The sequence below is a fragment of the Callospermophilus lateralis genome, chromosome 18, assembly GCF_048772815.1.
Source record: "Callospermophilus lateralis isolate mCalLat2 chromosome 18, mCalLat2.hap1, whole genome shotgun sequence".
Lineage (NCBI taxonomy): Eukaryota > Metazoa > Chordata > Mammalia > Rodentia > Sciuridae > Callospermophilus > Callospermophilus lateralis.
In genome coordinates this window covers 17,897,595-17,967,753 of record NC_135322.1, presented here as the reverse complement: position 1 = coordinate 17,967,753, position 70,159 = coordinate 17,897,595, and the positions used below count along the sequence as shown (strand labels likewise).

Here is a 70,159-nt window from a genome sequence, read left to right as displayed (position 1 = left end):
CCTTTATATAATTCTGCCATCTCTCTCCTCATGCCTTGGCAAGCAAAGAATGTGACATCCATGGAGAACAGGATCCTTTCTCTTAGTAGAAAGGCCAGCAATGGCCTTGGGATGCATTGTGCATAGAGCCCAGAGTATGTTTAGATTATTTGCTCTCAAAGCAAACATTTGTAGGACAGACATGGTAAGATTCTGAGAATTTCAGCAAACCCTGAATTCTGCCCAGCCACATTCAAAGGAAGCTTGCGGATGCACTTTTAGTGTAGACCCATTCCTGCTGGTTTGTGATAATCTCACCTATGTCCTATAATCATGCTCCATGTTTCTGTACAAATTATGGGTCCACATCTTGGTAAAAAGAGACATCTGTTAGCAGACGCTGAACCTCAGGTATCAGTTAAATAGCAACTGCTTAATACTGCTAGGGGAAAAGGGATACATTAGCTCCTGAAAGCTTCCACCTTATCTAGCATCCATAGGAAATCTCCCCTGTGCAGATTATGAGTGAACAAGGTTCAACATCTGTCTGACAGCTCCTCATAGAGCCTACTCTCAGAGCTTCTCTCTGGTGTGGTGTTGTGTTGAACAAAGAGGGACACATCCTCTAAGTATGAACTGCTCCTAGATGACTTAGAGGTTGTCACAACTGCCCCCTCCTTAGGATAACATGGTCATATTATGAAAATTCATAGCATTCAGACTGCAAAAATGGGCTCACCAAGCCACATGATCTTTCCTTAAGACCCCTGGGGGGCAATGCACAAGGCCAGATCTGGGCTGAGTTGTTCTTTACCATCAAACTGTCCCTTCTAAGGCAATAAATTTGGAGGCACACACAACACTTCTTTAACTTAGTAGACATTTGCTCTGTTCTCATCCCACTCCTAACAGTGATCAGAACACAGAGATTAAAGGTGGCTTTATCAATAAAGCCCTTGTTATCACACAAAACAGCAATGTGCAGTAGGTATTTGGGCCAGGTAACACAGAGGCTGAATAAGTCCATCACAAGAATCACATTAGACCAATGTCCCTGAAAGAGGGAAACCTTTTCTGCAAGCTGCCAGTAGAACCCCACTCAGGTCTTCATGGCTAAAAATGGATCATGTCCACAGATAAATCTGCCACAGGGGAAGGGAAGGACATCTTCCAATGGCCCCAGGCTACTGATCATTCTCTCCAGGGAGCAGAAAGAGATCTGCCTTCCCTGAGTGCTGTGGAGAGGCTGACATACACTCTGGAGGTCTGTCAGTGGGAGAGCTTCTGTTATAAATCCTCACAGTGACAGAACTCTGATAACATTCACCGTTGGAAAATGCAACTCAGCTCCTGGAAGCTTCCACCATATCGAGCATACATAGGAAATCTCCCCAGTGCAGACTATTGGGTGACCAAGGTTCAACATCTGTCTGAGAGCTCCTCATAAAACCTACTCTCAGAGCTTCTCTCCAGTGTGTGGTGTTGTGTTGAACAAGGAGGGAGTACATTCTCTATATTCCTTTTTCTGGCGTGAATTTTCTGATGCTGAATGAGGGTGGGCCTTCGGCTGAAGGCTTTCCCACATTCATTACACTCATAAGGCCTGTCTGGTTTGTGAACTTCCTGGTGCTGATTCAGATTTGACCTTTGCCTGAAGGTTTTCCCACATTCACTGCACTCAAAAGGTCGTTCACCAGTGTGAAGCCTCTGGTGGTTATTGAGGCTGGAGCTTTTGTTAAAGAATTTCCCACACTCACTACACTGATATGGTCGTTCACCAGTGTGAAGTCTCTGATGGCTATTAAGACTGGAGCTTTGGCTAAACAATTTCCCACATTTGTTGCACTCATAAGGCCGTTCACCAGTGTGAACTCTCTGATGTTTCATGAGGTCAGAGCTTCGGCTGAAGGCTTTCCCACATTCATTACACTCATAAGGCCTGTCTGGTTTGTGAACTTCCTGGTGCTGACTCAGATTTGACCTTTGTCTGAAGGTTTTCCCACATTCACTGCACTCAAAAGGCCGTTCACCAGTGTGAAGCCTCCAGTGGTTATTGAGGCTGAAGCTTTTGTTAAAGAATTTCCCACATTCACTACACTGATATGGTCGTTCACCAGTGTGAAGTCTCCGATGGCTATTAAGACTGGAGCTTTGGCTAAACAATTTCCCACATTCATTGCACTCATAAGGTCGTTCACCAGTATGAACTCTCTGATGTTTCATGAGGTAAGAGCTTCGGCTGAAGGCTTTCCCACATTCACTGCACCTAAAAGGTCGTTCACCAGTGTGAACGGTCTGGTGTTGAATGAGACTAGCAATGTGGCTAAAGAATTTTCCACATTCATTGCACTTAAAAGATCTTTCTCCAGTGTGAACTCTCCAATGTTTAATTAGGCTGGAGTTGCAACGGAAGGATTTTCCACATTCCCTGCATTCATGAGCACGTCTACCAGTGTGAATCCTCTTATGATGAATGAGGTTGGAGCGATGGCTAAAGAATTTCCCACATTCACTGCATTCATATGGCTTTTCTCCAGCATGAACCCTCTTATGTTGAATAAAGTTGGAACTTCGGCTAAAAAATTTCCCACAGTCGCTGCACACATGAGGGCTTTCACCAGTGTGAACTCTCTGATGCTTTATGAGACTGGAGTTTTGGCTAAAGAATTTGCCACATTCGCAGCACTCATAAGATTTTCCTCTGCTGTGAACCCTCTGGTGTTGAATGAGACTGGTAACATGGCTAAAGAATATTCCACATTTGCTGTACTCATAAGGCCTTTCTCCAGCATGGATTCTCTGGTGTTGAACAAGTGTGGATTTGTCACTCAAAAATTCACCGTCCCTGAATTCACAGCTCTTGTTATGTCTTCGCATAGTTTGAGAATCCACTGCACCTTCACTGCTCCTGTGTGACTCCTCCACACTTGGAGTGACATGATGCTGCAGAGAGCCTGATGTGGTTGCAAAGTCCTTCCTGCTATCCCTGCACATGAAAGTCTTCTCTGATGTGTGGTCTCTGAAGGTCTTCGTAGGAGAGGCCCTGCCTTCCTCCCTTCTGACAGACCTGTCTGCATTCTGCTGTGCCTGTTGCTGGAGAGGACTTGCAGCAACCTTGAACCCTCTCCCATTCACCTCACACATGGATGGCTTCTGCCTGGGATATGTTGCCTGGTAGTCTTTCAACTGTAGGCTATACGTGTCACAAGGGTAGGTCTTCTGGGTAGACAGAGCTGCCTTGGAATTCCTGTCCTGTGAAACTCCTTCTACAGAGACACTTTGTTCAGAAGGCAGCTTCTCACCCTCTCTTCCACGGCAAAAATCTGCAAACAGAGCAATGCTAGTGAAGTTCATATAAACTTTGATGAAAACACCCCAGTACATACCCTGGAATGAGTCCATAGAGTTGTTGGTAAGGTGTGAGGCCTCAGGACAAAGTAAAAAATGCTATGCTCTGCTGTCTTATGCTTGACCAAGTCACGAGAGAAGAGAGGACTTATTAGAACCAAGAACAAAAGAATGGGGTACAGTACAGGGTGGAGAGGCCGTATCTCTAACTCACTTCTCTCCAAAGCCTTTCAGCTGAGTCTTCACTGCAGTAAACCTTTGAGGGCTATGCATCAGGCCAGGCCTGGGAAAATCTTATTCCAACTGAGTTTTCAAGCACTTAAAGGAAATATGCATATCTCAGGATTTACAAAATGGAATCCAACACTGGAGAGTGCTACTGAGGAAGCTGTAGCAAGAAGGAGATGTGGAGGCCAGAAAGGTGGGGCCCAGTCAGGGACCCAAAGTCAGAGCAGAGATGCCAAGTGGGCAATAGGGAAGGAAAGGCAGAGATGAGTGCGGCCACTGGCTTTGGTGCTAATGATGAATATAAGAAAAATGGTGGACTATTTTGAACACACTATTGACACCCCATCATCCCCAGCTCCCACTTACCAGAACCAGGCCTGCCATAAGCCCCTCTTGCCATGGCCGTTGTCATATCCACTCTGTCAGGCACCCAGGGCTCTTTCCCCATATTCAGTTGGGCAACTATGTGGGACCTGAAAGATGTAAGTCCTGAGGGAAAGACAAGGAAGGTCAGTGGCCAGCACCTACCTGGGGGAACTAATCCACATCAGATCACAGAAAACTCAATATTACAAAAAGAACACACAGAGGAAGTCTGGCAGGAATATCCAGGGAGCAAGTAGCCACCACACGAGCACTTGGAATTTCTGGCACTCAAGCACAGGAAATGTCAGCAAGGGACAGCAGAACCCAAACCACTGTCAGGGATCTAGACGACCATCCAGGTGAGGAGTGGCCAAATCAGATGGGCTCTACCAGGCTGACTGCTAGGCTCCTTCTGTCTGAACACTTCTCTGCAAGGCTCAGGCAGCAGGTGTGGGGCTGATCGGGGACATGAGGACACTGCACACAGCTCCGCCCTGGAACCCACAACACATGGAATGGAAAGTGGAAGCAGTTCCCATGGTCTGGCTGTGAGAAGGAAAGAGCTGTCCCTTGAGCGAAGGGGACAGGCAGAGACAAGCTCAGGACACCGAGGAGGATATGACGGCCTTACCCAGTGAGGCTGTGAGTGCAAAGTTCTCCAGCATCACATCACAGTAGAGGAGCCTCTGAGCCTCGTCCAGCAGTCCCCACTCCTCCTGAGAGAAGTAAATGGTCACGTCCTCAAAGGTCACACAGCCCTGCCACGATGAGGACATTTCATTCTGTGATCAGTCTCCCTCCTCAGCATGCCCTACCCATCCCCTACTCACCCTCCTCCCTCACCCTGCTCCCCAGCTCCAGGAAGACGCCAGGCCCAGTTCCTGCTTGCTCTTTTCTCCTGCTCCACATGACCACTCTGTCAGCCCACAGATGGCCATGGAGCAGTGGGCACAGGGACACCATCTAAGCTCTGGCCCTGACCTGGAGGGGCTAAACCCCTCTTCAACCCCCTTCCCTAGTACCATCCACATCATGCTTCTCAGGCTCAAACAAAAGGGGGCTCCGTCTTTTCCCCTAATCCCCAGTGTGGATCCCCTCGGCCAAGAGCTCACTCCTGGGTGCGCTTCACTCCTTGAACAACTCTGGACCTCACCACTCCATGCTCGCTGTCACAGCTACCCTGTCCACAGCACAGTCATCTCCATGGACTCCCACATGTCACTCTGCATATGGCACTCAGAGAGTGCTCGACAAATACAACCACGATCCCGTTCTGCCCTGGGCCTTTGGTGTCACCCACTGCCAAAGGTAACCTCACCTCTGCTTCTGAGACCCGACCTGCTCCTGGCTTCAACACGAACCACCCGGAGCACACACAGATGAGGTGTCAGGTGCACTTGGCCCCCTCTGTGTTGTAAATGCCATCCCTTCATTACTCACACTCAAAGCCAATCCCTCTGCTCTTCCTACTCCCATCCACAGTCTAGATCTTGAATGTCCCCCAAAGTCCCATATGTTGAAGACTTGGTCCCCAGCCTGTGATGCTATTGGGAGGGGGTGGAACCTTTAGGAGGTGTGGCCTACTGGAAGGAAATTAGGTCCTTGAAGGGCTCACTGGGATCCCAGCCCCTCCTCTCGCTTTGCTTCCTAGCCATCATGAGCTGAACACACCTTCTCTTCCACAAGTACTACCATGATGGACTATGCATGCACGCTCAAAGCAACAGGGTTAAGCCATGATGGGCTGAAACCTCTAAAACCATGAGATACAACAAACCTTTCTTCCTTTTAAGCTGATTACCCCAGGATTTTGTCACAGCAATGTAAAGCTAACTAATACATCCCATCATCCCACAGCAACAATTGTTGCTGGCAACAATTCCAACTAATTACTTACCCCTGAGCCCATTCCTCAGCTTGACTGAAAATCCCCGGTTCCATTAAGGGTCACTACAAAATTCTGGTAAGAACAAGGGGGTGGATAAGGACAGCCCAAACCTCACTGGAGCATTACTTCTCTGATTACCAAGTCTCAATATCCATCTCCTACCTATGCCCCGAGGAAGATCTGGCCACTTGCCAGATGCTTTTATCCCACACAGCACCCCTTGCCATGACCACCACTCTTCCTCATCCATTTTTGTGATGCCAAACAAGCCAACCCTGATGCCCAAGCAAGATGTCCTACTCTCAGTTCTCCAGCCACAACTTCCTCTTACCAGGATTGTCACCATGAACTGAAGATTCCATCCTCTTAAATCTGCCACCTATCTTCACTCTTGTCGACACATGGATGCCACAATTTGGATGTTTTGCAGAGAGAGAGAGAGAGAGAGAGAGAGAGAGAGAGAGCGCGCCCCCAAACGAGAAAAGCAAGGGCTATTTCTTCAGAGCTGGCTAAACCAAGGGAGTCAGCCTCCATTGCTGAGGGTTTGGCAGAGGCTCAATGGGAGGCAGAACTGGGGGAAAGCATTATAATGGAGAACAGGGAGAGCTGCAGGTATGCCCTGACTGGAGGCAAAGGGCGAGGCTGGCGGATGTTGTTTGTAAGTGGACTCACCAGAAGCAGGGCAGTCTGTATGATGGGGGGAACACATTTGGCTTTTTGTGTTTGGTCCTAAGTTGGACACAGAAACAACAATCACAGTTGTCAATTATTAATCAAGCCTAGACCACACAGGTGACCAACTGTCACTGAAGTTGTTATTTAATTAGCTGGACTATCACTAGAGATGGCAATCTGGCTTCCTGCAAGTCTGACTTGCAGCAGGCTGGCCTCCTGGGGTGTGTATGAACATGAGGGGGTGGTTTCCTGGGCAGGTTTCGGGACAGAGTGCCACTTTTACATATGGTCTGGCCATGGTTCAGTTTGCATATTGTTCTCATGCCCTTAATTAACACCTCCCCCACCCCAGAACATATATTATCCATCCACTCTTCAAATCCACTCAGAATCTCAGGAACATCAGAGATTCAACATGGCTAAAACCTAACCTATTTCCACCAAAAATTCCCACTAGAACCAACCTCCTCTCTCAGTTAACAGATCATCCATCCTTCCTGCAGCTAAAACCCAGAACCATGGTGTCATTTGTCCTCCTTCTCACCTGCCCATCAGAAAGTCTGCTCAGCAGATCCAGAATCCACCTGCAGTTCTTCTACTGACCTGGACTACTGCAGTGGGCTACTCCTTGGCCTGCCTGATGTCCATCCTCACCACACATTCAAGTTTCCATTCTGCATCCACAGGGAGTCTGGTTAAGATCCAAGTCCTACCACCTTCATCTGCCCCAGTCCGGCTGGGAAAAATAACGGAGAGGTGACAAGCAACTTGAAGGTTGAAACAAGAACTACTTTATTGTGAGTGAACTCATCTGGAACTGAGCGAGAACTCAAAGTAGCGGGCACCCAAGGTAGCAGGAGCCACTTCTCTGCAGGACAGCAGAGGTACATATACCCAACTAATTGCACACAGCTTAACTCAATTAACATCACCTAGATACAGCAGTCAGCCAATAAGGAACCCTGGTCATCTTAATGGCTTGCTGGCCTTGCTTCACAAACCACTCCTCCTGGCAAACTGCCAGGCGCCATCTTGACTTGATTTGCATCCCCAACATTTATCCTCTGCTCTAAATCCTCCGGGGCTCCCAGCACCTACTGGGTGGGCGGCCCGGTTCCAGCAGACACAGAAGCAGTAACCTCACATTTCCTGGCTCCCAACTCACTGCACACAAATACACACACACTGACCCTCACAAACACTTGTACATGCAGGTTCCTGTGCGCAGAAAACCTTCTCCCTCACCCTTCAGAGTGCGGAAATGGAAACTGCTCTATGTAATTCCTGGCCTGCATTCCAGGACCCTAAGCCTGGAATGATGTTCCCTGCGTCCCCAGGATTCTCTGACTCAAGCAGGGAGAGGAGCGCCAGGACCAAGAGGGTGGGGATCCCACCACAGACGGTCTGAAGACCACCTACTCACCTGCCCGGGGTCCATCAACGCCGCCACAGCCATCGAGGCCTGGGAAAGGTCAGAGGCAGGTGACAGAGGTGGCTCTCCGGGACTCATCCCCACCGCCACCTATCCTGCCAGGCCCGGGTGAGACAGGACCCCGGGCTGAGGGTGGCGCTGCCGCCCCCAGTGGCCCCTCCCTAAGCCGTGTAAAGGCGCATGCGGCCCAGGCCGCCGCTGCGGGTGCGGAGAGCGCGCGGACCTCCAGACCCCGGCGGACACCCCAGTTCCAGGGGGTCCCGGCTGGTGCAAAGGCGGGACTGAGGGTCCGAGATTCCGCGTCCTTCCTGCACGATCCGGAAAAGCCCCCCGGGCAGGGTCAGCGGCTAGGCCCCACGTTCCCACCCGAACCAGGGTCTCCGGCTGCGGGGACTCAGAGCCGCCACCGGGAAATGACTCGCCGGACTGTCGCGCAGGAAGTTCCGGCCTCCGCGGCCAGAAGTAAAGTCGCTCTCCTGCAGCCGGTGGCCGGGCGCCAGCCGCCGATGCACCAGCCGAGTCCCAGGACCCGGTCTCTGTTCAGCACGCGACCCAGCAGCGGGGGCGGGGCCTGGGCGGGGCCCGGGGCGGCTCCGCCCCCTCCGCCGGGCCGTCCTGAGTTTTCCTCTTAAAGGGACCGTTCCCAGCGCTAGGTCATGCCCGGGAAGGATCCCGCACCCGTCCTGCCGGTGTAGGTATTGGTGAGCCCTTCACCCCTCACTCAGGGATCAAGATTCACATTGAAAACTGAAGTTAATACCTGACTGGATTTAATATTAGAATTTAATATTAGAATATTAATTTAATATTAGAATATTAAATGTTCTAATTCAGTTCTTCTCAAACCAGGCATTGGCATCGCCTGGGAATTTGTTGAAATGCAAGTTGGAGACAATAACCCAAACTTAAGGACTCCGGAATTCTAGGAATGGGGTTCAACTTTCAATGCCTTAACAAGCCATCTGGGGCAATCAAGCAATCTTTGCTCCAATTTGAGAACAGGGACTCTCTAAAATCCAGTATATAAAATGGGGAAAATAACACTACTCACATCTAATGGGTAACAGGATGCATGGAAGGTACATGGTTTCTGCTTTATATAAAAGTTACTGCTATCATTATCATCATCATCATCATCATCATCATCATCATCATCCCAGGACTCACAAACAGGGCTGTGAAAGGGCAGTAAGAGACCCTTCTCAGCAAGATCATTTAGGGTATTTGTCAAAATATAAAATACAATGCTCTCTGACTCAGTAAATACATGAAGGCATAAGGTTGTATCCCTTGGGTCCTTTCATATTATTTTCTCATTCTTCTTTTATGAGATGCATTTATTTTTTTATTTTTAAATTGATTTTAAAATGGCCTGTGTTTATTATGTACAGGATGATATTTTGGAAATAAGCATTGCAGAATGGCTGAATAGAGCTAACTGGCATATGCATTACCTCTAAGAAACAGGAGCTTTTGGCTTCATACAGTCACTCTAAATGGGTGCTGAAAAGGGGCCACCCTGCCATGTTGTTGTACAAAGGACCATCTTATAGAGGTTCAGGAGAGGAACTTACATTGCCTGGGCCTTATCTAGCACCCTAACCATCCTGGTGTCCCATTAGCTTCACCTCCTAATACGTGCCAGATTGTCCCCTTCTCACCACCTCCAACACTACCACCCTGGGCCAGTTCACTGTTAATGTACTCCTGAACAGGGGAGTGGACACCTCCCTGGGACCCCACATTAATTCTTGTGTTCTTCATACAGCATCCAGAGTCAGATTGAATCAGATCATGTCACTGGTTAAATGTCGCAGTCTGGCTGGGCACAAATCACGAGCCACTCACAGCTTTGTAGATTCAAACAGCAACTCTTTATTCCCGAACTCACATCGGCCTTCTACAAACACATTCTGGGGAAATCCACGTTCTCTGCCCAAATCCACCACACCTCTGGGCTTCTGTCTCCCAAATATATTCTGAATCCCGTGAGAACTCAAGGGGAACTCAGGCAGCAGGATATGCCCTATTCTAAACGGGGAACGCCCTAAACTCAGATTATCCTAAACCGGGAACACCCTAAACACGGATCCGCCCTGGTCCTTGAGCAAGGTCACCTTACATGCAATGTCGCTGCAAAATGTCCTATTTCCACGAGTCCTTCCACTAAAGAAACATGGGGGTACGCTGGCAAGGAAATTGTCATATCTACTTGGCTGATGGCTCCCAGCAGTTAAAACCCTTCCTTGGCCTCCAAACAGAGGTAGAATAAATCCAGATTTCTCATTGTGATCCACAAAGCCCTGTGATCTGGCCCTGCTCTTTCCTCTCTCCCTTCTGGACACACTGTTGTTCACCTGAACCCTGCAATAAACTAAGTTGTCACCTGCCTCTGCATCTTGGCATGTCCTGTCCTTTGTTTTCTCTTTGAAACCATCTGTTCAGGCATCAAATCACCTCATTTCCTGTCTATTCACCTCATTACTGCTCTATATCCCCTATGGTACAATTTAATTTTTTTTATCTTTGTTCTTATCTTATTTTGTGTTGCTATAACAAAATACACTAGGCTAGGTACTTTACAAAGAAACAGATTTATTTGGCTCATAAAACAGGTGCTGGAAAATCCAAATAGCATGATATTAGCATCTGGCAAGGGACTACCTGACAGTGTCCCAAAGGGAAGCAGGCCATGTGCAGAAGGGGCCAACCACATGGGGTGGCCTTGCTTTATAACAACCTACTCTGTCTCGAGAACTAATTCACACTTGTGAGACCCAACCTACTCAAGAAGATCAACACTAATCCTTCCTAAGGTTGGTACCCACATGACTAGTCATCTTCCACTGGGCTCCACCTCTTTAAGATCTACCACCTCTCTTTACCATTACGATGAGGACCAAGCTTCCAACTCCTGAACCTTTGGGGAACCAATCATGTGCAACTGTAGCACCGCTTTTAACCTGAGGACACTGAGGCCCAGGGAGAAGTGGCATTCATGAGGCCATTCAGCTGGTAACCGTCATAATTCACTCAGCTAGAATCACAGTTTATCCCCAGAGTATAAATTCTTTCCCATTAGACCACTCTTTGCCCTCTGCACCTGCCCTTCCATACCCAAGTTCCGATTCTCCTGTCCTTTGTGTTTCTGAAGGCCACGGGATTCAGTCCTAGTGGAAGTGCTGATTCCCTGCGCCTTTATGAGTGTTGCCCACACTACACAGTGAGTTCCCGCCCTGCTCAAGGCCAGGCCCCATGCTCTGCCCCCATGTGTTCCAGCTCCCTTCAGTGTGCCCAGGACACAGCATATGCCCATGTGTGCGAACAAAGGGGTCTCCCGTGATTCTTGTCCATTGTACCAGCAAGTGCCCAGCAGATCCCTTCAACCAAAGACCGAACAACAGATGGGGAGAACTAGGTGATAAGTCTTTTGTCCTGTGGGCATCTCACTTCTGCTTTCAGGACAAGTGTGAGCCCAGTTCTCTACATGGGAAGTTTTATTTCCAGATCTGGAAGTTCCTGTTGTAAAAGGAACATCCAGATCTGGAAATAAAGACCTTAGGCTAAGAACCGTGGTGCTTCAAGAGAGGGCTTTCTTGGACTCTCTCAAACCCAGGTATCAGCAACTGGCATAGTAGTAGGTACTGGGTTGACAGTGAATGAGGACAGCGCAGGCCGCGGTTCCCAAAAGATAATTCCCTTCTCAAAAAAATAGAAAACTATACACACTTGCCGCAGTCTGGCTGGGCACAAAATCACGAGCCACTCACAGCTTTGTAGATAGATTCAAACAACAATTCTTTATTCCCGATCTCACACCAGCCTTCTACAAACACGTTCTGGGGAAATCCACGTTCTCTGCCCAAATCCACCTCCACTGGGCTTCTGTCTCCCAAAAATACTGTCTGAATCCCCTGAGAACTCAAGAGGAACTCAGGCAGCAGGATACGCCCTATTCCCAGCAGGAATAATCTTAAACCTGGAACTACCCTAAACCCGGATTGTCCTAAACCGGGAACGCCCTAAACACGGATCCGCCCTGGTCCTTGAGCAAGGTCACCTTCCAGGAGTCCTTCCACTAAGCAACATGGGGGTACGCTGGCAAGGAAATTGTCATACCTACTTGGCTAATGGCTCCCAGCACACACTGTCATTTAATATGATAACTCTTATTAACTCGTTGAAAGGAGAAAACCTGTACAGTAGCAATATATAATATAAAGTTCCTGCCCACAATGATGAGACCAAACTAGGAATGTTTTCACTAAAAACTTCTGAAGAGGGTTTACAGTAAAGAGATTATTATTTTTATGTATTTCTTTGTAATATGTTTCTACCTTGAGATAACACTGATCATATCATATATCTTGGCAAATACTTTTAAAGAACATCCCAAGGAAAGAACCCCCAAAATATTCCCTGATAGAAACCTATATGCACCTACATATTTTTGTCTGGCCAGACTGTTAAAATTCTAGTCACTTTATTTTACAGCAACATGTCACATAATCTTCTATAAGATTAAACCATGACAGTCTGGCCCCAGATAGCTGTAGTTTAACCCATAGAAAAGGAACAAAGTGAATTTGGAAAGAAGAGGTGAAGTACAGGGGGTTTTTAAGACAGTGACACTATTCTGTAGGATACTGGGATGGTGGATACATGACATTATGCATTTGTCAAATTAAAAAAAATGCATGGAACTTTATAGTATAGAGAGTGAATTTTTTTTCTAGTGCTAGATATCGAACCAAGGAGCCCTCTACCACTGAGCTACATCCCAGCCCTTTGTTTTTATTATTTTATTTTGAGATAGGGTCTTGCAAAATTACTGCAGTTGGCCTCCAACTTGTGATCCTCCTGCCTCAGTTCCCCAGTTACTAGGATTACAGATGGCACCACTGTGCCCAGCTAGAGAGTGAATCTTTTTTTCATATACCTTTATTTTATGTATTTATTTTTATGTGGTGTTGAGGATTGAACCCAGCGCCTCGCATGTGCTAAGTGAGCGCTCTACCCCTGAGCCATAACCCCAGCCAGAGAGTGAATGTTAATGTGTGCAAATTTTAAAAATCACTTAGGTGGTCATGAGATCCCAGGAAAGAATGCAGACTGTGATAAGAGAATAACTGCATTGCACATGTATGAAACAAGTTCATTGATAAGGATGAGGGAATAAGTGCTGACCTAAGTCACTTTCAAAATCAAAGAAGTCTGGCTAAACACTAAAAGAACTGCATATCCGCTATACTCTAGTCGATAAAGTTAGTTCCCACAGAGGTACAGGTTGACAATCCTAGTACCCTAGGTTTCCAATACATCAGTCAGGTACTCCTCTAAAGCCTGTCTCCCACCAGTATAGATGTTAATACTCTTCTTCTTACCCTTGTGAGAGTGATTGAGTTCCACTGTCTGACCTGAGTTGCTTTCAACAGAGACTCATCCCATGAAGAGTCTCTTTAGAAGTCCGTGCTGGCATATCTGCCTGCATTGTTCTTTCTGAAATACAGAGGTTGAGGTCTAGGTCTGTAAGGGGAATCTCTAAAAGGTCCAGATGAGGAGTTGTTAAAGTGTTGATGCCTGCAATGAAGCCATGAGATTGCTCTTCTGTTAAGAAAGAAAAGCAACAGGGTTAGGATTCTGAACATCGGTGGAAAGGAATGTGAGAGGGAGAAAGCAAAAGAATCCCAAGAGAGGTTGAAGCGAGGGCTCGGGTTGTGGCTCAGTGGTAGAGTGCTTGCCTAGCATGTGTGAGGCACTGGGTTCGATTCTCAGCATCACATGTAAATACATAAATAAAATAAAGGTCTATCAATAACTAATAATTTTTTTTAAAAAAGAGAGAGGTAAAGTGAGAGGTCAAAAAATCTTGGGTGGGCTGGGCACAGTGGTGCAAGCCTCTAATTCCCAGCTGCTCAGGAGGCTGAGGCAGGAGAATTGCAAGTTCAAGGACAGCCTCAGAAACTTAGCAAGACCCTGCCTCAAAATAAAAAAATAAAAAGAACTTGGGATGTAGCTCAGTGGTAGAACGCTCCTGGGTTCAATCCCCAGTAAAACACACACACACACACACACACACACACACGCCTTGAGTGTTTCAGTTAGGAGAAGGATGAATGATTGAGACAGCTCAGGGTACATGAATTTCAGGCTAAGACAAGATTGGTTTGAATCAACTTTGTCATTGCTTCCGCTACTCACACATGTGCTTCAGCTCTAGGGCCTGGAGTGAGATTAAAACAAGGGTCGTCTGCTTTCCATTAGGCTCTGAGATAGGATGTTCTTTTCTCTTATAGATGAATAGGGAACTGGGAAAGGAATCATTTGGGAGCCTCAAAGAGGGAGCAGAGAAAATGGGGAGAGGTTTTTTTAATGCCACCATGGAAGGTGAGTCCCGTCATAGGAGTTCAAGCACAGTGAAGGAGTTAAGAACACGCATCCCAAATATGGCAATTGGGCAGATCGATTATTTCAAACTGAAAGCACCTGAAAAATAGTAGCTTCAGAAAGAGCAATTTGAGCAGTCGTGAAATTCATCTGGAAAAATAAGAGACCCAGAATAGCTAAAGCCATCCTTAGCAAGAGGAGTGAAGCAGGTGGCATCACTATACCAAACCTTTAACTATACTACAGAGCTATAGTAACAAAAACAGCCTGGTAATGACACCAAAACAGACTGGTAGACCAATGGTACAGAATAGAGGACACAGAGACTAACCCACATAATTACAATTATCTTATATTAGACAAAGGAGCCAAAAACATTCATTGGAGAAAAGATAGCCTCTTTAACAGATGGTGCTGGGAAAACTGGAAATCCATATGCAACAAAATGAAATTAAACCCCTCTTTCTCACCATGCATAAAACTCAACTCAAAGTGGATCAAGGACCTGGAAATTAAACCAGAGACACTGTGCCTATTAGAAGAAAAAGTAGGCCCAAATCTCCATCATGTGGGATTAGGCCCCAATTTCCTTAATAAGACTCCTATAGCATGAAAATTAAAATCAAGAATCAATAAATGGGATGGATTCAAACTAAAAAGCTTCTTCTCAGCAAAAGAAACAATCAGTATGGTGAATAGAGAGCCTACAGAATGGAAGCAAATTTTTACCACTCACAGATCAGATAGAGCACTAATCTCTAGGGTCTATAAAGAACTCAAAAAGCTAAACACCAAAAAAACAAACAGCCCAATCATTAAATGGGCCAAGGACCTGAACAGACACTTCTCAGAATAGGATATACAATGAATCAACAATTATATGAAAAAATGTTCATCATCTCTAGCAATTAGAGAAATGCAAATCAAAACTACTCTAAGATATCATCTCACTCCAGTCAGAATGGCAGCTGTTAAAAACACAAACAACAATAAGTATTACTGAGGATGTGGGGGAAAAGGCACACTCATACATTGCTGGTGGGACTGCAAATTGGTGTAGCCAATATGGAAAGCAGTATGGAGATTCCTTGGAAAGCAGGGAATGGAACCACCATTTGACCCAGGTATTCCATTCCTTGGTCTATACCCAAAGGACTTAAAAACATACGCAGGGGCACAGCCACATCAATATTTATAGCAGCACAATTCACAATAGCTAAATTGTGGAACCAATCTAGATGTCCCTCAGTCGATAAATAGATAAAGAAAATGTGGTATATATACACAATGGAATATTACTTAGCAATAAAAGAGAACAAAATCATGACATTTTCAGGTAAATGGATGGAGTTGGAGAAGATAATGCTAAGTGAAGTTAGCCAATCCCCAAAAAACAAATGCCAAATGTTTTCTCTGATATAAGGAGGCTGATTCATAGTGGGGTAGGGAGGAGGAGCATGGGAGGATTAGATGAATTCTGGATAGGGAAGAGGGGAGGGAGGGAAAGGGAGGGGGCATGGGGGCTAAAAAAGATGGTGGAATGAGATGGATATCATTACCCTAAATAGATGTATGAAGACACGAATGGTGTGAATATACTTTATATACAACCAGAGATATGAAAAATTGTGCTCTGTATGTGTAATATGAATTGTAATGCATTTTGTTCTCATATGTAACAAATTAAAATAAAAATAATTAATTAATTTAAAAAAAAAGAGCAATCTGACTTTCCCTGCAGCAGGCCACACTGTACCCAGATGAGAAAAATAAGTCTTATCACCAGAGACAGCAAATTGACGCTGCAACGGAATTGTACAAATGAACTGAACTAAAATAACACTTCCTCCAGGAGCTTCATATCTCCTCCCTCTCCCCATATATCTTCTGGTGATTCCCCCACTATTGAATATGCCTAGCCCAAGCTCCTTTGTCTTGCCATTTCTTTAATTTCTCATTTCTTGTTATTTTGGCCATTTCTTTGGGTCTTCATTCTCTTGTGAAGGTCCCCAGGAATGTGTAAACATACATAAAAAACTTGTATGCTTTTCTCCTGTTGATCTGTCTTGGGTCAGTTTGGTTCCCAGACTCAGCTGAAGTTCCCAAGTATGAGCTAAGATGGGTAAAGGGGATATTTAGTCTCTCTTACAATAAAAATGGCAGGGGATGTAACTCAGTGGTAGAGCACCTGAGGCGGGGGGTGGGGGGTGGGGGTGGGGGGGGTACTCAATTCCCAATCCTCGGTGTCACAGAAAAAGACAGACAGAAAGAAAAAAACAAAATACCTGGGAGAATCAACTTACAAAGAGGAAAAGTTTATTTTGAATCACAGTTTTAGAGATTTCAGTCCCTGACCAGTGGCCAGGCAGCACATCATGGTGGGGAGCATTGGGGAAGAAAACGGCTCATCTCATCCTAGCCAGGAAGTAAAAGCAAAGAAAGAGGAAGAGGCCACACACCCACAGTTCTCTTCAAGGACACACTCCTGATGACCTAAGACCTCCTACTGGGCCCTGCCTCTTAAGGATTCTGTCCCCGCCCACTAGCAACATATTGGAGAATGAGCTTTTAACATGTGGACCCTTGAGGAACATTCCAGATGCAAACCATAAGCAGAAGATCAGTCACCTAGTGGATGAGGGCTAGGTTTCTTTTCATTTCTTCTTCCTGTGTGTGTGTCCGTCCTTGTGCATGTGATATGCTAGAACCTGGGACCTGGTAACATGATAGACCATCACCCCACAACCAAGATACTGCCTCTGCCCCTCCATTAGGTAGAACAGATGTGTTGAGAAGATAGAGGTGGGTATAAGAAGTCACTTTAGTCTGAAACCATACAGTACTACTGGGTTAGTTTAGGGACAGGTGTAGAGAGGTCGGTTTTCATCTTTAAACTCTGCTTCTCAGATGTGCCCTGTGCCTGTCATTCCATTAGCCCCAAGTGAGTCAGGAATGTGAATAAGCATGTCCTGAAAGGGGATTGCCAAGGGCTGGGGGAGTCGAGAGGGATCATGAAAACCTGGGTCATGTACTGGAGATGAGTGAGAGGGGAGTCGGGGACTTCAGGAGTTAGTCCCTTGGATAAGCATTCCAATTGGAAGTGAAATTTTTGCCCAATTGGAAGTGAAATTTTTGCCCAATAACTGAAAAGAGGGCTGTAGAGCTTAAGAAAAAAGCTATGTTGGTCATGGTGGGGTCTAAGAGATACAGAAAGGGGTCTTGTGGTCAATGATCTAACCCCACCAGGGGTGGTTTGTGTACTTGAGAATTATAATGGACAACCGTGGGGTGTTGAGTATGGAACAGGCGGCCCCTGGCATCCATCAGAAGGGAAGTGGGCACTCATTGGCTGAGTTCATGATTCCACTCTGGATTCAAGGACATTGGACATCTTTACCAATTAGTCCAAGAAGGGAGAAAACAGTGGAGATTGTAACCCTAAGACCATTCTGAATTATGTAAAAAAAAAAAAAAATTTCTTTTTTTAAACTTTTTCATGGACCAGGAAAGTCTTTTAATATAACGGGTTAGTCAGATTGAGACCAAGGCTGAGTTGGACGACTAGGCAAGTAAATTAGTCTGTCGGAAACAGATTCCTCAGAAGGGAATCAATGGGACTCCTACTAGACCATTGCAATTGTCCTTTAACTTCTTTTAAAATTCACAATCTTTAGCCCCAAATCCCTTTGCCCTGCAGTATGTCTGTAAGTATATCTCTATTGAAGATTTTGGTGAAGTTGAGGCTAGTCTGAAGGCTGGGAACAATTTCTCTTTAGTTTGTCTTGGTTTGTTTTAAGTTGGAAAGCCATACGTTTGCATTGTATAGATTGAGTTTTATCGGCCAGATGATTCATGATTCTGTGAACAGATATCAGAGATAAGGACATTTTGCCAATTAAGATGATATTTTTGAAAACTGGGAACAATGGTGCACACTTATAATCCCAGCAGAGAGGCTGAGACAGGAGGATAGCAAGTCCAAAGCCAGCCTCAGCAAAAGTGAGCGCTAAGCAAGTCAGTGAGACCCTGTCTCTAAGTAAAATACAAAATAGGGCTGGGGATATGGCTCAGTGGTTGAATGCCTCTGAGTTCCATCCCTGGTTAACAACAACAATAAAAAAATGATGTGTTTTAATAACCTCTTGTGGTTCCACAGGAACCTATTAGAAAAGTGAGTATTTAAAGCAAACACCATGTAGTCACCTAAAGTTAGAACCAAGTCATACTTCCAGAAGTTCTCCAAGAGGTACCTGCAGTCAGAAACTAGTTCTTCTCTTTGTTTTCTGTACTCTTGAATCTTGGACCAACCTATTTTAGTTGGAAAGACCCTAGGGATGGAATCCAAGAGCTCTTCTCCAATTTTCCTTAGCTCTGGGATAGGATTCAGGTATATTTTTATTTCATTGTAAACCTTCAGTGACTCTAACCCATTGGCCTTTCCAAACTATAGGGAAGCATCTTCAGGATCCACAAGAAGGTGGACGAATTGATAAAGGTAATAAGTACCAGAACAAGACCTTGAGACTATTCTGAGTTGTATAGAAAATCTCTCTTTTCCCTCTCTTTTTCATGGGGCCAGGAAAGTCCGTAGCTTCGATTGAGATGAAGGCTTTATAGTGATGTGTTTGGAAACTGAAGTCCTTTATTGCCCCTCTCTGGAGTTTGACCACTAGGTGAGTGAATTAGTCTGTTTTGCCACGGTGCCTCTTGTCCGCTCTCTCTCATCAGAGCTCCTTCATGCCTCTTGACCTTAATACCACACATTTCCTGCTGAATTCCAAAGTTACAGCACTGGCTTGTTCCTGTGCCCTCTTGGCCTGCGTTTCCACTGAATATCTCTCAGTCCTCTCCAAGTGAACATCTCCCCTCCCAATCTAGTCCAGTGCTTTCCAAAGAGAGAGAGGTGAAAAGAGATAGTGAGACAAAGGGAGGGAGGGGGGCAGAGAGAGAGAGAGAGAGAGAGAGAGAGAGAGAGAGACTGTGAACCTCAGAAAATGACTTACTGAGGGAGTAGTCCTGACCCAGTCCTATGAAGGACAGCCTCAGTAATCCAGGAGCCTGATTCCAAGTAGTGGAAAGGGGGTCCCCAGTTCTAAGTGCTTTCCTGGCTAGGACTGAGCCCTATGGAACACAACATTTAAAGATCAAGTGCCACACACACACAAAGGTACCCCGCAGGCTGGGGATTCATGTGCAATTGCCTGAGCTCATTGTCCTCACCCAAAGGGGCACTTGACTCACCACCCCTCCCATCCCTTTCCCTCCACTCCCAATGACCGTGCTCAAGCAGCGCCTGGAAGATTCTACATCACTCAGTGTCTATGGGAGTCCAGGCTTCCATAATCTCCTGAAGGAATTCCTGAACCAGCCGCCTCCTTAATTCCTTACTCAGTCTCCCAGCTCTCTTTTCTTCCATTAATAGCTTGCAATTAATGTGCAGTAAGAATTGTAATGCATTCCGCTGTCATTTACTTTTAAAAATCAATTTAAAAAATTAAAAAATATCTTGCAACTATTCACCATCTGACTGAAATTAATCCAGCATGAGTCTCCCATGCCTTGTGCCTTCTGGGCCTCCCAGGCACAAGGATCTCACACGCTCCGTAGCTGGCCAACCCAAACCCAATGCCACTTTCCTCTGCCTCCCACTGCCATTGAGAGCAGTGGCACCCACCAGTGGCAGGCAGCTGCCTGTGGGAATGCCCTTGTTTTGGGAGGGGGCTGTCCCCTACTTCCTCTTTCCAGAGCCTCAGGGTGGAAGACTGAGACCACAGAGACCTTCAGACTGAAAGCAAATGACTTTATCAGCTCAAGGACAACCCCCAGGTCCCCTCTTCCCATGGTAGGAGTTGGACATGGGGAAAGTGAAGATGAGATCTAACCTTATTCTGTACATTTACTGTGTGCCCGAACCTATGATGGAAATGCATGCAGGGAAATTAATTATTTGCAGGAAGCCATCTGTGAACTGTGCATGAACTAAAATGATGTTGAAGCCTGGTATCAGGAACTCCCAGCAACAATCCTGCTGGTTTGAGAATGCATGGTTCATGTGGCGTCCTACTTGGTTCAGGTGGCTCCATCACAAGTTCAGTATAGGATCAGAGATGGGATGACCCACTGGAGTCACACAGCCTCTAGGAGATGGGTGTGGCTTGCCAAAATGCCAATCAACCTCTTTACTGTGAGCCCCCTGCCACACTGAGAAGCGAGCACCAAGACTCCTCCTGCTGAAACCTTATCCCTGCCTTGGATGTCCTCCTCCTTAAATAAAGAATGGAGCCATTTGTCAGTTGTTCAATTCCAGCTCCTATCAGGATGGGAAGACCTATCAGGTGCTCCCCTTTTTATCTAATTTCTGGATCTGTCTCTGTTTCTCACTAATTATTTCAGATGTTTTACTTCCCAGGCGACTCACACCTCCTGATCAGGAACCTACCCTGGCGGGGGTGCTGGTCACCCAGCAATAATTATTTACAAGGGAAAAATAGTAACTTTACTGTAAGAAACCCAACAGACGCCACCTTAACCAAGTGATCAAGTTCACCGTCACTGGTAATGTCATGCCGACACCACGGAACCCTTGCTCTGATGCACCCGGGAGGTCCCTTCCCTCCACTCCCAGAACCTCCATCGAATCAAAAGAAAACATCAGAGGAGCCCAACCAAAGAAGGAGCCCTCTACAAAATGCTTAACCGATGCTCTTCAAAACGTTCAAGGTCATGAAAAAACAAGGAAAGTCTGAAGAACTATCACAGACCGGGACAAGGACAAGAAAAGGCAGTGTGATATCCTAAATGGGACATCAGCTGGTCAAATTCATAGGAAGCCTAGAGTTTAGTTAACAGTGTCATTCTAAGGTGAATTCTTTAGTTTTTGCTTAATATTTTTGTAGTCATGCATGATCAGGGAAGCAGAGTGAAGGGTACATAGGAACTCTCGGTATTCTGTTCTTTTGTTCCTTTTCTGTAAGTCTAAAATTATTTCAGAATAAAGTGAGGTACAGAAAAAGAACCTTTCAGGGAAATGTGACTGTGGGTGTGGGGAGGAGGGATGGTACCATACAAAGGGGGGATGGTGGCGTGGGGGGATGTTTGGGGGAGTCAGGAGAAAGTCTGGCTTGGAGTTCACTTGCTGAGGGTGAAAAGCAAGCAAGAAATCCTGGGAGAGCCACCCGGAAGGTTCTGGAGCTCTGAGGACGGGACTGAAGATAGAGACATGGGAGTTGTTGGTCTCTACAGGATAAACCCCAGAGGAGTGAGATGAACAGGGAGGATGGATGGAGAGAGGAGCCAGGAAAGCCAGGCGGAGCCGTAAGGAATACTGGGATTTAAACACAGGGTGCATTTAGTATTCTAGAAAATAAGCATCTATATTCGTATTTGCTTCCAGATGATAAAGAATCCAAATATGCTAATCGGTGCTCTTCCCCCCCACAGAAAGCCAGCTGCACACCATAGTGTGTACTGGGATTCATTTAACTACCCCCCCCATTAGTAATCACGTAAACTGTAAATCGTTTTCAACCTTTTGTACCCCGGGGGATGCTGAAGTGAATAGCAATACCTATGTTCTATCTCACATTTGTGAGTCTCTCTACAGGAAAAATTTCTAGCATCATAAGTCTTGGTTAAAATCCAAAGGGATGTATGAGTCAGCCTTTTGTTTCTTATCAATTACAAGAGAAAACAACTTATCGTGTTATAGCAAAACCAGACCTGGTTGTGAAATGAGATCATAAAAAGATTATAGTAAGAAACCAATGCCTGGGGAAAGGGGCAGTCCCCTCCCCTCTCTCAGCCTTTCTCCAGGAAGCCTCATTAACCCTGGGTCCCTACATTTTTGGATCGTAAATAGCTGCCCAGGGAGTCCAACTTCTCCCTTTTGAAATGTGACAGATGCCTGTGAAAAGAGCCCTTCCTTCCTATCTGGTTCTGTGAGCGTGCTTTACGTTAGAGACCCAGCACCACGCCTTCAGCCTCAAAGATTAGGAATTTTTTTTTTTTTAAGAGGAAAAAGTCTCAATGATAGGACGGGTCTAAGATGACACCGAATAACCTATAAGTGTTGTGAGAAACTGTGGATCAGAATTTAGAGTTGTGTATTCCTGGAGTTCTCCTCCTCTCCTGAGTGCTGCCTGCTGCTTCTTGACCAGTCTGTGTCCCCCAGCAACAGGAGAAAGGTTCCTTTGGGCTCACGGTTTCTGTTCATGATCAACTAACTCCATTGCTCTGAGCCTCAGGTGAGGCAGAACACCATGGTGGCAGGACATGGTGGTGGCAGAACACCATGGTGGCAGGAACATGGAGCAAAGGAAGCTGTTCAGATCATGGTGTCCTGGAAACAGAGAGAGCGAGAGCAGAAAGGGATAGGAAGAAGATTAGCTCTTCTAGGACATGGCCCCAAAGACCTACTTCCTTCAACTAGATCTCAGCCAGCAGTACTGTCAGCTATAGATAGATTAATCCACCAAATGGGTTGATCCACAGATGAGATTCAGAGTCCCTGTGACCCATGCCTAAAAGCCCCACCTCTGAATCTTTCTGCATTGGGATCAAACTTTCAACACAAGACTTTGGGGAACAATCCAGATCCAAACCACAACCCTGCATTTCTAAATATTTCCACGCTGCTTTCTCTGGAGGTACTGGCAAGTTCTGTTCCTGGCAGCGGTATACAATGATGCCTGTCGGCCCACACCCCTGCCAGCAAACATTGTCTAACTTTTTAAAACAAGGCCATTCTGATACATGAAGAATCATGTTCTGTAGAAGTTTAAATTTGCTTCTCTTTTTTCTTTCTTTTTTTGTTCTTTTTAATATACATAGCAGTAGAGTGTATTTTGGCATATCATACACACACATGGAGTGTAACTTCCCGTTCTCGTGGTTGTACATGATGTGCAGTTACATTGGTCGTGTGTTCATATATGGACACAGGAAAGTTATGTCCAACTCATTCTACTCTCTTTCCTATTCGCCTCCCCACTCCCTTCCCTTCATTCCTCTTTGTCTAATCAGGTGAACTTCTATTCTTAACCCTCCCCGCCTGTGAGTCTGCATTTACTCAGAGAGAACATTCGGCCTTTGGTTTTTTGGAATTGACTTATTTCCCTTAGTATGACAGTCTCCAGATCCATTCACTGCCACAGTTTCATTCTTCTTTATGGCTGACTAATAAATTTGTTCTTCTTTTAAGATGACTGAAGTCAAGTGGCTTTTCTTATGTTGAAGAAACATTAGATTCTCTCTTTCTGAAAAGAAAATATGATTTCATCATATTTTGTTTACATACTATTCTTTGCCATTTTATTAACTGGATTGATGTTTTTTCTGGTTGATTTTCAGAAGCTCTTTATAAATGTGGAAAATTAATTTTTTTGTGATATGAATAGCAAATATGTTAAAGAATATGTCATTTGTGGGCTGGGGTTGTGGCTCAGTGGTAGAGCACTCACCTAGCACGTGTGAGGCCCTGGGTTCTATCCTCAGTACCACATAAAAATAAATAAATAAAGTAAGAGTATTGTATCCAACTACACCTACAAAATAAATATTTTTAAAAAACCAATATGTCATTTGTTTTGTATTTTGTTTATGGTATTTTTTCAATATGAATAATTTTATGATATCATACTCCAAAACTGAGATTAACTCTAAAAAGTATTCCCCCCATATTTGTTTATACTATTTTCATGTTTGATGGCTAGATCTTTGCAACATTTGGAATGAATCCTAATTTGTGCTGATGCTATACGTATGACTTGTTCTCCTCTTTAACCTCACTTCCTAAGACAGTGCTTGAAACATACTAGTTACTCAATAAATACTTAAGTGTATGGGTAATTAGCACTCAGATCTGCTGACACATTGTCCTCTGAAGCTGTTGCTCTTGTTGCTTTACTGTAACTCGGGGACCCCCAAGCTATGCATCTCCCATTTTTCCTATTTCTCATAAGAAGACTCACTCAGAGCTTTTCCCCGTAGAGCTCTGAAAGTTTTCGGAGGGTGAGAAAACTACTGATAGCAAAGGTCTTCACACAAAGGCCTCTGACCGGGAGACCACCCAGTCTCCCATGGTTGCTGTCTGTGGTTCTGCTGCTGCCTGGATCCTGGGACCTCAGGTGCCTCTAGCCTTGCTGAACCCTTTTTCATACTCTGGGGTGATAACTAAGGCATACCTCGCTCCAGATGATAGAAAACAGCCTCTTCTATGTTTGGCCATGGAAACCACTGGACACATGAAGCCAAGGTCATGGAAAATTTCCGTCTCCTGTTTGACAGCCGAGGCAGGTCTGCCCTTCTTGCTGTGCAGTGCTTGGTTTAAATTTACAAAATGTAAATTTAAAATGTAATGTGTGAAAACAAAAGGAAAGACAGATGGTTTGAAGGCAACTTTTGTGGGAAAAACAACTTGCATTGTTGCATAATACAAGGGGGGAGGGCAAGAGTAAAGAAGGGAGGCCAGGAGACCACGCAGAAGCACCCAGGTGCCTCGACTCTGCTCTCCTTCCAATAAAACGGAGCCCGGACATCCACGGGGGCTGCTCCTGCACTTGGCCTTCCCGGGTCGAGATTCCTCAGTGGGTTGTGCTGGGCAAGACCTCTCAGATTTCCAAAGTTGAGAAGCCTAAATGGCCCTAACTAGGAGATTCCTAATCCCAACTGCCACAAAGAGAGAAAAGGCAGAAACTCTAAGGAAAGAAAGTTCCTGATGGGGAGGAAATGGCCTTTCCTGCCACCAGAAGAGCCAGTGCATCCTGAGGAAGCCACCAATTTTGCAGAGCCTGAGTTCAGCCCAGAGGACCAGGAAATGAATTTGTCATGTTCAGGGATGGAGAGGGAGGCGGAGGCTTTAACGGACTCAGAAAGAACCAAACCCAGGCTCCAGGGGAGAAGATTCTATAGGGATGAGGAAAGGTCTCAGCGTTCCACAGGAGGTTCAGCAAACACAGGTACAGACACCAGGAAAGAAGTCTTGGGGTCCAGGGTGTAACAGAAATGCATAATTCATGGGGGTTCAGACTGGTACGCGGGGTGAGAAACCTGGTGTGTGCTGGGGGTGGGGTGGGCACGACAGGGCATTTGGCAAAGAAATGACTCAAAGGAGGATAGAAGAGAGGTGAGGTGTTATTTATCTATTACTGCACAACAAACTATCCTAAAATATGGTGGCTTTCAAAACACATTTGTTGCTGGGCAGTGTGGCGAACGCCTGTCATCCCAGCAGCGGGGGAGGCTGAGAGAGGAGGATTTCGAGTTCAAAGCCAGCCTTTAGCAAAAGCGAGGTGCTCAGCGACTCAGTGAGACCCTGTCTCTAAATAAAATACAAAATAGGGCTGGGGATGTGGCTCAGTGGTCGAATGCCCCTGAGTTCAATCCCTAGTATCCCTTGGCATGGTTTGGACGTGGTTTGAGTGTGTTCCCCAAAGGTTCATGTGCGACAAGTTTGGTCCCCAGCGTGTTGATGGTGGTGGGAGTTGTTGGGACCTTTAAGAGATGAGTCCTCGTTGGAGATAATTAGGTCATTGGGGGGCCTCATGAGAGGCAATTGGTTCACAAAAGAGCAAGTTGTTATAAGAGCAGGATCAGCCCCTGGATTGCTCTCCGGCTCCCTGTCTCACGGTGTGATCTCTTGCTCTTTTCACTGTGATACCATCTGCCATGAGGTCCCCACTAGAGCAGAGCCATTTCCAGAGCCATGTACCTGAACTTCCCAAACTGAGCCTCCTGTCTTTACAAGTACCCAGCCTCAGGTATTACAGTACAAAGACTTTGGCCTTACCTCCTGTTGGAGTAGGAGGCTGGGAACAGATCCATCTGGCTGGACTAGAGAAAAGTCACTATGCAAGGTCACTGGCCAAACCCGTGCATTTGTGATTCTCAACTTTCCTGTTAAGACGGTAAAACTCTTCATTTTCCACTGCGGTGTGACAAATTACCGCAAATCTAGCAGCCTAAAACAACAGCCATTCATTATCTCCGTTTTGTAGATCAGGAGTCCAGGCAGATTTGGCAGGGCACTGTTCAGTTTCTTGCAAAGCCAAAGTCAAGGTGTCCACTGGCTGGGCTTGAAGGGATGAATCCGTGAAGACCCCAGAAATTGTACCTCTATCAGGACTTCCAGCATCAGATCTTCTATGCAAGGGGCTGCTAGGAAGGTTCTGGCCACCAGAGGGCACCAGAACCACAATCCTGAGGCAGCTGTCTGTGTTTCTTCCCCCTTTTGCCCAGTGTGTGTCTGGGTACCAGCAGCATCTGCAGAACCTGGGATATTGTTAGAAATGCAGAACCTCAGACCCTAAGACCAGACCTGCTGAATCAAAATCTGCATTTTATCAAGACTTCCAGGTATCTCATGTACACATATAAAGGGCGACGGAGTTCAGTAGCTCTCAACTTTGGGTTGGTGTTAGAATCCCCCAAAGAACTTTTACAATTCCACCCTCTAGAGATTTATTGGCCTGGGATGTGACAAATTGTCACAATTCCCCTGGGGATTCTAATGTGCAGACGAGATTGAGAATGGCTTCAAGTCCAGCCTAGTGAGCTCTATCAGACTTTTGCATGCACACGGAACAGAAGTGTGTGTATAGACAGGGGGAAAGAAAGCCCTATCCTCAGGGATCTCCCAGGATGCAACGCCCTGCGACCTCCAGGCTAGAGTGAAGTCAGGGCAAACGCGAAATGCTGCCGAAGGGTTGTCTCATATTCCAAGGGCTTGGAAGATTCAAGGCACATACCAGCTGCTCAGCAGGAATTCCAGTTCTTCCTCTGGGTGATGGTGCTGACCACCAGTATCCTGTTTGCTTATCTCACCTCCCGATCTCCACTTTGGGCTCCTTGAGAGCACAAAATGTGTAAATCCCTCTGCATTGCAGTGTTTGCTCAGTGAAACCCCACCCACAACTGCTATGTGACCTGGTCAGACACCGGCTGGTGATGGAATGGAGTTGAGTGTCAAGAAAGAATGTGCCTGGAAGGCAGTTACGGAATGTGAGCAGAGACTTTAGAAAATATTTGTTCTTTCCCAATTATATAGCTCTTTCCCAATGCACATTTTTTGTACATTGTTTCGTTTTCATGATACCCATCTGCACTGGATTAGTGTAGATCAGCTGCAACAGATGAGGAAGATGGAGTGACCGGGAGGTAAATGGAGGGACTGGAATTTTCAGGATGAGTCAGGCAGAAATAGAACAAGAAATCACTTTACTGAATTTCTTAATTTCCTACATGCTATTTCCAAGAAATAGCAATACCCATCTTCCGACCTCTCTTTCCCCATCATTCGGCAGAATTTCTGGGTATTTTGACTTTGTATTTTCCTTTTCCATTCTCCTCCCGCAAGTAGAGGGTTTTCCTTATCATTCTGGAATTCTCTGTTAACCTCTCAGCAAATGTCCACTGACTTACTTGATTTCTCATTTTCGATAGTGGATTCTCCAGGTATGGAGTACATTCTCGATGTGTGCTGGCAACAGTGATAAAAGACTCATTTCAAGGGCTGGGGCTGTGGCTCAGTGGCAGCGCACTTGCCTAGCATGTGTGAGGCCTTGGGTTCAATCCTCAGCACCACCCATAAATAAATAAAATAAAGGTATTGTGTCCATCTACAATTAAAAATTAAAAAAGAAAAGATTCATTTCAAATTTTTTTGAATGTGTCTTTATCGTGAAATTCCCATTGCATCTCTAGTGCTGGACCCAAATGCTTGGGGAGTGAATGAACAGTGAGTCTAGTAAAGGGATTTGTGAAGTTAAATCTGAGGGAGGAAGCAGATGCAGAAATTTTATCTGCAGCAAGTCTGCAGGTGCTGTGGTGGACCACGGTTCTGACCCCTGAACCAAGAGCTGGAAATATGAGATGTGAAGAAATACTGTCAGCACCATGAGGTGGTTGCTTTTCTCTCCTCCAATAAAGGACAGCTCTTCTGCATCCTGTTTCCTTTCCCTGACCCTCTCTAGGATATATTTCCTGCTCAAAGGAAATGCTGTAATGTTCCTGTAGCAGTCAGTGAGACTTTGCATACTGATTCAATAAGGGCTTCCCTGGCTCCTCGTGTTCTTCTGTCAGGTGCCCCTTCTCCTTTTGAGGTCCCCAAACAACTCTCCTCCCCTGACATTTGCGGTGTAGAAAGGATGTGATTACACAGCCCCACCTTCCACCACTGGTTTCGGCGTGGTCAGGATGCTCTTGGGCTCCGCACCTGCCCCCCACCAACCACCTACCCTTGTCCTTTCCCATTGCCCTCTCCATCATCCCCCACTTTCTTTGAGAACCGGCTCTGGGGACTTGCAGTGAGTGTCCAGGTGGAGCTGTGGCCAAGGGTATGGCTCCTGTTCGGCCCTGTCTGGCATCCTCCGTGCGGTAGACTTTCTGAACAGACCATGGGCCCGTTTTCAGGGCCTGTGAGTAGCCAGTGAGGACAGGGGAAAGAGGCTACCACGGGTAGACGGTGACGATTGGTGATAAGAAGGCTAAAGAAAGAGCCATGGGCTCTGGCTCGCCTGCTTCAGGAGCTGCACCCACCGTAAAGGTTTTATGTCTCCATTTTCAGATCACAAGGGAAGAAATTTCCATGAGCGTGTGGACAAAGAGTGTTCTGACTGGATCGAATTGAGACAATTTGAGGTTGAGTCCCAGGATAATGAAGGGGTCCAAAAAAGCCCCAATTTTTACCTTTATGTGGCCCCCAGGGTATTAAAAATCTCCTGTTTCTTCAAAATCCAAGTCCTTTTCCTCATCTTGTCTTGGATCTCATCTGAATGAGGTAGCAAATATTTACTGAGAATTTTTAGACACAGAATTTCCCTGTGCCACCAGGGAAATGTGGAGGGTTGTGGGTATACATAGTGTTAAAAGTATACACTCAAAATGGGTACATTTTATAGTTTATAAATTATACCCCAATAAGTTGTATTGAAAGACTGGCAAGAATGTCAATACTGTCAAAAATGGATAATGTACACAGGACAGGTCATAATACTTTTCTCTCTACTTTTAGGAGTGTTTGAAAATTTCTATAATGAAATGTTAGAAAGAATTTACTCTTGCTAGTATATTTAGTTTGGGAAAGCCACGGGTCATGCTTGAATTTTTTAATTTAAGAATCACACTTGAATTTTTTTATTTACCAAGCAATGCACTGAATATCAAGTCTGTGCCCAACATTTTGCCAGGCACACAGAGAGTGAAACCAGGTGGCACCCTGTTCCTGTCCTGGTGGTGTGCATAGGCCAGTGGAAAAGATGGCATTTAACACATAATGGCCCAGGTAAATGATGACTTTCCTGATCAATATAAAGAATCAGGATGTCACGAGATATTGGAGAAGGACCAGCTTGTCCAGGGTAGTCGGAAAGATTCCTAGAGGAGGAGTTAGCACAACTGGATGCTGAAAGATGGATAGTGTGTTAATAGACAAATATTTGAGCGTATTAATTCAGTAAAGTTTCATGACACTGTATCACCATTTGAGGAAGGGGACAGTAAAGCCCCATGTTCCTGGATGCCCCCTTTCTCAAAAACCTAGCCTAGTTGAGTGACTAAAGAGAGCAAGCCTGGGCTGGAATGTCAGATACATATTATCTTGAAGGACACCAGCTTTGTCTTGTGCACATGGGAATGAGAGCAAATTAGTGTGATCCGTAGAAGGCTACTTTCTTGCATTTACAAGGGGACAGTTGCTTCTTGGGATGCTAGTCATAGGGCAAACTGAATAAGCTAATGCTAATGCTTTTGCTGCTTCACATCCAAAACTGTGTCAATGCTGACTGCTGTGAACTGAGAGCAATGTGAAAGAATAGGGGTCTCTCGTCCAGCCTGCTGCCCTGGACAGCAGGAGGAGGCGCTGTTTGGCAAACACAGTGAGGGATGGAGGTGCTGTCTGTCTGGCCTGTCACCACTAAACGCTTCTTGGAGCGGTCACTGATCTCTTGTAAACTTTCCCCAATAAATCACATGTCTCCCACGCTGTCTTCAGGCACTCTCTCTGGCCTTTCAGCAACTGGACTGTGGGCATGATAGGCATGGATGCTATGTGACTAATACCAACTATGTTTTCCTGGGAACTCTTATCAGGAGGTTCCAAATGGTGCTGAGCATTTATTATGACTCAAGATGATTCGTCCTCTGACATAAAACCTTATTTCTTTGAAAACTAAGGAGAGAGATATCTTGGAGAGAATTATTGCTCAGGTGTGTGCAGTGGATATCACCTGTAAACTAGATGTTAAAACATAGTGAAGGGCTGCAGTTGTGGCTCAGAGACAGAGCACTCGCCTAGCTTGTGAGAGGCACTGGGTTTGATCCTCAGCATCACATACAAATAAAATAAAGGTATTGTGTCCACCTATAACTGAAAAATAAATATTAAAAAACAGTGGATATTCATGACGTACATTCAAAGGTTATGCATGAAGCAGAACTGTTGCAGCCATTCAAAAAAAAAGTACTTTGGGAGTGGGAAAGAAGGTGGTGAGCCTGAAACTGGACTTTGAAAGGTGGGTGGGTTTTGCACAGGAACAAAGCGTACTAGATCTAGGCAGGCTGGATCACACAGGTTTGGAAGAGGAACTGCAGTGATGTGTGGGGGGAGACTGTGAGTTTTCTCCCATACTGAAGACCAGGGGTAGAGATGGCTGGGTATTCAAATAGGTTGGGGTTGGTGCGGGGCCTTTGAAAGCCAAGACAAGGTCACGGAGTTCACTGCCAATTGTCCCTGTCACTGGCCCAACGTTGAGTGTGTGAATGAGTAGGACCTGGGAGCCTTTCAGTACCAAGAAGCATCTTCTTTTAAACTTGCTAGGGATCAGGTCTGGCTGGGAAACTGCAGTCTGGCTGGAGGTGAATGTGGTCAGGACCTGAGCATCAAGTGAAACAGCGCTCACAGCTCAGCAAAGCAAGCGCAGCCGGGTTGAAGGACCATTTTGTTTTCTAGAGGGATCTTCAAGCTCTGCCTGCTTGTGCCGCAGACAGGAAAGCTCACAGAGTCCTGCAAACAGGTTCAAACAATCTGCCTTCACCCAGAAGCCGCTCCTAAGGACCCGGACTTGGTGCACAGAATCCACAGTGACAGACGGGGGCAAAAAATAATAATAATGTCATCCACATAAATTGTCATTGTTCCCATCTTTTCAAAATAAGGGCTGTCAGGCACCTGCAAGACAGAGGGAGCTGAACTGTATTTTTTTAAAAAATATTTATCTTTTAATTGTAGTTGGACACAATACCTTTATTTTATTTATTTATTTATTTTTGTGGTGCTGAGGATTGAACCCAGGGCCTCTCACATGCTAGGAGAACTCTCTATCACTGAGCCACAACCCCAGCCTCCTGAACTTGTATTTTTTTTTTAGTGAGGAGCCCACTCTAGAGATAACTCATCCACTCTGGAGATAATGGCATTAATCCATCTCTTAATACTGTTGCAATGGCGATTAGATGTCTCATGGGTTTTGAAGGGCGTAATTCCTCTCCCACACACATATTTCCTTCCTCTCATCCATCCTTCCAAAAGGATGAACAGCATCCTTTGTTATTCCATGACTTTTATTAAATCCATATTCAGTGATATTCTTGTGCTTAGGGAAATGGCAGAGTAGAGCGATGTAGGGTGCTATCCTTAGATTTTTAGTGGTAGATGGACACAATACCTTTATTTTCTTTATTTTTATGTGATGCTGAGGATCGAACCCAGTAGATCCTCAGAGCTGGGCAAGGGCTCGACCACTGAATACAGTACCAGTCCCCTTGTGTTTCTTTGTGATGCCACCTTTTGGTCTTTCTTTACAACTGGAATTAAAATGTACCCCTCCCCCACTCCTATGATACTGGAACTGAACCTCCCATATCTCTGCTCTCCTGTTCCAAATCTGTTCCAAAGCTGCTCCCTGAGCCCTCTGGGACTTCCCTCTGCCACCTTGTTAGGTTGCCCTTTGTTTTCTGTTTACTATCTTGTTTCGCTGGAAACATCTTCTAGAAGCTTCTTGAGAAACAGTGCTTGGAGGCAATTTTTTTGAGACATTGTTTGCCTGAAAATGTCTCATCTTGTTTCCATTTGATTGATAGATGCATAAGCTAAATAACATTTTCTCCCCAGCTTCCAGTAGCCTTCCATCCTTTAACTGGGATCTATTTTTCCCTCTCTGGAAACGTATACAGTGACTGTTCTGAAATATTATTGTCCTATTTTAACAGTTGTGCAGAACACTCTGTAGGTCTCTTCCAATTCTGTTCAGCTGTAGTGAGTTTTCCAGCAGTATTTCTTTAATACGTTCCTCATAACTGTATTTTCTGTTTTCTAGTTTTTGTCATTTCTGGGTTTAGCCTCTAATTTTCTTATTGTTTTTTCTTACTAGCCATTTTTGTTTTATTATTTTTAGAGAGTTTTCCTTTTTGTTTAACACTTGTAGTTCATACGCCACTGAGGAAGCACTCTTCGATTCCTAGTTTGCTGAGACTATATTCATGAATCCATACTGAATTTTCTAGAATGCTTTTTTGCATCTTTTAATCTACCTTTATTGATTTTTCTATATTAAACCATCCTTACAAACCCACTGCAAAGTTCAGTCTGCTAACATATTGTTTGGTGTTTGCATCTATGTTTTTGAGTAGAATTCTCTTTTTCACAATGAAAATTGACACATTTGTCAGATTTTGATATCGAAGTAATACTAGTCTCATAAAATGAGTTAGAAAATCGTGGGCTGAGGACGTGGCTCAGTGGCAGAGCGCTCACCTGGCACGTGTGAGGCACTGGGTTCAATCCTCACCACTACATACCAATAAATAAATAAAATAAAAAAGAAAAAGAAAATCTTTCCTCACTTTTCTTTCTGGAAACAATGTGTTTTAGACTGGAATTGCTATTTTATTTAATGTTTGGTGAAATGTCCTGTTAAAAAATTTTTTGGCCTGTGTTTTTATGTGTTTGGTTTGATAGGGTGGTTGAGTGGAGAGGGAAGAATTTTTAACCAGTAACTCATTTTATTTAACTTACTTGTTACAAAACTATTGCTATTTTATGTTTTTTCTTGAACCCATTTTGGTAAATTCCTAGGAATTGGTTCACTGCTCCTAAGTTTTCAAATATATTCACAAAAAGTCGATCATATACCCTGTGATCCCAGCAGCTCAGGAGGCTGAGGCAGGAGGATCGTGAGTTCAAAGCCAACTTCAGCAAAAGTGAGGTGCTAAGCAACTCAGTGAGACCTGTCTCTAAATAAAATACAGAATAGGGCTGGGGATGTGGCTCAGTGGTGGAGTGCCCCTGAGTTCAATTCCTGGTACCCCCTCCCCCTGGCCAGAGTTGATCATACTCTAATTGTCATTTTGATATCTGTGAAATAAGTATCCTTGTCCCTTTTATTCATTTTTAATTTGGTTTAATTATGTCTCTTCTTTCTATCAATCTTTCCAAAGTTTTGTCAGTTTTGTAATAAAAAGAATATATTCTTGGGGCTGGGGTTGTGGCTCAGTGGTAAAGCACTTGCCTAGCATGTGAGAGGCACTGAGTTCAATCCTCAACATTACATGAAAATAAATACTATAAATTTTTTTTAAAAAAAGGAATATATTCTTTCCTTGTTGAGTGAAATTTGTTGATTATCTTAGAATCATTATCTCTTCCCAGTGAACTGAACTCTTATGTTGTTAGTTAAAGACTTTCTTTGCCTTTAAAAAAATTTTTTTTTTTTTACTTTAGTGTTTTTTTGTTATCGTAGCTGTACAGTCTTTGTTGTTGGTGGTTTTTTGCTGATAAATCTTCCTTCTTTTAACTTTCAACCTTCCTTTGTTCTAAGGTGTCGGTCATTTGTCTTGTCAACAGCACAAATCTCGTTTTTTTTTTTTTTTTCCTGCTTCTGGTTTGGAGTGTGTGTCTTTTAACTGAATTGCTACTCCATTTACTCATATTCTAATTGCTGATATGTTTATTTATATTTCAGCCACAATATTTTATGCACTTTCTCTTTATTTCATTTCCCTCCAGATTTCTTATTTCACCTTTTGTGACTTTTTTTTTTAAGTGAGAGAGAGAGAGAGAGAGAGAAGAGAGAGAGAGAGAATTTTTTTAATATTTATTTTTTTGTTCTCGGTGGACACAACATCTTTGTTTGTATGTGGTGCTGAGGATCAAACCCAGGCCGCATGCATGCCAGGAGAGCACGCTACAGCTTGAGCCACATCCCCAGCCCTGTGACTTTTTTTTGATGGAGGGTTTTTCTTGTCCATCTTTCTCCCTCTATGAGTTTAGAAGTTTAGGCATTCTCTATTATTTTAGATGCATGTTTTGCTTATCAAAGGGCTGGGGCTGTGGCTCAGTGGTAGAGCGTCTGCCTTGCACATGTGAGGCCCTGGGTTCGAGTCTCAGCACCACATAAAAATAAATAAACAAAATAAAGATATCGTGTCCACATATAACTAAGAAAAAAAATTTTTTTTAAAGTTTCTTATCAGTCCTTTGGTCTCTATGAACAACATAAGAACTTTTAACTTACCATTATCATGGATTTTAGGTCTATCCTTTTTTTTTCTTTTTAACCTGAAAAGTGTTTTTGTGCCATCGCAGTCCTGTTAGATCTGCGCCCACATTTGTCACTTTTATCGCTCATTATTCCATTCTGTGTCTATATTTTCCCCTCAGATATGGATTTTCTTTCTGTTGAACTCAATTATTTAAAATCTCCTTTGATAAGAAAATAGGTCTAGCAAAAAATTTTCAGTTTTGATTCCTGAAAGTGTGTTTATTTCCAGTTGCATCTTTGGAGGACCAACACGGATACAGTTCTAGATTGATAGTTGTTTTCTCTTAGTAGAGTGAATGGAAGTATCGTCTTCATTCCCACTTTTGCTACTGAGAAATCCACAATAAGTCTAATTTCTGTTTCATTGGTGATTTGTCTTTTATTTCCAGCTACTTTCAATATCATATCATTACTTTTGGTGTTCTATGGTTTTTTAGGTGTGCTTTTTTCTTTTTCTTCTTATTTCTATTTATTTTCTATTTTAATGATTCTATTTTTATTCATTTCACTTATTTACTTTTTTTTTTTTTTAAATCTAATTGGGCCTCCTACCCTTTTTTTGTTGTTGTTGTTGGTGGTGGTGGTACTGGGGTTTGAACCCAGGGTTGCTTTACCACCGAGCCACATCCCCAGCCCTTTTTATTTTCTGAGACAAGGCCATGCTGTTGCTGAGGGCCTCACTAAGTCGCCAACAATGGCCTCTAACTCACAATCCTCCCACCTCAGACTCCCAAGTCGCTGGAATTACAGGGGTGCACCATGGCACCTGGACCAACAGCACTTTTCAATGAAGTACTCTTCATCTACAATTTTTAAAAGTTTTTATTTTATTTATTTATTTAGTTTTTCAGTTCCTGTGTGTATCCTTTCTTCTCCATCTTTCTAGTGAGAAATTCCAAACACAGAAAAGCTGAAGGAACTGTTTATTGAACACCATCTAGATTCTGCCACTGACATTTTTCTATACTTACTGTGTCTTATTTTTTATGCATGTAAAGTCAGTTGCAAACCGACTTTAGTGAGCCATCACGCCTATAATCCCAGCAGCTTGGGAGGTTGAGGCAGGAGAATCATGAGTTCAAAGCCAGCCTCAGCAACTTAGCGAGGCCCTAAGAATCTCAGCAAGACCCTGTCTCTAAATAAAATAAAAAAAAAGAGCTGGGGGTGTGGCTTAGTGGTTAAGGCCCTCTGGGTTCAATCCCTAGTGCTAAAGAAAATAAAATGAGAAAATAAAGTCATTTGCAGACATCAAAACCCACCTAAACCCACCATTATGCATTCCTCTTTCAGTTACCTCTGGCTCTTCCTGTGCCAACTAACTGGGAAGCTCTGTATGGGGCAGGGGATAGTTTTAGTTTCTGTCCAGCAGGAAGCCTTCCCAGTTCCGAGGAATATGTGTCTGTGAGTCCTTTAACCTTCCGTTGCCCCAACTGGCCAGAAGCAGCAGCAGGAAAGCCACTCACCCCAGCCTCCTCCCTGGCAGCCGGGCTGCTTCCTGTCCAGACAAGAGTGTGATGACTCCTCCTCCTGTGCAGCCTCCCTGGCCCCGGGGCCTTGATGGTAGCCTGTTCCAGAAGGTTCCAGAAGGTTCCAGGAGGTTCCAGGCTGCCAGGCTGTATATCCCTCTCTTCTTATTCCAAACAAGTGGCTACTGGTTTGACCATCAGGATGAGCTCTTTGAACTTTGCAGGCTTAGTCTGAGATCATAACCACGGACACTTTTTCTTCCCTTCTTCTTGGACCCTTGAGTTTCATCGCCTTGGTAGCCCTTCCTCCAAGGCCATATGTGTGGTCCTTTAGAAAGCCCCTACTAGGCTGCAAGTGGAGAATGCATAACATGCAGGCTTTTGAGTTCTCCCCTATGGACCGGTGTGATTCCTCAAAAAAAGCATATGGCAGTGATTTTATTTGCCAAAATAATAATAATAATTAACATAAAACTTTTAATATCCTGGGGATGGAGGAATGGAGGTCAGGAGGAAACTTTTGGGAAGAATGAATGTGCTGGTTTTGACTATGGTGATGAGTTCATGGGTATCCGCCTCATTCATCAAATCGTATGATTTAAATATGTGCAGCTTATCATACATCAACCGTACTTCAGTAAAGTTGGTAAAATAGCTTTAACATTGTTATTAAATTTTTAATTATTTTAAACCCTTTATTGAGGTAGAACATACATTCAATTAAGATGCACTTAAATATACAGTGTAATTAGGTTTTCATATGGATACCAGCAATACTTAGATTAAAATTCTTTGAGAATTTTTGCAACACATTAGAAACTTCCCTGTGTCCTCGCAGTCGTTACCTACCAAGGGTGAGCGCTGGGCTGACCTGGAACACCACAGATCAGTTTTTCCCATTTTCAAACTTTGTATTAATTCTGAGGTTTGTGTCAACAGTTTGCTCATTTTTTACAGCCATTTTACATTCCATTTTCTGAATATATCACAATTTATCTAATCATCCTATTACTAGTAGACATCATTTCAAATTTTGGGCTATTATGAGGAAAACTTCTAATGTCATTCTCATTCATGTCTTTTAGTGACTATTCACAGTCTTTTTCACTTGGGTGCTATAAGAGATTGAACTGTGGTCTCAAAAGGAATGTCAACATCCTAGTCCTCAGAAACTATGACTCTGAGCTTATTTGTGAAAAGAATCTTTGTAGATGTAATTAAGGACCTTATTTTGGATTTTCCCAGTAGACCCAAATCCAGTGACAAGTGTCCTTCTAAGAGACACAGGGAGGAGGAGAGGTCATGTGAAGACAGGTCACAAGTTGAGGAAGACCTGGGGGCAACAGAAACTGGAAGAGACCTATGACAGAAACACAGCTCTGCTGACATCTTGACTTTAGATTCCCAGCCTCCATAATTCTGAGACGGTAAACTTCTGTTGTTTTAAGCCTCCAAGTTTGAGGTAATTAGTTATGGCAGACCTAGGGAACAAATACAGATGTCATTTAAAATTTACTAACATCCATTATATTTGTTTTTAATGGTGTACTACACTCAAACTGAAAAACACATTTTTAATTAGGTGCTATTTTTTCCCCATTTTATAGTCAAAGAAACGGAGGCACAAGTCTACATAGCCTCCGTGGTGAAGGTACATTTCTTTCAGGTAACCAGGAGCCTAATTGTTATCCTCAGTATCCTCTCCAATGTGAATCTATAATTTTATTCTGCCACAAAAATACTCAATTATGAGTCAAGCTTGAGATTAGTACACACGAATTTTATTTTCAATTGAAATGAGATTTCTGGCCTTGCTTTCGATACAGTTCTGGATGCCCGGAAGTCCAAGAGCGTCTGATAAGGGCCTTCTTGCTACCTCATTACATGGTGAAATGTGTCACATGACGAAACAGCAAGTGTGCTCTCAAACTGAAGTTTTAAAAGTATTCCCAATGCCAGACAAACTTTTTCTTCTATTTCTGGAAACAACCTGATGTTTTGCTCAATATGCAAAAGTGTTGAGAGTAGCCCCGTCTTAGTCCCTTGTGTGCTACTAACACAGAATACCCGAGACTGGGTAATTTATAATGAACAGAAATTTATCTGGCTCATGGTTCTCGGATCTGGGAAGTCCAAGATCTAGGGGTTCCCGGTGGCAAGAGCCTTCTTGAAACCTTAACCCATGGAAGAAATTGGAAACTTCTTAAGTTTCTAACACATTCAAACTATAGCAGGCCTCAGTGCATTTGTTAACATAGCTGCAAACCTTGTCAGTCACAGTGTGGGACTGTACTCTGAGAGCCACATTCTACCTAGAGGGGCCTATTCCTTGGGCAGCCTGTGCTCCTTCTGCTAGTATGGCTAGTTCTCCATTCCTGTCTTTTTTCAGGTCTGCAAGGACAAGTCCAGCTGTTTCCTATTAAAATAAGCTTTACAAGAATTTTTAAAGATTTTTCTTTCACAAAGCAGAACCCAATATGCATAATTCCAATACATAGAGCAGAAAATCAACCAACCAACCAACCAACCAACCAACAACAACCACAACCCCCACCCCCCAAACTATACCTAATGAAACCTGCCTTGTTTGGAGGGCTTTTCTGACAACCTGATTGTGGAACAAAATGGAATCATTTCAGTTCCCTGTTCTTTGTTCCCTTTCCAAATACGCATGCATCACCTTCTCATTTTCAGGGTTCTCCCTGGGGCTGGAGTTGTAGTTCAGTGATAAAGTGCTTGCCCAGCATGTGCGAGGCACTGAGTCTGATTCTCAGCACAGCATATAAATCAATAAAAGAAAGGTCCATCAACAACTAAAAAAAATATTTGAAAAAAAAAAAAAGAGTTTTCCTAATCAGCAGTATGGAAAAGCACCCAGAGCTAAACAAAGCCAACATAGAGCTGACAAGTGTTCTAGAATTCCTGTATTTCTCCTAGCTTTATTTCCCCAGCACCTGGTTCCCAGCGTCTTGTATAATGTGGTTGTTAAAATCATGAACCATGGAGGCTTAGTCAAACACCCTCTCGGGAACATATAATAGTAGCTTCCACGGTGATTGGATACTTAGTGTGTACTCAAAGCCCAGGCCAAGCATTTTACTTATATTATCTCATTACAGCCTCTCAAAACCCCTTGAGGTGGGTAATAAACTCCATGCTTTATAGATGAGGGCTGTAAGCTCACTGACTGCAGGGACCAAATCTGTAGATCTGTGGCTCAGTTCCCCTTTTCAAGAAGAGCAGCTGACAATGTGTTTGTCACTGGGAGAGGAGAAAGTCTAAAAAAAAAAATATTGCAATTGATCAAAAGACCCTCCAACCCTCACTACTGAAACGGACCCTCTACTATGTTGGAGGTCCCTGCAGAGTCCAGATGGGCTGACAGGTGGGATGGAAATTCCATTCATTATGAATCCCTCCAAAACAAAAAAATTTACATTTGGTTTTGACAACTCCTTGTGGAAATACACCCCAGTGGTCAGAAAAAACAACTTTATTCAGGTTTGAGAAGCAGAGTGAGTCATGTTATTTCGAACTCTATCTGGGTCTTCTCAGACTTTTCAAGATAGCAATGAAATATATACAATGAGACCCAAAATTGAAAAGTAGGTGCTGGGAAGAAAGATGGGGAACAGGAAGAAATGCATTAAGTCCAATCTTTAGTATTCTGGTTCAAAAAAATAAAAGGAAAAAACAATCTTCACTCCTGCCCTGGTGCTAGTTCCTTGGGCAACTCAGTGGACACCAAACTTCCTCCGCAGATAGCCCCAAGTTCAAGGACAGGAAATGGCCTTGAACCTGGAATCCCTGCTGTGAGAGTAGCATCTTTTCTATTCAAGATGACAGAGGACAAAGCAAATGTTGATGAGAAGCAAAAACCCAGTATCACTCAGAGGTCACGCTAGAGGGGGTGGCTGGGAGGGAACTGTCCCATAGGAACACGTCAGTTTTGTAGAACTGGAGCTCAGTGTAGCCAGAAGGGTCAGAATGTGAACCAAAAAATTGAGGAGAGGACATCAGAGGAGCTGGGACTTTCCAGGGAGGAGTGCGTGGGACAGGGTTTGGTCCACATCAGACTCACTGGGGGAAGCAACCCGAAGTTGACAGAGAATGTGGGCGGGATTTGATGGGACTGCGGGTTCTGGGTACTGAGTGGGTACATGCATGGAACAAACCAGAAGTCACAGTTCATTGGAAACAAACAGACACAGACGACAGGACAGCAAATCTTTGGGGGATATTTAAGATCCAAACTAGAGCACCCCCCCCATTCCATTATCTCTGCCTTTCTCACCTTCAGGGAAGTCACAGGTCAAAAGACTGCCCAACAGAGTCCCATCTGGGGTGGGGGTGAATGGTCCAGATTTTGTGCTATTTCTATAGGTTTTTCCACATGAAGTTGATGCATAGACAGGGTCACTTTCACTCCTTTGTGGGTGCCCGACAGAGTGTGGGTCTGAATATTTCTGACAAACTAATAAGCGTTGAGTAATGTTTTCACTCCCCAGATACATCAAGATTTGCTGTACCATCTCACCACAGACCCAAAGCAAGAGGCCTACAGATCATCAACTGGAACCTCCAAAACCGTGAACCAAAATAAACCTTTTTGCTTCCTCCACTGAATCTCTCAGGTATTTGTTACAGTAATGGGAGGCTGACTAACACAGAAAAGGATGTTTTTCAATTCACAGAGTATTTAGGGTGAGGAAGCATGAGGACATTCTTAGGTAACCCTGTTCTGTTTGAGATTTCATTTCCACATACAAGCGCTTTCCCATGTTTCCAAGATCACTGGATTCACATGAGTTTTCTTCTTTCTGTAGTCTCAACTCTGAACTTTACTCAAAAATCTGCCTGCCAATGCAGAAGGTCAGGAAAGGTAAAGAGAACACTGATTGGAAGCTCAGTTTCCCCCGATAATTCACACCCTAAGAAAGAATCTTGAGTCAACCTTGATGATACCTGAAGGTACTAATCTTGGGCAAGGACAGAAGAGGGAAAAGATTGCCAGGTGAAGCGAGGACACATTGGACAGCTGGACACTTGGGAATAGGTGATCTCCACCTACCTGCTGCAGGTTCCCAGGGTCAGCTTGAGCTCTGCTGCATGTTGCTTGACGCCTCCATCAGAGGTCCCACGGGCATCTCTAGATAAAACTCTTGGCTGTTTATTTTGCAAAACATTCCAATTCTCTGCTGCCCTTTCAGTTGCTAAACCACAGGCTTGGGGGATTTAGCTGGGTCCCACTCCTAAGTATTGGGTCCCACTCCTAAGTATGGACTGACAGGCAAGGGTCACGCACATTTGAGGAAACGTAACCAAAATACATGGACAGCGACCCCATGTGGGCACTTTGGAAAACTCAGTACATTCAGGACAGGTTGAGCATCCCTTATCCAAATTGCTTGGGACCAGGAGAGTCTTGGATTTGGAATTTTGAAAAATTTTGGGTGGCGGGAGACGACTTTTAGGGAAATACTTATCTAGCAGGGTGTACAGTGACTTCACTTGGGTGTCCTTGACCTAGGAGGACATCAGGAGGTGGCTTTGGGCCAGCTGGTGCCATCAGGCTGGGAAGGACCCTCCCCCGGGAACACCAGCTCACCACAGGCCACAAGAGGTCTCCAGGGCCGCAGGGGGAGGTCATAGGGTGCACCAAGTGTCCCTCCATCCCCTGGTGGCACGGAGGTAGTGGATGCAGTTCTCCAAGGGCACCGAGGCTCCAGATCCCTACTGCAGGCCCTGTGGGGCCCTTCATGGGCACCCAGCCATGCACGGAAGGCTGGTACAGGGCTGCCTTGTCCAGTGGCACAGAGGGGCTAGGCCAGGGGCAAGCCGCCAGCATCAGAGCGCCACGTGTGTCTGAGACACCCAAGTCATCCTGAGGATCCATGCTAAAGTCCCCACCCAGGCCATAGAGGGTATTCATGTGGCTCTCACAGTCACCCTAGGGCCTGGGGTTCATGGATGGCCATCGAGAGGCCAGAGGCCGCCTGGACCCCCCAGGACGTGGAGAAAGCCCTGAGTGTTCTCTGAACACAAAATTCTACACACAAAACTTATTTATTTGTTTTTAATTTTTTTTTTTAGTTGTTGACAGACCCTTATTTTATTTATTTTTATGTGGTGCTGAGAATCGAACCCAGTGCCTCACACATGCCAGGCAAGTGTGCTACCACTGAGCCCCAGCCCCAGCCCACAAAACTTATTTTTGGTTTCATATATACCTTCTCCACATAGACCGAAGGTAATTTTATATATTTTTAAAATAATTTGGGGCATAAAACAAAGTTTTGTGTACATTGGACCATTAGATATGTGGCCTCTCATTAGTACTCAAGAATTTTCAGATTTTGGAATATTTTGGATTTCAGATTTTCAGATTAGGGATGTTCAACTGATATTGTAAAGATATCAATGGCTGGTTATAGCCTAATAGTCAAATTCTCATTATTGGATTTTTTTTCCTTTTGAAGCTTGATAAACTGACTCTGGAGTAAGAAGATAAGACTTACTGATATCAAGACTTACTACAGGGCTAAAGTAATTCAGATGGTTTATAGCTCAGGGCTGGATAGGAAACCAACCTGAGCACTCACAGACGGACTCCTGCAGAGGAAGCAGGGCTGGCCGGGCAGTCGGTGGGACTCTGGCTCACCCAGGAGCATTCGTGCCAGCTCCATTTTCATAGCTGAAAACCAGACACAAGCCAGTGTCCATGGGCAGGGAAAAATGGATTAATTGTGATGCATTCTCACAATGGAATACTGGACTGCAGTAAAAATAGATGAAGTAGACTTAACCTGCAACCACACAGATGTATCTTAGAAATACAGTAGACTCTCCCCATCTGTGGTTTTGCTTTCCAGGGTTTCAGTTACCTCCAGTCCAAAAATATTAAAAAGGAAAATGCCAGAAATAGACATTTCACAAATTTTAAGTCGTGTACCAGTAGCATAATGAAATCTCAGCCTTGCTCTGTCCTACCCAGGATGTAAATTATGGCTTTGTCCAGTGTATCCATATTGTATATGTTACCTGTCCATTAGTCACTTAGTAGCCATAATCGTTATCAGATCCACTGTTGAAAAATTGGTACTTGTGTATAGGATTCTGAATATGGATTCAGAGGTTCCAGGCATCCACTGGGGGTCTTTTAATGTATCTCCAGAGGATAAGGGGCACTATTGTAATGTTGCATGAGAAAATCAAGTCCTAGAAGATGATGCATGACCTATGTACATATAGGAATACATGACCATTATAACTCCACATCATATACAACCACAGAAATGGGTAGTTATACTCCATGTATGTATGATATGTCAAAATACATTCTACTGCATTGACTAAAAAGAAAAAATAAAAAAATTTAAAAAGATGACATGTGATAATGTTTCATTTGATTTAATAATTTATTTTTGGTACTGGGAATTGAACATAGGGGTGCTTAACCCCTGAGATACATCCCCTGAACTTTTTATTTTGTATTTTGAGACAGATTATCACTAAGTTGCTCAGAGCCTCACTAAGCTGCCAAGGCTGGCCTTGAACTTGTGATCCTCCTGCCTCAGCCTCCCTAGTCACTGGGATTACAGGGTGTACCATTGCGCCTTGCAGACATGGTTTCATTTTATAAAACTCAAAAATAAGCAAAACTTTAAAAATACATTATTTAGAAATACATACTAATGTGGTTAAAATTATTAGAAATAGTGGAATGATCTGGGTGCAGTGGAGCATGCCTGTAATCCCAGCGGCTTGGGAGGCTAAGGTGGGAGGATTGCAAGTTCAAAGTCAGCCTCAGCAATCTAATGAGACCCTAAGCAACTTAGGTTAAAAAAAAAAATAGAATGCTAACTTTCAGATGAAGGGTAATAAAGACTTCTGGAAGAGAAGCAAAGTGGTATGGGAAGTGGCCTAAGGTAGTCACGGGTTCAAACTAAGAACAGGGTTTGGGGCTCATTTTATTGTTATATAAAAAAACTCACATCCATGATGCAGATGCCCCTTTGTATGTGTCAATTATTATGTAATAAAAATGGAAAAGGAGGAGAAAAGTACCCAACTTAAGCCATGTGGAATGCCAGTATTATGGGCCAGGTCGAGGAGAAGGAACTGTACACAGAAGTGAGATGGGGGTCTCAGAGATGTAGGGGGGCACCCAGAAATCCTGGCCCACAGAGGCTGAGAGGTTCCCAGGCGGGAGAGGGATGCCCTGGGTTCAAGGCTCCTAAAAGCAAAGCAGGAAGATGAGGGCTGGCAGATGTGTTGGATTTGGCCACCAGGGTGGTCCCCGGACCTGGAGGCGCAGTTCTGGGGAGCGAAGGACAGAAGCTGTTGGCCTCGGTGTGGCGGGCTGCAGGCCAATGCAGGGGCAGACCACTAAGGGCCTAGGATGAGGATGACCCTTTCTTGAAGGGACAGTCAAGAAGGGAAAGACGAGGTGGCCTTCCTCAGTTCCTCTGGAGTATGAGCACCCCACCCCCACGCCACTCTCCCCTCTCTCTCAGGAACAGCTGGCCAGAGGGTAATGCGACTCCAGCCGGACATGCCATTCCAGCCTGAAGGTCATGACTCTCTGGCCAACCAGGACTCAGAGATAAAAGGAAGGGCCAGGTCTCCTTCCCTTACCGTAGAGCCTCAAACCTGTGAGAGGAGAAGGAGGAGCCCACAAGGTAGGGTAATGGGGTTCTAGGGTTCCTGGTAAGGTCCCGGCCTGGCCTCTAACCAAAACCTGGGCTCTTCCCCAAACCCAGAGGAATCCTCACGGGGTTCCACGGGCCCTCCTTCCCGGCTCCCTGGGAGGTTAGATCCCAGGAAGCCTTCGCTGTGTTCGGCCATGAGGACAGGCAGGCTCCTGTCTAGCCTCCCCAGACCCAAGTGGCCTCCAACATCGTACCGCAGTGGCAGGAACTGGCCAGGCTTCCTCCCTGGCTCTGGAGGCTGAAGCAGCCACCTTCCCCTTGTTTGTCTTGGGAGGGGCAAGTGCTGGGCAAACAGGGAAGGGAAATCCTGCATTCTGCCCCTCTCTCCCACTAATCAGGCCTCTGGGGCCCACTCAGGCCTGGTTCCTTCTTGGCCCGGTATATGGAAAGGACGTGGGGTTTGGCCTGGAGTGTACAGAGCGCCCAGGGCCTGGTTTTAGTGAATACTTAGAAAAACTCCCAGCCCAGGGACGTGAACACATATTCGCTGAGCACTGGCTTCATGGGTGGCCTGGGCTGGGTGCTCTGCATGACCAAGCTCTCTGACACTGTCCACTCATCCGAGGATGTTGAACTAGGACCTTTAGTGTCCCGAAGAAGGAACTGAGCTCAGGGTTATGAGGGAAGAGTGTTGGAAGAGGTGAGAATCCCACCCAGATCTCTGTGACACCCCCGACCCCCAAAACTCACTTCTCTGAGTGGCCCAGGAGGGGACGGTGCTAGGGGCTTGTTGGACAGGGCCTCCTCCCTTCACCTATCTTTTTTTCCTACCCCACAGGCCACATTGCTGTCCATAAGCCTCCTCATGGCTGAGCTCCTACCCCTGCTGTCCTGGGTGCCCCCAGGTTCCCAGGGCAGTGCCCAGGACTCTCCTGTTCCTTCAGCTGAGCATCGGGCACAAAATGAGAGATCCCAGGGCCTGGCCCCTGAGTCATGGAGGTTCCTGGAGGTGCCCACCATTCACATAACACCATCTAGTGACGGGGAGTCACCCCCCTCCACCCCAAACACCCCACGCTTGCAGCGACCGAGGACCCCAGATCTGGAAAGTCTGTCTCAGGACAGGTGAGACCTGGGCAGTGGAACGGATAGTGGGTTGGTTTTTTTCCTCTCTCTCTCTACTCATGTTCAAGGGTGGGATCCTTGTGGGCTGTCGTTGCCTAGGTGGAGGTGGGTGGACTACAGGTTAGTGAGGGTGTCCCCGTGGGGACTGGAAATGATGAAACAGTCGTAGTAGAGTGTGCATTGGCACAACTGAACACTGCCTAGCAAGACTAGAGTGGAACCCACCCTGCCCCCCGGCCATTTGACACACTCAGTGTTTTTCAAACTATGAGTGAGGACCCACATAAGGGTCATGAAACCAATGTGGTCAATTGTGATCCCACTTAGTTCCTACACCAAAATAATATAGAATTGAAAGTAACACCTCATATGGGGCTTAGCAAGCGTCAGTGTGGTTTCCTGCAACTTCTGTGACATGACATATATTCCTAAGTGTGTGCCGGAGGCAATGCGAGAGGTATTTCCTGCTGTAGCTCACAGGCCAAAAAAAAAAAAAAAAAGTTTAAACAAAACTTCTGCAAAGAAATACTACCTCTAGCCCAGAGAGACAGGAACTGGGAGGTTCAAGGGCACAAGGGGAAAAAAAGGAAAGAACTATGACGACCTGAATAGAAATACTCAACGTGGTTTCTTCCAACAATGGACACTCCATAGAGCTGAAGTTTATGAAGTAGAGCTGTCTGGGGATGAGAAAAAGCAAGTTGCAAAACGGTACATTAGGAGCCCGATCATGTATCTTTTTCAAAGACACCGAATGACAGGCGATGTTGTTGGTGGATGCATCCTGATGCGGGAAAAGGATAGGAAATCACATGGGAAGGACCAAACTGGCTTTGAGGCAGGGGGCACCTTGGGGTGCCCAGGCAGAGCAGGTGGGGATGGGGAGCTGGGCCTTTGGCTATAACTTTAATAGATAATTTCGTCTTCTTCTTTTGTAAGGATCTCAAACAAAATGGTTAAACGTCCACATCTATTGGATATGGGTGATGGAGACCTAGATGGCCATGATAATTTTTTCCTGTTGGAAATAAACCCTACTTAAAAGTGTGAAAGCATTTCAAAAGAAGAAACAGGCAAGGAGAAATGTATAAAGAGGGCAATGGGGCACGGGAAAGGGTGGAAGAAAGACCTGCTGGACATCAAAGGAGGAGAGGCAGCCATGGAAGAATAGGGAAGAGCTTTCCTAGGCAGAAGGGTTAGCAGGAGGAAGTTGAGAGGCAGGAGGCCTAGGACAGGAAGGTGCCTAGAGAGAGAAACAGCAGGGAGTCACGGTGGCTGGGGGAATGAGCCAAAGGGAGACCTAGGAGGAGGCAGCCACAGGTGAGAGAGGCCAAGCACTAGGGCTGTAGGGGCCAAACTGAGCTCTTCTTGGCTTTTACCTGGGATGAGGTGTATGTTGGGGGTGGGGTTGGGGGGTTGGGTGTCCCTGAGCCAGGACAGGACCAGAACAGGAAACCAGGGATGGATGAGGCTGGTGGGATAGTCCGGGAAGGAGTAGGGGAGAGGATTTTAGATTCTGGATAAGGTTTGTAGGTGGAGCTGACAAGATTTGTGATAGATAGGGTGTGGGTGTCTGTTAAAGAGAGGGGTGAAGGAAGACTCAGAGGTTTGGGGTTGGCCACCACCAAATATAGGAGACATGGTTGTTTGTGTTTTGTTTGGATGGGGGTTGAAGGTAGGGAAAGGTTAAGGGCTGGGAAGGGATGGGAATGGACTTTTTTTTTGTTTTTTAACATTTTACAATTTTAAAATTTTGTTCTAATTAGTTATACTTGACAGTAGAATGCGTTTTAACACATCATACATAAACGGAGTATGACTTCTCATTCATCTGGTGGTGCATGATTTAGAGTTTACAGGTCGTATAATCATTTGCACATAAGGTGATAATGTCCTATTCATTCTACTACCAGAGAATGGAGTTTTTTCAGAAGAGGTAGGGAAGCCCACCCTGAAGAGGGGTTTGGGGAACAAGTCCCTGTGCTGGGGGCCTGAGCCTAGGAGCTGGGAGCTGGGGTTCATGTTATGTGTTTTTGGTGAAGGAATTCAGGAAACCAAAAGACAGCACCTTGCAGAGATGGGTGCAGGCTATGGCTTCCAAGCAAGGGCCTGACCCACGTCGCAGCTGAGTGGCTTGCAAATCACTTCCCCAAAGGTCAGTATCTTCCCCAAACCCAGAGGCCGGGCTTCCCATCTCTAAAAGCACTGTCTGTCGGGGAAAGCCCTTACTACAGAGTTAGTGGGATGCCCAGGCCTGGGGTAACTTGCCCAGGGCCACAGCACAAACAAGAGACAGAGGGGACAGGCTTCTGACAGGAGGACTAGGACTGCGAAGTCCCCAGAGACCGAAGTCCTGGAGTCAGAACCGAGGCTGAGAGACGGGGGGGGGGGGGGGGGGGGGGGGGGGGGGGGGAAGGGAGGGGGGGGGAAGGGAGCCCCACCCCTTCCCGCGCTCTTCGGTTCCCCCCAAAACCACCTACACACCTCGGCTTCCCAGCACTTCGGTGCCACCTTCGCCCCACCCCTCCTGGTCCTCCCTGGGGTATGGGTGTCGGTTAAGGAGGGGGTGAAGGAGGACCCTTTTCTGGGTGCCAGGGGAGAGTGCGCCCAGTGTGTCCCAGGCAGTTACCATCCGGTGTTCGGTTTTAGCAGAGCCTCTGTGTCCCCTTCTCTCGCTCTGTCCCTGTCCTCCTCCCCATTTCCGACCCCCTGGGTGAGCGGGACTCCCCTAGCTTCTCGGTCCTCTCCTAGGCCGCAGCGGGTCGCTCCCGCCGTCCCCGCCCGGGCAGGGGGCGGCGCCGTGACGCGGCGGGGCGGGGGCAGGAAGGGGGTGTCGCTGACGCCGCGGCGGCCTCCGGCGGCTCCGGCCTTTTGTGCGGGCGGCGGGGTCGGGTGGGGGCGGCGGCCGAGGCAGGCGAGGCCGGTACCCTGCGGGGTCGCCCAGCTCAGCCAGCCCCGCTCAGCCAGCCCTGCCCTGCCCTGCGGCCGGGCGCGCCGCATCCATGTTCGAGTAAGGAGCGGGCGGCCGGGGTCGGGCCGGGAGGAGCGGGAGGCCGCCGCGAGGGGTGGCGGGTCGGGAGCTGGTGCACGTGGGCGCCGGCCGGGGCGACCCTGGCGGGTGGCGGGGAGCGGAGGTGCGGGGGGCTCACGGGGCAAGGGGTGCAGCCGGGGATGGAGCGCCGACGGCGGGGAGGCCCGCGGTCGGGGTGGCCGCTGCTGGCCCGCGCCGCGCCGGCGTGCGGGGTTCTGCGGGGAGCCCGGGGCCCTTCTTGCGGGGAGGGTCCCCAGGCCTGCCTTGGCTCGGCCCTCGGGGGCCAGGGGCTGGCGCGAGGCCGGCCGGGTCTGTGGTCCCGGGAAGGAGGGAGGACCGTGGCCAGTCCCCGCCAGCCGGGCCCACAGGCCGCGCAGCCCCGGCAGGCCCGGGACAGGGTCCCCTGGGCGCGCCCCCTCCCACCGTCTTCCGCTGCCGCTGGGTTGGGGGCTTCTGCGTGGCCCGAGGACCCAGCGCCGAGATCCGCTGGGGCCCAGTGGGCGCGGAATTGAGCTCCTCCCGGGGTCTGGCCACCGTGTGCGACGATGTTTCCCATCTGAACTGCGTCTCCCAAGTGTCTGCAGGTCTGTCTGGGCTCTTGGCGCGTGTGAAGCAGCTGTGATCCTTTTCGGTGGTGTCTGTGTGTGTAATTCAGCATAAATTCCGTCTGTGGCCCTGGGTGCTCCCACAAGTGACCTGTGTGTGTCTGGGGCTTTTCACCTGCTGCTGGGACCCACCATTGGCTGTACAGCGTGTGATGTGTTTTCATTCCATCTGTGACTCCATGAGCAAACCTGCTAGTGACTTGGGAGTGTTTACCTGCGCCCTGGGGCTCCTGTGTCCTCCTTGGTTGTTTGTGCAGGAATTTACCATTAATTCCATCTGTGGCTCCAAGTGTCACCGCGAGTTCCCAGTGTGTGTTCCATAATGACTCTAGTGTGTGGACATGTGTCTGGGGCTCTCTGTTCCTCCATGACCTGCTGTGTTCCTATGTGCCTGTAATTTAACTCTGAAACTCTTATTTAGCTTTGTATGCAAATGTAAATTACCACCATGTGCCCATTAGTGACATTGTATGTCTGGGAAATCTGTTTCTGTCGATGTGACCCTCTGTTTGTGCCTGTAATTTACAGTTCTGTCTTTGGATGACTTTCCATACGTATCCATTTGTGACATTGTTGTATATTGAGTGGGGTTTTCTGTGTGCCGCTGAGACCCTTTGTGGCTTTGTCTGTATGAGGAAAGAGAGAGAGAGAGAGAGAGAGAGACCCCTGGTGGTTCTCTGTGGGCCTGGGACCCTCCTTCCTGAGACCTTGGGTGTAACCTTGACTCTCTGGAGGCAGTAACCGTGATAACTGATGTTGTCCCCCTTCGTTTGTGAAGCATGTCCTACACATTAATTCAGTATCTGGCCACTGTGTTGTCAAGGTGTGCCCACAGCCCCCTGGACGGTATTACTCCGGAGTCCTTCATGGTGTGTGTGTCAAGGTTCTCTGCTGTATCAACAGCAGTTGACAATTCCATCCCTTGTCACTTTAAAACTGGCCTTTGCTTTGTCTTTCCTGACAGACAGTGAGACCATGAGGGCAGGAAGCGCAGGCTGACCAAATGACTTCATTTACCTAGGACTGTGTGTGTTAGCTGGGGGCCACGTAGCTTTCTTTGTGATTGTGTGAACGGTTTTTGCCTTTGATGCTTTCCTGACATTTTCTTGAGGCTGTGTGTGAATGTCCTTTATCTGGGACTTTCTGTGGTTCTCAATGTGTTTCTGTGACCCTCTGCAGTACTGTATATGTGCAAGTTTACACGTGTGTGTGTGTGTGTGTGTGTGTGGCTTTTCCAGAACTTTGTGTGTTGCTGTAGCATATTTATAATGCTGCGGTTGGGTGTGTTTGTAATTGTTCTGGGACCCTGGCTCTGTGCGTGATATAGCATATCTGTGACACTACCGTTGTGTGTCGATGTGTGTGTGTGTGTTTGTGTGCATATGGCAGACTTTGCAGTTTGCCCAGGACACTAGCTGTGTGTGACCCTCCTGAGTTTTCGGTACACCTGTGTATGCATTGCCCCACTCTGACCAGAGGCATCTTCGGGCAGCCCCGGAAGTCTGAGGTGAAGTGTCTGCAGTGGCAAAAACCCACACTTCCCAGTCCCCGCCCCTGTAACGGTCCTCTAGCTGCTTGGGCTCCTCCCTTCACTCTTTACTGCCAGCTTGGTTGGGCAGACCCTGGGCTGGGCCTGCCCTTGGGCACTTCCTCATTGTCCTGCCCAGGAGCAAGAACTGGGGTGTGGGCCTTGCCCGGTTTGTGTGTCTTGAACCTGTCCCAGGCACCCTGCCTCTAGACCTTGGCTTTGGGAGAGTAGGGCAGGGCTGTGTTTCAGGCCAAAGGTGAGAAGATTGGGGCTGGAGGAGTGGCATGATCACCCCCTCCTCAGAGCCCCTCCCCATTCGCCAGTACCCTCAGGGTGAACCCCACAAACTCCTGACCAGGGTTCACAGGCCTCTGGCCTGGGCCCTCCCCGCCTCCCCCAGGCCTGCTGGCCGCCTCACTCTTCCTCAGACTTGCCAAGCTCAGTCCTGTGCCTGAACTTGATGTTCCTGCACCTAGAACTGTCTTCTCCGTTCTCCCACTCTGCCAGATCTGCTCTTTGTCCTCATGACCACAGCCTTGCCCAGCAAGGCCTCTGCAGACTCTCTCACCAAAGAAACCATCCCTGCTCCTAGTTGTCCCGTCCTGTGTCTCTGTGGTCCTCGCCTGTGAGCGTGTAGCAGAATCTCCCGGGGCCCACCCTGATTTCTGATTCTGGAGCTTAGGACAGGGTCCTGGAATCTGCATTTCCAATAACTTCCGGGGCTGCTGGTGCTGCCAGTGTGGGGCCATGCTGAGCAGCGCTGCTCAGGAGCACTAGCCAGCGTCTGAGGTCATCAACCTCATTATATGCTTTCTTACTGATTGACTGGGTTCCTCAGCTGGCACATTGTCCCTACAGAGGGATCTGTGTGTTCCCCCACCCCACCATGTGTCCCTGTGTATCCCCAGTGCCAGGTGCAGGGTAGGTGCAGAGCATGCTTAGACTGCGAATGATGGAGGCTCCTGCCGCCAGCCTAAGTACATGGGAGGCACTGTCAGGGTCCACGCAACATCTTGGGTAGAGGGGCCGGGATGGTGGCAAGGCCCCTTATCTGCTGGCCCCTGAAAGAGGGAGAAGAGTCCAACCAACCAAAGTGTCTCCACATGCTGGGCTTTGTGTGTCACTTTTTTTCCCTCCAGGTAACACTGTGAGGTGGATGCAGTTGCTATTCCCATTATATAGCAGAGTAAACTGAGGCTCAGGAAGGTCCAGATAGCAGCCTGCAGTCACACAGGAAATGGCAGCACTGAGACTGGAAACCCCTAGACCTACAAGTCCAAGTTCTGCAACTTATACGCCTGGTTGAATCCAAGTTCTGGGAGGGAGGTGATGGATCATTCATTCAGTCCTTCCGTAGTGCAGATCTGCACAGGGCACCTACTGTGTGCTAGGCCGAGGCCAGGCGGTGGGCTGAGAATCCGGGGGAGATACAGAGGTCTGCTGAGGAGAAAGAGAAAGCAGAGAAGGGGATCAGGGGTGGGCAGTGTGGTTTCAAATAGGGCACAGGGCTGGGGGGAGGTGTCCTGAGATGTGTCCACCGAGAAGGACCTGAAGGAGGTGACATCTGGAAGAAAAAGCATTTGGGTTGCAGGGGAGGGAATACAGGTGACATGGGTCAAGAGGGACCAGATCCCGGCTTTCCTGGGGTGAGAGGTGGCCTGAGTCTGGTTTGCACAGGTTGGCTCTGGCTGCAGGTGGGCACAGACTGGATGCAGGGGCAGAAGCAGGAGACCAAGGAGGCTCATCCAGGAAGAGTGGCAATGGCCTGAGCCACCATTTGTGTTTAATTTATTCATATATTCCACAGATTCATTTCACAAGTATGTGACTGCTTCATTCTGCATTGTCCTGAGCAAGGCTGGGACAGACACTGAACAAAGCAGGGACCAGAGTAGCCCCAACGATTGCCGTCAGGAAGCCAGTAGACCTGTGGGGGAAATGAGCTGACATCAGACAGTGACATCAGACTGATACGCACGTCAGGCGAGGGACAAGGGGCACTGGAGTGAGGAGAGGGTGCGTGAGCAAGTCTTGAAGGACACATAAGAATCTGCTGGGCAGAGAAGGGCAAGGGTGGGCTTGACGGAGGGAAGGGTGTGTGCTGATGCTTGGTGGCAGGAGAGGTGAGTTGCTAGAGCCCCTCCTGGTGGAGGGAATCCCACCTGCATCCCAGAACAGGTCACTGCCCCCAGTTGGAATCCCGCCCTGAAATAAACCAGCTGCCGACCCTAGGCAAGTGGTTCACGCAGCCTCCTCTATGAAACGGGAATGGTGATGCGATCAGGTGCACAGGATTGTTTGAGGAATAATAAAATTAAGCACACAGAGAGCTGGCCATAGCTCCTGATAAGGAGTCCACAGTGAATGTCCCTTTAAAGTTCCCGATGCTTACCCCACAGCCTTTATTATTAGTCTGTATTTGCGCAGTCATCCGAGTGCTCTGTTTGTCTAACATCTCCCCACCCCCAGGTTAACTCTCCAAGGGCGGGAGCCACAGCCCACGGGCTCTGCTCCTGCCAGCTCCAGGCAGCACGGAATCCTTTACTCAGTCACCCATGTTTATTGTGTGTCCCACACAGTTTGGGGTGCTAGGTGACAAGTAGTAACCAGGGCCTCCTGATATGCACGTCAGGCAATGAACCAGGGTGAGTGTAGATAACATGGGGTGTGACTAGGGAGGTGCCATGCTGGGCTGAGTGACCAGGAGGAGGAGCATTGGAGATGAATGAGATGAGCGGGCGATGCCCGGGCTGCAGTGGAGGCGACCAAAGATGCAGAGGCCTTATCATGGGAATGAAGTTTGAGAGCTTAAGGAACAGAAGGAGGCTGGAATGGCTGGGACAACCAGGAGAGGGGAGACCATGAGGTCAGGGAGGTGACAGGACCTGGTCACTGGGGCTCTGGGTCTCAGAGTGAGAACTTGGCTTGAACCTGAAGTGAGGTGCAGTCAAGGCAGGGCAGGGCTTGGAGCTGGGAGGACCCTGATCTGACTCAGGTGGTCACAGCCAGAAGAGGCTGTAGTGGGAACAGATTGTGGGGGCAGGGACAGGAGCAGAAGACTGAGATGGAGGCCTCTGGGTGCCCAGCAGGATGGAGCCTGGAACAGGGAGAGGTCGGTAGAAAAGAAATAATGGGCGGTGGTGCACACCTGTAATCCTAGCAGCTCTGGAGGCTGAGGCTGGAGGATCACAGGTTCAAAGCCAGCCTCAGCAACTTAGTGAGACTGTAAGCAACCTAGTGAGACCCTGTCTCTAAAAAATAAAAATAAAAAGGACTGGGGATGGGGCTCAGTGGTTAAGTGCCCCTGGGTTCCATCCCTGATACCAAAAAGAAAAAAAAGTAGTTTTACTTTTTTGTGCGTGTGTGTGCTGGGGATGGAACCCAGGGCCTTGAGAATGCTAGGCAAGTGTTCTACCCCCGAGCTACATCCCCAGCCCTGGAAATAGAGTGTGGCCGTGGATCTGGTGGGACTTGCTGACAGATTGGAAATTAATGTTTGGGAGAAAGAAAGAAATTAAAAAGATTCTTAAGTTTTTAGCTTGAGCAACTAAGTGGAAAGTCACTGTTCGATAAATATTTGTTGTATGAATGAATTAGTATGTTTTTTAAAAAAAGGAGGTGCTGTGGCGCAGACTTATCATCCCAGCTACTCCGGAGGCTGAGGCACGGTATCACAAGTCCAAAGCCAGCCTGGGCAATTGAGTGAGACCCTGTCTCAATATAAAATGAAAAGAGCTGGGATGGGGGGATGTACTCAGTGTGGTAAAGCGCTTTCCCGCTCAGGCCCTGGACTCCATCCCTAGCACTGCAAGGGGTTGGGGGGGAAGCAGGTGTTCTTGAGAGCTCAGACGGACCTGGCTTTGTTAGAGGAACTCAGTACTTTACACATAGTGATTTGTTTAACCCTCCAAACCACAAGACGAGGGTGTGCGTTTATCACTCTCTGGATGGTAAAGGAGGTAACTGAGGCACAAATGGACAGGTGAATAGATGGAAGGGTGGGTGGATGGGGGTTGATGGGCCTTCAAAAACAGGCCTGGCAGGGTGTGGTGGTGCACGCCTGTAATCCCAGCAGTTCGGAAGGCTGAGGCAGGAGAGTTGTGAGTTCGAAGCCAGCCTCAGCAACTTAGTGAAGCCCTAAGCGACTCAATGAGACTCTGTCTCTAAATAAAATACAAAACAGAGCTGGGGATGTGGCTCAGTGCTCAAGTGCCCCTGAGTTCAATCCCTGGGGCCCCCTCAAAAACAAAACAGAAAAGAAAACCCAGGCCCATCCCCGTCCCCAGCCTGTTTCCCTCAGCACCCCTCTTCTCTCCACCCCAGCACCACGCCCCACTCTGGCCGGAGCACACCCAGCAGCTCCCCGTCTCTCCGCAAGCGGCTGCAGCTCTTGCCCCCAAGCCGGCCCCCTCCTGAGCCAGAACCAGGCACCATGGTGGAGAAGGGGTCAGATAGCTCCTCAGAAAAGAGTGGCATGTCTGGGACCCCCAGCACCCAGAGCCTGGGCAGCCGGAACTTCATCCGCAATAGCAAGGTCGGCGTAAGCGCCAGTTGGGGGCACAGAGGGGTGGCAAGGTGGGTGACCCGAGGCCTCATCCTAACTCCTCTCTTTCCCTTGCAGAAGATGCAGAGCTGGTACAGTGTAAGTATCTGGGCAAGGGGACTTGCTAGAGGGGGCAGGAGGGAGGGGGCCATCTGCTGACCTAGAGCCCCAAGTTGAAGCAATCAAGGAACAGGGGCTGCGATTAGCAGACCAGAGGCACATCCTGTGCTGCTTGTTATGTGCTGTGTGATAAAGGGCATCAGTTAACTCTCTGGGCCTTTCAAACTCTCCTTAAGAAATACCCCTGCCTTACAAGGCTGAAGGGGACAGTCAATGGGAGTTGGTGATGCTGGCAGTATTTGACATAGGATCTGGCTGATCTAAGAAATCAGAAAATGACAGCTGTCATTCAAGGGATCCTCATGTCATGGGCAATAGAAGGCAGAAGCAGGTTAGATACTGAAACTTCAGAGCGCCTAAGAGGCTGGCAAGACTGAGGGGGCTCTGGAAGCTTTGTGGGGCAAAGCTGGGGGTGGGTATCCCCATCCAGGTTTTCTCTCCCGAACTTCCCCTAGATGCTGAGCCCCACCTACAAACAGCGCAATGAGGACTTCCGGAAGCTGTTCAGCAAACTCCCTGAAGCTGAGCGCCTCATCGTGGGTGAGTTCCTGCACCCCAGACCTGGTCCCACCCCCTTGACCTGTGTTCCCAGCCTCTGGGCTGCCAGAACAGCCAGCCAGGTGACTCCAGTATCTACCTGTCTCTCCCGCTCTCAGATTACTCCTGTGCTCTTCAGCGTGAGATCCTCCTTCAGGGGCGCCTCTATCTCTCTGAGAACTGGATCTGCTTCTACAGCAACATCTTCCGCTGGGAGACCACGGTGAGCTGATGGGAGGGAGAGGCCTCAGCTTGGCGGGGCCCTGGCCCCTTCTGACCCTCCTGCCCCCTTTAGATTTCCATCCAGTTGAAGGAAGTGACGTGTCTAAAGAAGGAAAAGACGGCCAAGCTGATCCCCAACGCCATCCAGATCTGTACAGAGAGCGAAAAGGTGAGTCCAGGGACCCAGTGACAGGGACCATGTAGTCACTGATCTCAGCAGTCTCCCCGCTCCCCTGACCCAAAGCCAATCAAAGCCAAGCTCCCTTTCTTCTGCACCCCAAACCTCTCTCAGGTCCGTTACCTGCTCTTTATTCTCCCAGCCCCTGCCATGGCTGGGCTCCCATCCTCTCTGACCTGGGTCCCTACCTCAACTTCCTGTCAGATCCTTTCCTCACACAGCTGCGCAGGGACATAGTGAAATCCTTCCCTCCCATGTCTCTAGCAACTCAGATGTCCTTGCCCCTTGGACGCCCCTCTGATGCTCCATCCTGTCCTCTGCATTGTTGCCTCAGGGCCAGTTCATTGGAAGATGGCTAGTCCAACCCCTGGCAGGACAGGAAGCGGGGAGGGCAGGGGAAGACTTCATAGCAAACTTCCTTTGTGTTTGTGGATCAGCTGACCATCTCAGAGACCAAGGGGGCTGGGAAAGTGCCCTGAGCTGACCCTGTCTAGAGAAGGGTCTGTCTCTCACCCAGACTGTGAGCTCTGAGGAAGAGCCATGGGCTGTCTCCACCTTGCGGTGACCCTGCAGGTCTGGGCACAGGATAACTATTTTGTGGAATGAATGCAGGGACAAATGAGTGGGTACATCAGGACAGAGCAGCAGGGATAGTCCCAAATGAGGACTTCCCCTGGCCCCACCCTGTCCCCCCTGGCCCCGCCCCATCTCCCCTGGCCCTCACTCGCCCTTCTTCTCTGCAGCATTTCTTCACTTCTTTTGGGGCCCGTGACCGCTGCTTCCTCCTTATCTTCCGCCTCTGGCAGAATGCACTGCTGGAAAAGGTGAGCCTGGTGAGGCCTGGGGGAGGAGCAGGGTGCCAGGGGACCATGGAGCCAGGGGTGCCAGACCTCGGGGAACAGGAGGAACCCCCAGCTCTTCTCCATGGACACCAGGCCTCATAAGCCTCATAGGTCCATCCAGGGACAGCCAAAGGCTTCTTTCAGGCCTGATTCTGAAGCTGAGTCTCCAGCAGAAGAGAGGAGTGGGTGTAAACCAGTCATTATTCATCCCTGGGGCTGGGGAAGAGCCCCGCACTGGTCAGCAGCAAGGTTCTGCTGGCAGGAATGCTGGGTGCTCCTCACACAAAGGCTGCTGCTGGGGGCCGCAGCACCTTGGAACATCCGCACCCCCTCCTCCAGCTCTGCTGTGTGCGCCCTGCCATCTGAGGACCTCTTATCCCCGGGGGGCAGCTCCAGCTGTGGTCACCCCCAGAAGCAAGAGGATCCTGAGGGGACAATGCAGAGTTAGTATCCAGAGAGGCCAAGGGCAGAGGATAGTCACAACTCAGGCCCTGCAGTTCCAGCCCCATCACTGATTAGTGCCACCTGGGGCAAGTCATTAAACCCCATCTGGCCCGTGGGGACTGCCCCTACTTCACAACACCCAGAGCTGGGTCCGGAAGAAGCGCTGGGTGATGTCAGCTTGGCTGAGGTGGGTGGGCCGGTGGCTAGCGCCAGAGCTCTCCACGGCCTCCTGGGAGCTCATCCAGCACTGCCACTTCCCAGTCAGCTGACCTTGGCATATTACAGTGCACCCGGCTTAAAATGAAGGAGGTATCTTAGTGCCCACTTCCCAGATCCGTTTTGAAGTCCTGGTGGGTTAGCAGAATGCCGGGCGCCTCATGGCACACCAGTGGGTGCCAGCTGCTGCCACCACTATCACTGTTATTATTTCATCACTGTTGTCATCCAGCCACTCTGAGCACAGGCAGCTGAAACCCGAGGGCGTCTGAGGACACCTGAAGAAAGAGTCGGGGGCACTGTAGCCATCGTGGGTGGGAACATGAGCTCTGGAGTTTGGCGGCACTTGAATCCCAGAGGCAACTGGGATTCACTAAAGTGACTTCAAGCATATAACTTCCCATTCTTGGGCCTCCTGGACTTCTGTATTCTCCTCTGTAACAATGGAACCTTAACTGGCTAGAGCCTTGGAGGACTTGATAGGTCGGAAGTGTAGCACCCAGGCACAAGGTCTGGCAGGCGTCTGGCTTCCCGGGAGATGGGAGATGGGTTTCCTGCCGGAGGCGGGGTGCCTGGCTCATGAGGTCATGCTGCCCCCTTGTGGACGTCGGGGGAACAGGAGGCCTGGTGGGGAACCTAGAAGGGAGGGCTCTGGCTGGACGTGAGGTCAACCCCATTCCTGCCTCCCCAGACGCTGAGTCCCCGCGAGCTCTGGCACCTGGTGCATCAGTGCTACGGCTCGGAGCTGGGCCTCACCAGCGAAGATGAGGACTACGTCTGCCCCTTGCAGCTGAATGGTCTGGGGTGAGTTGGAGGTGGAGGGGCTCCAGGGTTTAGAGACCACATGGGGCTGTGTGCAGAATTCCAGGAGGGCCAGGTGGACTGAGGTGGGTGTGCAGGGCCTGGGAGGCCCAGGAAGGTGAATGGGGCAGGAGGATCAGTGGTCCCACGTTTTCCCTCACTACAGGAGCCCCAAGGACGTAGGAGACGTGATTGCCCTGAGCGACATCACCCCCTCTGGGGCGGCCGACCACAGCCAGGAGCCAAGCCCCGTGGGATCGCGCCGTGGCCGCATCACCCCCAACCTGTCCCGGGCCAGCAGTGATGCAGACCATGGGGTGAGCCGGAGGGTGCAGGACAGAGGAGGGTGCTGACTGGGAGACACAATGGAAGGATGGCAGAGAGGGACCAGCTAAGAGGCGGGAGAAGGAGGGGACGGATGGAGGTGGGAAGATGGTCAAGGAAAGCAGGGCTGGATAGGGAAGAGACACAAATGGAAAATGGGAAGGGTGAGAAGCAGAAGGGGCAAGGTGGATGGGTGGATGGTGGAACAGGGAAAGACAGATGAACAGGAAGGCAGAAAGCATCCCAAACAACCCTGGTTGGAGCTAAGAGGAGCCCTCATCTGGGTGTCCCCGGGACCTCGCAGCTCAGCCTGAGCCCCAGGTGTGCACACCAGCTCCCCAGCATTGGCTTCACTGCCCAAGGTCTGAGCAGTGTGCACCCAGGGAGGTCCCCCGGCTGGGATGGGGTGGGGCAAGGCTGTATGAATCCTTTCTCTGCAGGCAGAGGAGGACAAGGAGGAGCAGACGGACAGCCAGCCAGATGCCTCCTCCAGCCAGACAGTGACTCCAGTGGCAGAACCCCTGAGTACAGAGCCCAGCCCCCCTGAGGAGCCCACTTCCCTGGGCCCTCTGGACTTGCTGCCCAGGGAGGAGCTGTTAACCGACACAAGTAACTCCTCTTCGTCCACGGGGGAGGAAGGTGAGGAGGGAGGGCTCCAGGTCACTCCCTTCCTCACACACAACAACCCTTTCTCAGGAGAGTGAAGCAGGAGGGGATGTATTGGCTCATGGGACTAAAAAATGCAGGAGGTAGGCAGAGATGGCATTCAAATGGCGTTGCTAAGTCTCTGTCCTGAGCTCTGCTTCAAAGGCTGCCTGGCAGGAAGAAGAGGAGCACAGACTTGGAAAGCAGGTTGCTGGGGTCCAAATCCTGGTTGACCTAATTTCTAACCAGGATTATGTAATGTGGGCACATTGTCGAACCCCCCTGAGCCTTGATTCTCCCATCTGGAAAATGGGGAAAGCAGTAATAATGCCCACTTCCTAGGCTTGTCGTTAAGGCTAATTAAATGTTAGTGCGTGTTAAAGTGCTTAGGCCAGTTATTCCGTTCATTTTCTCCGTGCCAAAGAATTGTCAAGGTATCCTTTATTCTCGTGGGGGCAGACAGAGCTCCTGCCAAACCTAGTGTTAGAAATAACGAGGTGCCACAAAAAATCAAACACGTGCCAGAAAGTGGGTGGGCAAGGCAAACCTTTACTTTCGGCAGAAGGTGCGCTACTGAAACCCCTACGCCTGGGCAGGCGGCTGTAGATCATATCTAACCTACGCAGGGCTGCCCTTCATGCTGATTGGAGGAGTTCGGGGTCACAGTCTATGTGATTAGTTAATTTAACTTTAGGGCGGGCAAAAGGGAAGGGCTACAATTGGATCTAATTAAGCCTTTACTATGTTCTAAAAAAGGACCACCAGACTTTCTATTTCTCACACTAGCTCAAAGGGAAGGGGCCTGCTTTTCCCAATAGCTACAGCAAGAATCTTAGGATTGCTTCTGATTGGTTCAGTCTGGCGAGTGGGCCCACCCCCAAACCAATCTTTGTGGCTGATTGGCTGGCCTGGGTAACACACACACGGCGTCTGAGTTCTCTTTGGTCCGGGAGGATAGATGTGCATCCAGCCCACGAGGCCTGAAGTGGGGAGGAGCGGTCACCCAGAGAGCGGGAAGAATGGGACCTACATCGTCCCGGCCCTTCTCTGTCTCCTAGCTGACCTGGCCGCCCTGCTTCCCGACCTCTCCGGCCGGCTCCTCATCAACTCCGTCTTCCACGTGGGAGCCGAGCGGCTGCAGCAGATGCTCTTCTCGGACTCAGCCTTCCTCCAGGGATTCCTGCAGCAGTGCAAGTTCACAGGTCAGGGGCGGGCCAGAGAAGATGCCAGGGTCACCCAGGTATAGGAGAAAGGCGAGGAAGACCAGCCGGGAGTCGGGCAGTGAAAGCAATGCCCCTGGCCCTAGGCACCGTGGCACAGTCCTGTAATACCAGCCACTCCCGAGGCTGAGGCAGGAGGATCGCAAGTTCTAGGCCAGCCTTGACAACCAGACCCTGTCTCAATAAATAAAATAAAATAGCATCTGTGAGAGCTGAAGCCTTCAGCCTCATACCAGCCTTGTAGCCTTGGGCAGGTTCCCAGCCACTTTGTGCCTCAGTTTCTTCTGTTTACTGTTCACAGCAGCAGCTTATGGGGTTCCCATTAGAACTAGATGAGTTAGTGCTAGGGTAGTGCCTAGAACAGTGGTATATAGTAAGTGTCTAATAAATACCAGGTAATGATCACAGTGTCCACTCGTGCAGGGCTTGGAGACCATGAGAGACCAGGGTAGATTAACTCCTGTTCTCAGTGCCCAGGATCTAGTGGGAACGGCAGGAAATGCACAAATAAGTACCACCTGCTGCAGGTGTGATGCGAGGTCGGGGTGGGGCCTGCGGGCAGCTGTGTTTGGAGGGCCGTGAAGGGGCTGCTAGGACATGAAGCTGGAAGGAGGAACTGAGGAGGGTGCGAAAGGGAGAGGGCAGGGGAGGAGGCCAGCGAGGTCAGGCCTCCTCTAAGACTGGAGGCAGACACCACGGTCGGGGCTGGAGAGGTGAGAAGCCCCTGGGGAGAAGGAAGGGTTGAGGTGAGATTGCCTAGGGAAGCTGGGGAACAGATTCCAGCAGGCGGCGCCTTAGTCAGGTGTTAATTTTTCCTTGTTTCTTGTTTCTTCTGTTGAAAGTGAACAGTGTAGGTTCCCCTGTGGTCCCAAGGACGGTGGGTGCCCTGTGTTGGGAGTAGACAGGCCTCACAGCACCAGCTTCCGTCCCGAGGATTGGCACATCAGGCAGAAAACTCAGGCAGATAGGTTATGGTCAGTCTTGGCTTTACCCAAATATCCCTGACCAGAAACGGAGTCCAAGGGCAGGTGCTGAGCGGGAGGCTGGGGAGGAACCCTGGGCAGGCAGGAAGGGGCCAAACCAGGAAGGGTCCCCAGGAGCACTGAACAGATGGTGGAGCTGACCTTAGGGAGGCGAGGTCTAGGACTCCAGTAGGAGCCCGGAGGACACTGGGATGGGGACCCAAGATGGGCTAAGGCCAGTGGGGCTCTATAGGGTGAGGAGGCGGGAGGTACCCAGAAGGCTGCAGGTGCTTAGATCTGATGTCCGGGAGGGAAGCCAGTCTGGTACAAAGGGGGAAACTGAGGCTGCAGGTGTAGATGGGATGGCCCCAGGAGGGATCAGAAGAGAGCCCTGCTGTAACTGTCACGGATTCCTAAAAGGAAGGCGGGGTAGATGCAAGATTCGGACTTGAAGGAAGGACAGGGGTTGGGGACAAATCTCCAGGAAACCGAAACCCTCAAAAAGACTGAGTCTCCTACATCCTGAGGGCAGAGGACCCCAGAATGGTTCCATCATTCTTTTCTTCTCTTCTTTAGATGTGACCTTGAGCCCCTGGAGTGGGGACAGCAAGTGCCACCAGCGCCGTGTGCTGACTTACACCATTCCCATCAGCAACCCGCTGGGCCCCAAGAGCGCCTCTGTGGTGGAGACACAGGTGGGCCCCGTGGGGTGGCCAGCCAGGTAGAATGGCTCCGTGGGGTGGCTCTGACCGCCCTCCTCCCCGTCCTTGCAGACGCTGTTCCGACGCGGCCCGCAGGCAGGTGGGTGCGTGGTGGACTCGGAGGTGCTGACGCAGGGCATCCCGTATCAGGACTACTTCTACACGGCCCACCGCTACTGCATCCTGGGCCTTGCCCGGAACAAGGCGCGGCTCCGGTGAGTCACCCCTTGGCCTGGTGGCCTTAGGGCCCTACTCCACTCTCCTCACCCTGAGTCAGCTGCAGATCTCACCTTGGAGGAGGAACAGAAGTGTTGGGTCCCTGAGACCCAGGACTCTGAACAGCAGAGCATAGAGAGGGTGGCCCTGGGGATGGCTGGTCCCATCTGCAGGGGGTGTTTGAGCAGGAGAGGGCAAGTGAGTGTGCAGGTGAACAGTTCACTTGTTCACCTGTTTATTGAGCATCTACTGTGTGCCCAGCCTATTCGAGACCATGGGGCTACAGCAAAATTAAACAAAAGCCCCTCTCTTGGGGAGCTCATGTTCTGGGTGGGTATTGGCCAATAAAAATGATAATGAGCCTGCAGGACATTCACTAGTGATAAAAGCTTTAGGGAAAAGCACAGTGGGCTAAAGAGCGTGGGAGGCGCTGGACCAGCAGAGATTTTACCCTGATTTTTTCTGATCAGGGGAAGGTTCTCTAAGAAAAGAATATTTTATAAGAACATGAAGGAGGTGAGGGCTAATGGCAGTACAAAGGCCCTGAGGCAGAAGTGTGGGAATGGCTAGAGCGGAGTCAATGGAGGAAGAGTAAGAGGTGAGATCAAGGAGGTGGCTTCATGGTCCTGGTGAGGTGCACAGGGTCAGGACTCAGAGCTGGGAGACCCTGACCTGACTCAGATGTTCACAGGCTCCTTCTGGTTGCAGGTGGGAACAGATAACAAGGGCAGGAACAGGAGCCAGGAGACCTGACAGGGAGGAGTCGGCCACGGTGTTCAGGCAGGAGCAGGTGGAGGCTGGGCCAGGGCAGGCAGCCCAGGGGAGGAGAATTTAGATTCTTGGACAGATGTTTGTAGGAGGAGGTGACGGGGTTGGCTGAGATGGAGTCCACGTGTGCATATGAAGGAAGGGGCAGGGTCACGGGGACCCCTGGGTGCTTGACCTGAACCCCGGAAGCACAGGGCTGCCTTTGACGGAGGCAGAGAGGCAGGCAGGAGGGTCAGGAGCTCAGCTGAGGACGAGCTGGGCTGAGCTGTTCTGTCCCGCGTGTGGAGGGGGTGCGGCAGCCCAGTGGGGAGGCCCGTGGGGGGATCTGGGCCAGGACATCAGCATGTGAGTGGACAGGGCTCAGGCAGCGGGGAGACTGGCCACGATGGCTGGCATGGACGGAGACGGGGTCAAGGCCAGGTTAGGGGGAGGTCCAGGAAGGTGAGTGGGCGGGGAGAGAGCGCATCTGTGTGTCTGAGTGACAGAGGACTCTCTGAGTTAGCGGAAGAAGGGAACTCCCCAGGGGGTGGGACCCTGGCCCTGACCCTCTTCCCCTCTCTCTGCCCCAGGGTGTCCTCAGAGATCCGCTACCGGAAACAGCCGTGGAGCCTCGTGAAGTCCCTGATTGAGAAGAACTCGTGGAGTGGCATTGAGGATTATTTCCACCACCTGGGTAGGGGCAGAGGGCCCGCGGGGCGGGTGGGGTCGTGGCCCGGCGGGGTACACATCCAGAGCCCTCTCTCTTTTCCCAGAGCGGGAGCTCGCCAAGGCCGAGAAGCTGTCCCTAGAGGAAGGCGGGAAGGAGGCCCGGGGGTTGCTCTCAGGTCTGCGGAGGCGAAAGCGGCCCCTCAGCTGGAGGGGTCACGGAGATGGTCCCCAGCACCCGGACCCAGACCCCTGCACCCGGGCTGGCATGCACACCTCGGGTGCGTTCCTCAGGGCCTGCTCAGGCAGGTGGAGGCGCTGGGGGCCTGGGGTGGGGTGGCTTTGTGTGCCGTTATCTGACCCTGATGCTGTCTTACAGGCTCCCTCAGCTCCCGCTTCTCAGAACCGTCCATGGAGCAGGGTCCTGGGGCAGGCATCCCCAACGCCCTGGTTCTCATCAGCATCGTGTGAGTAAGAGAGGCCTGGATCTACAGGCTGCTGTGGGACCTTGAGCAAGTGCTTGGCCGCTCTGGGCTTCGCTTGGTGCTCCTTACACAGTGTAGATGCTCAGTTTGTCATGGAGAAGAGTTCTCTGCTGCAAGAGTGAGGCCCAGGGGGCTATGGGAGGTCAGAGTAACTTGACCTTGATGGGGGCTGGGGCGGGGGGAGCGGAAGATCAGGCACCAAAGGCTAAAGAATCAGCCTGGTGAGCAGGGAGAGGTGTGCAAGTGAACGAGGCCATCGGTGCGTTTTACTCCTGTGTCCCTGCCCAGCTCTAAGCCGGGTGGAGGTTGGCCACAGTGACCACAGCCCTCGGGGAGACGGACCTGATGTGGGCCCAGGGGATCAGGACTGGGGTGGGGAGCAGCGGGAGGGCAGCACCTGCTTCCTCCAAGGCCCCACAGAGGGGCAGTCTGGGTGACTTTCCTGGGACAGCACAGGATGTCTGAGCTGAGACCCAAGCAGGCAAGGCCCACGATCAAGGTGGGGAGGGGACAGGTGCTCTGGGGAAGGGAAATAAGGCCCCTGGGATTGAGCTGACCCTGGGAGGGAGGGCAGGGGGCTACACTCTCAGCCGTCCTGGGCCTCGGTTTGCCAGACCAGTTCAGGTGCAGCCACGTGGCCAGCCTGCCCCAGCACTGCCCAGGGCGGGGGAGGGGGGCAGCCGGCTCGGGCTCATGGCTCTCACCTCTTTGCTCCCTTCACTGCTCCCAGGATCTGTGTGAGGTAGGGTCCCACGTCTCCCACCTGCCCTCCCCTCCCTGTGTCTCATCCCCTTGCAGCCTCGTCTCCCTATTCCAGGTCCCCCTGGGTCCCCCAGGGATGTGGCCTAGGGTGGTGGTCAAGGGCATGGGTATCGCCCAGGCCTGGTTTTGAACCCTGACTGTTTAACTACATACTGTGCATCCCTAAGCCTGTCTCTTACCCTCTCTGAACCTCAGGTTCATCCTCTGAAAAGATGGAGGTGTAGTCTTAGGCCCCCTTCAAGGTGTGGTTGTGTGTGTGGGTGTCCAGAGCTCAGTGCCTGACTTTTGGGCACTGACCTCTGACCACCCCCCTCCTCCCCAGCCTCATTGTCCTCATCGCCCTCAATGCCCTCCTCTTTTACCGCCTCTGGTCCCTGGAGAGGACGGCCCACACCTTTGAGTCGTGGCACAGCCTGGCCCTGGCCAAAGGGTAAGCGGGCAGTGTGAGGAAGCTGGGCAGCTGGGCAGGTTGGGGAGGCCGGGGCGGTGCTCAGGCCCCTGTCCCTGCAGCAAGTTCCCTCAGACGGCCACCGAGTGGGCGGAGATCCTGGCCCTGCAGAAGCAGTTCCACAGCGTGGAGGTGCACAAGTGGAGGCGGATCCTGCGGGCGTCCGTGGAGCTCCTGGATGAGGTAGGGCTTCTCCAGCCAGGGCCCAGGCGGGGCTGTGGGGCCAGATGCCCTCCCCTCCCTGGGCCTGAGTTTCCTCCTCTGCAAAATGAGGAAGCCATTCCTAGTCCCCACCTCACAGAGTCGCTGGAGGCATCTGTGGGATGGAAGAAGGAATTTATTGGTTCTTATCTTGGAAAAAAGTCCAGGGGGCTCCCTTCAGGCATGGCTAGATCCAGTCCCTGGATAGTAATAAGAATCCATCTCTGAGAGCATCTCTTGACTGTGCCGATGCTCAGGGTTGGCTTTGTTTGGGGCGTTTCCTTTGCTGCAGGATGATCAAGGTGTGGCACCTGCCACTCCAATGGAGAGTTCACTCTCATTGGCTGCTGGGGTCATGGGCCCATCCCCAAAACAATCACTGCAGCCAGGGCTGGGCTAGATGCAGTCCTGTTCCTCTTGCTCCCTTCTGGCAAAAGGGGTCATAGCATCTGCAGGCAGATGAGAGGTTCTCCAAAAAGGGAGTTGACCCAAGTCCCCATGTAGTGCAAGGGCAGGGTCCAAATTCTACTGTGTGATCTTGTGCAAGTGTCTTTACTTTGAGCCTTGATCACATAATCCATGTCACCTCTTGTGAGGATGGAGTGGGTTAACATTTGGAATAACGCTGGGCCAAAAGTCAACACCTCATAGATGTGTGCTGTCAGTCAGGCGAATGGAGCACCAGGCGCACAGTAGGAGTCTAATCAGCATGCCCTGCCCATGTGATGAGGATGCCCCCCAGCATACCCGGCCCCAGTGGACTCCAGCAGGCAGCTGTGGTGGGTCAGGGCAAATATGGGGTGCTGGGGTAGGTGCCCTCAGTGTGTGTGAGGGGGGTGAAGGGAAACAGGGTTCTGAGGTGATCAGAGCCAAAATTGCCAGTCGATCACCCTTGTTGCACCCTGAAATCATGCTCACGGGGAGATGCCCCCAAGGCTGTGCGGGTCATGATGGGGAAGAAATTAAGGCTCAGAGAGGAGGAGGGCAGAACTCTTCCATTCTGCATTAAATTTTTGATGATTTTTCTCTCTCAAATTGCTGTGAGTACAGAGTTGACTTCGCAGATTGATTGTAGCGGCAGATGTAGGCGGAGCACTTGCCCAGGCGGGGCTCCCCTGGGTGCTGAGCGCGGGTGACCCTCCTGGCCAGCCTTGTAGGGATGCTCTAGTTTCCCCTCTGGTAGCGAGTTAGGAGGTACGCAGCATCCTGGGGTTCAGAGGGTCAGGAGCTTGCCCAAGGTCACAGGGGAAAGAATCATCCTTAACATACCTTTGGCACTTTCTGTGGGCCAGGTTCCAGTGTTCATCCTGTCCCCGAAATCGTCCCATGAAACAGGGACAACACTGACCCACATTTCAGATGAGGGACGTGGGCCCAGGGCAGTAACAGCAAAGCCCAGATGGAACCCCAGGCCACCTGACCTCACGCTCACACTGAGACCATCCTCTGCTGCCTCGGAGAAGTTAAAATGGGGTGCAGCGGGGTGCAGCGTGGCTTTGGTGACCTGTGTTGAGTAGGGGCGTGGCCTCCCGGCCGCAGGATGGGGTTGACATCACCCTCTCAGTGCTCACCTGCTCTGCCCCCTCCTGGCAGATGAAGTTCTCGCTGGAGAAGCTGCACCAAGGGATCACAGTCTCGGACCCGCCCTTTGACACCCAGCCACAGCCACGGTCTGATGACAGCTTCTCCTGAGGGCACCCGGCCACACAGCTGTCCCCTCAAATGGACAGAAGGACACAAAGAGCCCCGGTGGCCACTGCTGGCACGGTGTGAGCGCCGGGAACCTCCCGCCTGCCCCTCCCAGTGGCCCTGCCGAGGGCCATGCAGACGTGGGGACCACAGAGCAAGATGCACTTTAGACCAGCGTGTGCAAGCCCGACCGCCACCGCCCACCCGGCCAGGGAGCTGGTCTGGCCTTTGGCGGCCCCGCACTAACTTATTTTGCCTGGCTGGGGTTGTGGGGGTACCCCCTGGGGTGCACGATTTCCTCAGCTCTGGGTTTAATGTATTATATTTATTTGGGGCTGACAGAGTTCCAATAAAGGGTTGGAAGTGGCTGTGCCTGTGCCTGGAGGGTCCCGGAACGGGTAGGGGCTTCCCGTCGCACTCGGATCCCACTGTGGTGGGGAGGCCGTATCTGTCCATTTCCTGGGGCAGCAGGTGCTGAAGTCATTGGGGATTCCCCCTCTCCAGCAGCTTACACCAGCTCTGCATCATCAAGTCCAGAGAGGGCACCAAGGATAGACTCATCCCCGTGTCTGGGCTCAGCTACTGCCTCTTAGCAGGTCAATGACTTTGGACGTGTTTCCTCTGTGTAAAGTGGGCATAATAACAGCACCTTTCTCTTAGGATTGTTAGAAGTTATCGGATCTGAGATTTAACCACAGGGAAATCTCCTGGAAAGCTGCTACAGAATACAGGGGTTTCGGACTCAGTGGGTCCCGGCAGGCCTGAGCTGCGGTTCTAACACTTCCAAGGTGAGGCTGACAGTGGTCCTGCAGGGACCACACCTTGAGAACCGCTATTATGAGAACCCAAAGAGTTAATCCATGTTATTACAGGCCCCGGCACAGAGTAAGTATTCAATGAACTTTATGCTTATTGCAGAAAAGTTGAGAGGAAAAAAAGGAATACCAAATATGCACCATGCTCTGTGCTGAGATTGGATGTTCATTTTACTCTCACAGTGGCTCCTTGAGGTAGAGGCAAATAAAGATTTACAGTATCTGAGGACACCTGGCAAGGAGACAGACTCCACGCCTGGCCTTTAGAATCCCCGTATTTACATGCCAGGTTCTAACCTCCTTTAGGATCCCCCAGCAGCCCACCCAGGTGGAGGTTGTTTGGACCCCTGTTTTATAGCTAGGAAAATGGACTTAGAGGTACAGTCTCCTGTGCAGTTAGAACCAGATCCACCTCATCAGACCCTGTTCTGGTTTCAGAATGAGGAAGCCCTTGAGAGATCTTTGGGATTGGATAGAAACCAGGTGTTTCGCAAGTTGCAAAGGGTGGTCAGCCTTTCTGTCTTCTAGTGCTATAATTATGGCCAGTCAGCCACTCTGTACCTCAGTTTCCGACACCTGTAAACACCTTGTAGGAAGAATTAATAGGAAAGTGCTGAGGTCAGCGTCGAGCCCATAGCAGATGAACAGCAGCTTACAAGGCTTTCAGGAGGTGCCCTTGTCCTTACTGTGCCTCCACCTACCATCCCCCACAGAGGAAGGGCCTAGGGAACAGCAGGAGGGTTATTTTCTGCTGGGGAATTTCACAGCTCAGGGGAGACTGGCGTAAAAGCCCAGACCACAAAGGTGTCGGGTATCCCTGGCTCCCTGCCCCTCTGCCCTGGACCTGCCCCACACCCTGCTTCCTCTTTCCCCTGCAAGGCTGGACCAGGGGAATTCTGGGACTTTGCCCCAATGGGAACTGGAAGGTAGGATCTGGGAAGCCACCTGTCATCAAGAGTCTCACTCCTACCATGACCCAGAGCCCCACCCCTGTCTCTCTGTTTGGCAAAACTACTAGTAGCACAAGCCACCCATCCTAATAGCCCAGGATGCCCACCACTGCCAGGGCAGCATTCCAGGTCCACTTTAGGCCAGCTGTATGGTGACCCTGACAAGGGAGTGAACCTTCCCCAGC

General features: G+C 48.8%; 2 protein-coding genes across 6 annotated transcripts; one reads left to right on the top strand and one right to left on the bottom strand.

The window, feature by feature from the left end:
• Positions 1 to 915: 915 nt before the first annotated feature.
• Znf792 (zinc finger protein 792) lies at positions 916 to 8,309 on the bottom strand. Of its 4 annotated transcripts, XM_077105697.1 has the most exons (6): positions 7,908 to 8,309; positions 6,141 to 7,220; positions 5,819 to 5,881; positions 4,553 to 4,679; positions 3,922 to 4,044; positions 916 to 3,302 (listed from the first exon to the last, which is right to left on the bottom strand). In XM_077105697.1, exons 3-6 carry the CDS (start codon positions 5,828 to 5,830, stop codon positions 1,399 to 1,401), a joined length of 2,166 nt encoding a protein of 721 aa, XP_076961812.1. In that variant the 5' UTR covers positions 5,831 to 5,881; positions 6,141 to 7,220; positions 7,908 to 8,309; the 3' UTR covers positions 916 to 1,398. The 4 variants fall into 4 exon arrangements, with proteins under 4 accessions (XP_076961812.1, XP_076961811.1, XP_076693764.2 ...); XM_077105696.1 differs by lacking the exon at positions 5,819 to 5,881; XM_076837649.2 differs by lacking the exons at positions 5,819 to 5,881; positions 6,141 to 7,220.
• A 36,602-nt stretch (positions 8,310 to 44,911) lies between these two features.
• On the top strand, positions 44,912 to 68,575 carry Gramd1a (GRAM domain containing 1A). 2 transcript variants are annotated; one of them, XM_076838363.2, is made up of 20 exons: positions 44,912 to 44,981; positions 45,790 to 46,076; positions 55,564 to 55,774; positions 55,862 to 55,882; positions 56,359 to 56,443; positions 56,560 to 56,663; positions 56,736 to 56,831; positions 57,584 to 57,664; positions 59,034 to 59,146; positions 59,310 to 59,460; positions 59,908 to 60,106; positions 61,171 to 61,314; positions 62,871 to 62,989; positions 63,068 to 63,210; positions 64,549 to 64,652; positions 64,732 to 64,905; positions 65,004 to 65,091; positions 66,194 to 66,301; positions 66,382 to 66,502; positions 68,114 to 68,575. In XM_076838363.2, the coding sequence occupies exons 2-20, from the start codon at positions 45,817 to 45,819 to the stop codon at positions 68,210 to 68,212; spliced, it is 2,421 nt and encodes an 806-aa protein (XP_076694478.1). In that variant the 5' UTR covers positions 44,912 to 44,981; positions 45,790 to 45,816; the 3' UTR covers positions 68,213 to 68,575. The 2 variants fall into 2 exon arrangements, with proteins under 2 accessions (XP_076694478.1, XP_076694480.1); XM_076838365.2 differs by lacking the exons at positions 44,912 to 44,981; positions 45,790 to 46,076 and adding an exon at positions 48,931 to 49,086.
• Positions 68,576 to 70,159: the final 1,584 nt, after the last annotated feature.

Coding starts and splice junctions, on each gene's coding strand:
- Gramd1a (XM_076838363.2), top strand. CDS start 45,817: ATGGCTGAGCTCCTACCCCTGCTGTCCTGGGTGCCCCCAGGTTCCCAG. Junction 59,461..59,907: donor GCAGTGATGCAGACCATGGG/GTGAGCCGGAGG, acceptor CTTTCTCTGCAG/GCAGAGGAGGACAAGGAGGA. Junction 61,315..62,870: donor GCAGCAGTGCAAGTTCACAG/GTCAGGGGCGGG, acceptor TCTCTTCTTTAG/ATGTGACCTTGAGCCCCTGG.
- Znf792 (XM_076837649.2), bottom strand. CDS start 7,994: ATGAGTCCCGGAGAGCCACCTCTGTCACCTGCCTCTGACCTTTCCCAG. Junction 4,045..4,552: donor TGCACTCACAGCCTCACTGG/GTAAGGCCGTCA, acceptor TCTTTCCCTCAG/GACTTACATCTTTCAGGTCC. Junction 3,303..3,921: donor TTATGGCAGGCCTGGTTCTG/GTAAGTGGGAGC, acceptor CTCTGTTTGCAG/ATTTTTGCCGTGGAAGAGAG.